We start from the raw sequence: 72089 nt of genomic DNA on the forward strand, positions 1-72089 counted from the left end.
TGTTTCAAATTCTGGAATATTCCATTCGTCTTCCCTGGTGAAGGAATTTCGGAAAACTGCGTTCAATAACTCCACTTTAGCAGCACAGTAGTCGGTAACAGTACCATCGGCACTGCGCAGCGAAGGTATTGACTGCGTCTTGATGCTTGTGTACTTTACATACGACCAGAATTTCTTCGAATTTTCTACCAAATTTCGAGACAATGTTTCATTGTGGAACCTATTAAAGGCATCTTGCATTGAAGTCCGTGCCAAATTTCGCGCTTCTGTAAATTTTAGCCAATCTTCGGGATTTCCCGTTCTTCTGAACTTCGCATGCTTTTTCCATTGCCTCTGCAACAAGGTTCAAACCACAGTAGTGGCATGAAAACTTATACCCTCCTGTGCATTCCTACTTCTCTATCAATGTGTTTTAATGTTATTTGTTGTTCTGAAGGTGATATTTGTATTATTGTTTCAAAACAGCTTCAGATTTTCAGACTTGCATCTATATATTTCATGTAGTAAATTTTACTTTCTCTGTCGATCTAGAGTTTGTGAATTGCTGTCTTTTTTTCATAATTTTGTCATATATAGAGTTGATTATTTTTGTATCATGTTCATTATTATGAACATGCCTGTAAGGCCAAGTTTCTCTGACTTCTCTTTAGGTACAACAGCTGTTTAAGTGTATTATATTTTCTAGTTAATTATCTCTGTTTTGTTTTTTTGTTTCTCATTTTCAAAGAAAAATGTTCAACTTAGTGACCGGTAACTGACTAGATTATTTCTCCTGCTTTCATGATGCCTTCAAACTGCAAGAAGGGAAACAGTTCATAGTACATGCAGGGAAATAGTAAGGAATCTTATAAAAGTGAATGAATGGGAAGCTAAGACAGGAAATTCGCATTTGCCTAGTGAGACGGAGAAATCCATGTGCTGCCAGTTGTTGCGTATTGCAAGAATTCTAAAAGAGGAATTTCCATTGATGAATCTTCTGTTTGTTATCCTGATGAAAAGCTTTTAAAGTTTCGAGAATCTATACCCACATTTATAGTCTGAAAATCACTGCCAGTTATATGACAGAGGGTACTTCCCATAGTACAAGGCTTAGGATTTCTTCCTGTTCCATTGGTGTATGGAGCATGGGAAGAATGAATACTTTAGTGGCACTGTGTGTATGTTGCAGTTACACTAGTCTTGTCTTTATAGACCCTAAAGGACTAGAGATCTGAAGTACATTCCTAGGTTCCTCAATACTGGTTCTTGAAAGCTTTTATATAGGCTTTAATGGGATAGTTTGTCTCTCTTCAAGTGTCTGCCAGTTTTGTTCTTACAATATTTCAGTGACAATCGCTTGTGGGTCAAACAAACCGTTGGCCATTCGTGCTGCCATTCTTTGTCTGTCTTCTTTCTTCTTGCCTTATAATGCATCTTCATGGGGTCAGCATGTCAATCTGGATTTGGTAATGTTAGTGGTAGAGTGGATGCCACTCCTGCTACCACACCAACTGCCGCTCCAGACAGAATTTGTATACCCTATGTGTCTGTATTTAGTGGTGGTATCTTAGACAAAAGTGTGAGAACTTTTATTGGAAAGTTTGTGATTCTTGTAACTGAAGTACGACATATAAACCAGCATGGCAATTACCTAGTGGGGTGTGCAAACCACCTAAAAACCATATCCTGGCCAGCTGGCACATTGGTGCTTGTCATTAATCCATCAGGTGGATTTGACCCAGGGATATGGTGTCTCCCTGAATCCCAAAGTGAAAAAGTGTCGCTATCTGACCAGTTGCTGTCATTCTTTGTAAGTTTTCAATGTCTCCTGCCAGTCCTATCTGATAAGGGTCCCATACGCGTAAGCAATATTCTAAGAAGACATGCCCAAGTGTTTTGTAACCAGTCTCCTTTGTAGAGTGACCGAGCATTTTCTCAGTATTCGCTCAATGAAATGGTCTGGTACCTGCTTCACATACAACTGAGCCTAGCATCTGTGACTCGCTGATACTGTAGTCATAGGATACAACATTTCTTTTCTTTTCTTTTTTTTTTTCATTTTCTGAAGTGCACAGTTTTGCAGTTACAAACAATTAAAACAAACTGGCAATTGTTGCACCAGTGTGAAACCCTATCAACAGGCTTACCTGGTTGAATATTTGAACAATTTGTTCAGACAGTAGTACATTACAGATAACTGCATCACGTGCGGAAAGTCTGAGGTTACTATTAATATTGTCTGCTGGGTCATGGATTCAGGGTGCAACAAAAAGGCATAGCCAAACTTACAGGAAACATTCACATGGCTCTGGAAATGCTTTATTTCCATGCTAGACCCCATTTTCTACTTCTCTTCATAATCAGATTAATCATGAAAAACACCGAGAAACAGTACATATCAGTATTACATGTTTTCTCACATGAAATGTTCAAAATACCCTCTTGGCTACATTTGATTAAAATGTATGGTAAGCTGTAATTCTTAGTTTCACTGCCAGTGTTTGCCGTTCAAATGGAAAAGTGGTAATGTTGACGTGTAACTCCCTTCATTGTTCGTGTCAATGTGCGACTAATCTCACTGCTCTACTAGCATCAAGCATGTAGCATCAACTGTTTAGTGTTCATCATGGACTTTAATTCCAGTACAATTTAGTGGAAGTGTACACAAATGTGAAATTGACCCATTTGCTATATGTATTAGCAGATGGTAATGGCCATGGCACTCAATGCTTGTATTAGGAGAGATTTCCAGAATAATGGTGGCCTGGCAGGAGAATATTTCAAACAATTGATTGACATCTTAGGGAGCATGAGATGTTTAAGCCTAATCTCACAAGAGGCTTTTAATCAAATTGTGTGACTGGATTCATGATTTCCTGTCAGACTAACTGATGGAAAGTCATTTAATAAAACTGAAGTGATTTCTGGCATTCCCAAAGGTAGTGCTACAGGCCCTCTGTTGTTTGTTATCTATATGAACAATTTAGGAGACAATCCAAGCAACTTTCATATGTTGTTTGCCGATGATGCTGTCATTTATCATCAAGCAAAGTCATCATAAGATCAAAACAAATTGCAAAACGATTTAGAAAAGATATCTGTAGGGTACAAAAATTGGCAATTGCCCTTAAATAATGAAAAGTGTTAGGTCATCCACAAGAGTGCTAAAAGGAATCTGTTAAACTTCAGTTATATGATAAATCAGTCAACTCGGAAGGCTGTAAATTCAACTAAACACATAGGAATTACAATTACAAACAACTTAAATTGGAAAGAGCACATAGAAAATGTTATGGGGAAGACGAACCAAAGACTGTATTTTATTGGCAGAACACTTAGAAGATGCAACAGATCTACTAAAGAGACTGCCTTCACTACGCTTGTCCATCCTCTTTTGGAGTACTGCTGCACATTGTGGGCTCCTTACCAGATAGGAGGAGGAGGAGGACATTAGTGTTTAACGTCCCGTCGACAACGAGGTCATTAGAGACAGAGTGCAAGCTCGGGTGAGGGAAGGATGGGGAAGGAAATTGGCCGTGCCCTTTCAAAGGAACCATCCCGGCATTTGCCTGAAGCGATTTAGGGAAATCACGGAAAACCTAAATCAGGATGGCCGGAGACGGGATTGAACCGTCGTCCTCCCGAATGCGACCAGATAGGAGTAACGGAATACACCGAGAAAGTTCACAGAAGGGAAACATGTTTCATATTATCGAGAAATAGGGGAGAGAGTGTCAAAGACATGATACAGGATTTGGGGTGGTCATAGTTGAAACAAAGGCATTTCTCATTGCAGTGGAATCTTCTCACACAATTTCAGTCACCAACTTTCACCTCTGAATGCAAAAATATTTTGTTGACGTCAGCCTACATAGGGAGAAACAACATGATGATAAAATTAGGAAAATCAGAGCTCACACAGAAAGGTATAGGTGTTCGTATTTTCCATGTACTGTTTGAGAGTGGAATAATAGAGAATTACAAGAATTAGAAATAATAGGTGGTTAGATGAAATGTCTGCCAGGCACTTAAATGTGATTTACAGAGTAGCCATATATATGCAGATGTAGATGTACTTGTGACTGGGAAAGGCCTAGAAGGATGAGACCACCTCAACTGGAGGAGGAACTTCTTGGTGCAGTTGACAACCACCCTAATGTCAGTGTAAGACAATTAGCTGCAAAAGTAATGTTGATCACATGACTGTCTGGAGAGTACTTCAAACATGAGAACCTGATGTATCCAATACCATGTATAGTGCATACAGGTACTACACAACTGGCCATTAAAATTGCTTCACCAAGAAGAAATGCAGATGATAAACTGATATTCATTGGACAAATATATGATACTATAACTGACATGTGATTACATTTTCATGCAATTTGGGTGCATAGATCCTGAGAAATCAGTACCCAGAACAACCACCTCTGGCCGTAATAACGGCCTTGATACGCCTGGGCTACAGCTGCCCATGCAGCTTCAACACGATACCACAGTTCATCAAGAGTAGTGACTGCCATATTGTCACGAGCCAGTTGCTCGGCCACTGTTGACCAGACGTTTTCAATTGGTGAGAAATCTGGAGAATGCGCTGGCCAGGGCAGCAGTCGAACATTTTCTGTATCCATAAAGGCCCATACAGGACCTGCAACATGTGGTTGTGCATTATCCTGCTGAAATGTAGGGTTTCGCAGGGATCGAATGAAGGGTAGAGCCACGGGTCATAACACATCTGAAATGTAATGTCCACTGTTCAAAGTGCCGTCAATGCAAACAAGAGGTGACTGAGACATGTAACCAATGGCATCCCATACCATCACGCCAGGCGATACGCCAGTATGGCGATGACAAATAAACGCTTCCAATGTGCGTTCACGGCGATGTCGCCAAACATGGATGTGACCATCATGATGCTGTAAACAGAAACTGGATTCATCCGAAAAAATGACATTTTGCCATTCGTGCACCCAGGTTCGTCGTCGAGTACACCATCACAGGTGCTCCTGTCTGTGATGCAGCGTCAAGGGTAACCGCAGCCACGGTCTCCGAGCTGATTGTCCATGCTGCTGCAAATGTCATCGAACTGTTCGTGCAGATGGTTGTTGTCTTGCAAACATCCCCATCTGTTGACTCAGGGATCGAGACGTGGCTGCACGATCCGTTACAGCCATACGGATAAGATGCCTGTCATCTCAACTGCTAGTGATATGAGGCTGTTGGGATCCAGCTCGGCGTTCCGTATTATCCTCCTGAACCCACCGATTCCATATTCTGCTAACAGTCATCGGATCTCGACCAATGCGAGCAGCAATGTCGCGATACGATAAACCGCAATCGCGATACGCTACAATCCAACCTTTATCAAAGTCGGAAACGTGATGGTAAGCATTTCTCCTCTTTACACGAGGCATCACGACAACGTTTCACCAGGCAACACCGGTCAACTGCTGTTTGTGTATGAGAAATCGGTTGGAAACTTTCCTCATGTCAGCACGTTGTAGGTGTCGCCACCGGCGCCAACCTTGTGCGAATGCTCTGTTAAGCTAATCATTTGCATATCACAGCATCTTCTTCCTGTCGGTTAAATTTCATGTCATCTTCATGGTGCAGCAACTTTAATGGCCAGTAGTGTATCAGCAGATGATAGTACCTGTGAATGGTTGATTCAACAAGATGCCAATCCTCACTTTAGTGCAAATTTGCTGTTCACGTATGAGGTTCATTTCAGTCAGATCAGATTCTAAATTTTTCACAATCAGCATGTACGGGCTGTCGAGAACCCTCAGAAATTTGTGTGTTGGAGTCATTGACACAAATTTTCTGTCAACGTCTGGGCCAGCATTGTTTGTGACTGTTAGAGCCTCATGTTCTTCCACCACGGTTCAACGGAGAAACTTACCTTGCTTTCTTAGAGAACACACTACATGTTCTGCTAGAATATGTGCCTTCACTAATGTGACAAAGGATGTACTTCAAGCAAGATGTAGCTCCTCGTCATTTCATTGGTAACATTCATAGGCTTCTAAATAACAGATTCCACGACTGATGGATAGATAGAGGTAGACCAATTCCCTGGCCTCCACGGTGTCTGGACCTAACATCACTAGGCTTTTATTTGTGGAGGCATTTGAAAGCTCTTGTGTATGAAACCCCAGTACAAGATGTACAGAGGCTTTGTGAATGTATTGTGGAAAGCTGTGAAACAAAACGTAATTCTGCACACCTACAGCAGCACATCAGGGACTCAATAAAGCAGAGGGTTGATGTATGTATCCTTACTAATGGAGGGCATTTTGAATGTTTCATTTAGATAAATGTTTCATACTGTTCTCATATGTTCTTTCCTGTGTCTTTCCCACGATTAATGTGTTGAGGAATTGTAAAAATAAATGTCCATGTAATGTATTTTCTTCCTTTACATGTGAGGAATGTTTCCTGTAAATTTTGCCACACCTTTTTGTTACACCCTGTATACAAAACTAACAGCAAAGGTCCCAACACACTATCCTGGGGCACACTTCAAGATTCTTCTACATTTGTGAATAACCCCATCCAAGATAACACACCACATCCTTTCAACCAGTAAATCCTCAATCCGATCAGAAAGTTTGCTCAATATCCCATATAATCACACTTTTGTTACTAAGTGTAGGTATGATATTCAGAAATCAAGAAATACAGCATCCATCTGACTGCCTCCAGTGTGGCTTGTAGGATGTTGTGTGTGAGAAGATATTGCAGTGACGTGCAATCGAAAGCTCTGTAGCAATTTAGGAAGATCTCACCACATTGTCAGGTTCCCATTAACTCTACAGGAAACACTGAAGGAAACACTTTTGTGTGGATATATTAAAATATTGCTAATGTAAACACACTGAAACATAAAAGTGTTGATTTTTACCTGTTATCTCTCTGGTGGGTAAGGTAACAGTGTCACCATCAATATTTGTAACCTCTTTCTTCTCTGTTGCAGAAACACCAGAGGACAAGACCCTGTGAGAAATGCTACCCCCAACTTACGTTCCGGGTTTTCACGACGAGGCGGCCGTGAAAGCAATGCGCTATAATGACCTCGGTACGACAGGTCTCAAAGTGTCCCACCTGGCGCTGGGTGTCGGCGCACTCGGGCTATATGAGTGAGCGACACCTGTGAAACACAATTTGTTGTGCAGGAGACGTGGCAATATTTACAGTGAAATCTTTTTATATGAATACTACAAAAAGTTTTACAATTCTTTTTAGACATTTTTACTGTGAAGCAGTTACATGATCGATTTCAGTCTACAAAAAATATCCAATTCTGTTCTTCAAATTGTGCAATTGTCATTCATTCATTCACTCACGCATTGTGTTCCATCAATCCTATCATTAAGGATAGCCTTCAATGGTAAGGAATGAGTCAAGTCATACACCAACAGGCAGGGGCAAACACTGCTGGCTACTTCTGTAAAGTATAGTGGCAATAATCTATGATTGGTACTAATCTGCTCAAAGTGATAATTACTTATAGATTACTTTGTATACACTACTGGCCATTAAAATTGCTACACCAAGAAGAAATGCAGATGATAAACGGGTATTCATTGGACAAATATATTATACTAGAACTGACATGTGATTACATTTTCACGCAATTTTGGTACATAGATCCTGAGAAATCAGTACCCAGAACAACCACCTCTGGCCATAATGATGGCCTTGATATTCCTGGGCAGCTTGGATGTCGTGTACAGCTACAGCTGCCCATGCAGCTTCAACACGATACCACAGTTCATCAAGAGTAGTGACTGGTGTATTGTGACGAGCCAATTGCTCGGCCACCATTGACCACACGTTTACAATTGGTGAGAGATCTGGAGAATGTGCTGGCCAGAGCAGCAGTCGAACATTTTCTGTATCCAGAAAGGCCCGTACAGGACCTGAAACATGCTGTCGTACATTATCCTGCTGAAATGTAGGGTTTCGCAGGGATCGAATGGAGGGTAGAGCCACGGGTCGTAACACATCTGAAATATAACGTCCAGTATTCAAAGTGCCATCAATGTGAACAAGAGGTGACCGAGACGTGTAACCAATGGTACCCCATACCATCACGCCAGGTGATACGCCAGTATGACGATGACGAATACACGCTTCCAATGTGTGTTCATGGCGATGTCGCCAAACACAGATGCGACCATCGTGATGCTGTAAACAGAACCTGGATTCATCCGAAAAAGTGACGTTTTGCCATTCGTGCACCCAGGTTCTTCATCGAGTACACCATCGCAGGTGCTCCTGTCTGTGATGCAGCATCAAGGGTAACCACAGCCACGGTGTCCGAGCTGACAGTCCATGCTGCTGCAAACATCGTCAAACTGTTTGTGCAGATGGTTGTTGTCTTGCAAATGTCCCCATCTGTTGACTCAGAGATCGAGATGTGGATGCACAATCCGTTACCACCATGCGGATAAGATGCCTGTCAGCTCGACTGCTAGTTTATATGAGGCCACTGGGACCCAGCACGGCGTTCCGTATTACCCTCCTGAATCCACTGATTCCATATTCTGCTAACAGTCATTGGATATCAACCAACACGAGCAGCAACGTCGTAATATGATAAACCGCAATCGCGATAGGCTACAATCTGACCTTTATCAACGTCAGAAATGTGATGGTACACATTTCTCCTCCTTACACGAGGTATCACAACAACATTTCACCAGGCAACGCCGGTCAACTGCTGTTTGTGTATGAGAAATCGGTTGGAAACTTTCCTCATGTCAGCACGTTGTAGGTGTCGCCACTGGCGCCAACCTTGTGTGAATGCTCTGAAAAGCTAATCATTTGCATATCACAGCATCTTCTACCTGTCGCTTAAGTTCCACGTCTGTAGCATGTCATCTTTGTGGTGTAGCAATTTATATGGCCAGTAGTGTATGTCTGTTAGGAGAAAAACACATATTAAAAAAAATCCTCTTCCTCCTCATGCTATGCTGCTCAGCTGCTATTACTATCTAATCCTTCAAATAAAACTTTTTAACTTTACACAGACCACTATGACCTGTACATATAGTGGAAAAATCAAGATCTATCTAATATAAATATTAGAGTTCAGCAGAATTTACATTCCTAAGTCCAGCTATTCTGATAAACTGTAGAAGTAGTGACTGATGAGGTATTCTCTTACACTAGCTCACTCCATGACTCCTTTGACACATGACGATCCTGCATTGCTCTCACTATCTGCCTTCAGTTCTTCCTGTCTTGTACCACTTCTTTCCATCCCTTTTCAGTCTGAGGTCACCTCATTGTGCTATCTACTTCTTGGCTGCCTTATGTCCTCCTGTCATATACAGGGTGTTACAAGAAGGTACGGCCAAACTTTCAGGAAACATTCCTCACACACAAAGAAAGAAAATATGTTATGTGGACATGTGTCCGGAAATGCTTACTTTCCATGTTAGAGCTCATTTTATTACTTCTCTTCAAATCACATTAATCGTGGAATGGAAACACACAGCAACAGAACGTACCAGCGTGACTTCAAACACTTTGTTACAGGAAATGTTCAAAACGTCCTCCGTTAGCGAGGATACACGCATCCACCCTCCGTCGCATGGAAACCCTGATGCAGCCCTGGAGAATGGCATATTGTATCACAACCATCCACAATACGAGCACGAAGATTTTCTACATTTGGTACCGGGGTTGCGTAGACGAGAGCTTTCAAATGCCCCCATAAATGAAAGTCAAGAGGGTTGAGGTCAGGAGAGCGTGGAGACCACGGAATTGGTCCGCCTCTACCAATCCGTTGGTCACCGAATCTGTTGTTGAGAAGCGTACGAACACTTCGACTGAAATGTGCAGGCACTCCATCGTGCATGAACCACATGTTGTGTCGTACTTGTAAAGGCACACGTTCTAGCACCACAGGTAGAGTATCCCGTATAAAATTGTGATAACGTGCTCCATTGAGCGTAGGTGGAAGAACATGGGGCCCAATCCAGACATCACCAACGATACCTGCCCAAACGTTCACAGAAAATCTGTGTTGATGACGTGATTGCACAATTGCGTGCGGATTCTCGTCAGCCCACACATTTTGAGTGTGAAAATTTACAATTTGATCACGTTGGAATGAAGCCTCATCCTTACATACTGACGAAACTAAAATGAGCTCTAACATGGAAATTAAGCGTTTCCCGACACATGTCCACATAACATCTTTTCTTTATTTGTGTGTGAGGAATGTTTCCTGAAAGTTTGGCCGTACCTTTTTGTAACACCCTGTATATGACTGACTATTCTGTCATGATCCATTCTGACACAGCCCACTCTTGTAAATGCCTCGCTTTAAGAGGTTTGTTGCGTAGCTTAAATAGTTCTTCATTGGATATGCAAACGTACCTTTTGTTGCTTGGTCAAAAGTTGGCCCAAAAAATATACTACAAACTATTTTCAAAGATTCAGGGTTGGTGCCCTTCTCTTTTGGTCACACTTCACATTTCTGCTCTATACACCAGTTCTGGCCTGATGATTGTGTTGTAGAGATTCAGAGTTTGGAGGACAGAAGGTTTTGGGGGGAAAAGTAAACATTGTGTGCTTTCCTTAGTTTAATATGGTATTGGACTCATCTTCTATTGCAGTCATTTGTATTAACACTGAGGTATCTGATGTTTGAAGTGATCTTGAAAGTGTAGTTTAGTACATGAAGGTCATCACATTGTTATGTAGTCATATTTTCTCTTTGCAAGTTCTTTTATTCTATATTTTCTTCATTAATTTTTAAACATATTTTCATGATAGTTGCATTTAGTTTCTTGAACAGTACTTCAGTTTCACCACTGTGCCATCTGCATAGGCCATTATATTTAGTTGATTGTCATTTTTCCATTAGTTGCTTATCGGGTTTCTCTTACTTCTTTTTGAATGACAAGATTGAAGATAACGAACCACAGGATGTAACTCAGCTTGCTGCCTTCTCCGTACACATTTTGACCACACTTATGATTTTTTTTAGGGATTCTGTATTCTGTCATGATTTCTCATACCATTTTTCTGTGTACAGAACTGTACACCCCCCAAAAGTCAATGGACAGGTAATGGACGTCCTTGTTTTATGTAGTACTGTTTCATTGATGAACTTGCTGCAAAATATTCTGTCTGTTGTAGATTCATTTTGATAGTCCTCTATTACTTCTCAGTATAAGGTGCGAGTCTTTGCAATATTATGCATGAAAATACTTTATGTGCTGTGACCAGTACGGAAATTCCTCTGTAATGCCTGCAATTTTGTTTAACTCCATTCTTGTGCATAGGGTCAATGATTAATTCCATCCATTCACCCTGTATTTTTTCATCCCACCAAATTTTAAGACTAAGACGTAAAAATTTCTCATGTAGTTTATGATGACCATATTTCAGCAATTCCACTGTTAATTTGTCAGTCCCAGCCATTTTGTGATTCTTCAGTTTTTTTGAACAGTATGGTGAGTCACTGACAAGAGAACCCTCCCTGCTGGAGGGCTAGTTTTCTTGAGTTTGTTTTCTGGCTCAGGGCAGTTAAAAAAATCAAAATATTATTTCCAAGTCTATAATATACCATCTGATCCAGTGATAATGTTAACACTGATATGAAGAGCTGCTGTCCCCATTTGATGTCCCTCCATGATGTTATTTGTGGTACCATGTACTTTGCGGATGATGTACATGTTCACATTTTAAATGATTGATGTTATAAAACATTCTCTGAAAATGTCTATTTCAGAATTCTATGTATCCTGCACAAAAATTTCATTACATAAATAAGTTTTTGTGTACCTGGATTTGAAACTATTGAATTGACTTAACAGGAGGATCTGTTCACAAATTTTCAGTTTTTACAGAATTGTAGCATTGCATAAGTAATGAGATGAATTTTATCTTCTGCATTTCTTTAAATTACTCCAAATGAGGTTAGGTATTTATTAATATGTGTAACAGAAAGAAAAACAGTAGTGAGTATACAGGGCTATTACAAATGATTGAAGCGATTTCATAAATTCACTGTAGCTCCATTCATTGACATATGGTCACGACACACTACAGATACGTAGAAAAACTCAGTTTTGTTCGGCTGAAGCCGCACTTCAGGTTTCTGCCGCCAGAGCACTCGAGAGCGCAGTGAGACAAAATGGCGACAGGAGCCGAGAAAGCGTATGTCGTGCTTGAAATGCACTCACATCAGTCAGTCACAACAGTGCAACGACACTTCAGGACGAAGTTCAGCAAAGATCCACCAACTGCTAACTCCATTCGGCGATGGTATGCGCAGTTTAAAGCTTCTGGATGCCTCTGTAAGGGGAAATCAACGGGTCGGCCTGCAGTGAGCGAAGAAACGGTTGAACGCGTGCGGGCAAGTTTCACGTGTAGCCTGCGGAAGTTGACGAATAAAGCCATCAGGGAGCTAAACGTACCACAGCCGACGGTTTGGAAAATCTTACGGAAAAGGCTAAAGCAGAAGCCTTACTGTTTACAATTGCTACAACCCCTGACACCCGATGACAAAGTCAAACGCTTTGAATTTTCGACGCGGTTGCAAAGCTCCTGGAAGAGCATGCGTTCAGTGCGAAACTTGTTTTCAGTGATGAAGCAACATTTTTTCTTAATGGTGAAGTGAACAGACACAATGTGCGAATCTGGGCGGTAGAGAATCCTCACGCATTCGTGCAGCAAATTCGCAATTCACCAAAAGTTAACGTGTTTTGTGCAATCTCACGGTTTAAAGTTTATGGCCCCTTTTTCTTCTGCAAAAAAAATGTTACAGGACTCGTGTATCTGGACATGCTGGAAAATTGGCTCATGCCACAACTGGAGACCGACAGCGCCAACTTCATCTTTCAACAGGATGGTGCTCCACTGCACTTCCATCATGATGTTCAGCATTTCTTAAACAGGAGATTGGAAAACCGATGGATCGGTCGTGGTGGAGATCATGATCAGCAATTCATGTCATGGCCTCCACGCTCTCCGGACTTAACCCCGTGTGATTTCTTTCTGTGGGGTTATGTGAAAGATTCAGTGTTTAAACCTCCTGTACCAACAAACATGCCAGAACTGCGAGCTCGCATCAACGATGCTTTCAAACTCATTGATGGACATGCTGTGCCGAGTGTGGGAGGAACTTGATTATCGGCTTGATGTCTGCCGAATCACTAAAGGGGCACATATCGAACATTTGTGAATGCCTAAAAAAACTTTTTGAGTTTTTGTATGTGTGTGCAAAGCATTGTGAAAATATCTCAAATAATAAAGTTATTGTAGAGCTGTGAAATTGCTTCAATCATTTGTAATAACCCTGTATATCAACATAATAAAAATTAGTGGGTTTTTCTATTCCTATAGGAATTAGTATCAGGTATTTCAGTAAGCAGTCGTCCCAACAAGCCAGTTACATCTGAACCAGCTGTATGTCTGTAAGCAATAAAAAACAGACATATGTTTTATGGAATGTTTTACTAGACTTGCTCTGTACTAACACCTACTAAAATATTTACTCATCTTCCTGAAACACCCTATATAATATTATAATAGGCCAATATATGACCGACTGTATTAATGCACAGAGGTGAGACACTCCCCTGCAATGACACCACATGTGCTGTTGTAGGGACTAACCTGGAGAGGATGCGATTGCTGCGGTGCATCAACTACATCGACACGGCACCCTTATACGGCCTCGGGAGGTCTGAAAAAGTTCTCGGCAAGGTGAGGTCGAGCTGCAGTAGGCCTAATCCTTTCATCAAGGATGGAAGCTGCTGTTGCCATTTTTTAGAGATTATGCAGTGTGCATGTGCTGTAGATTAGGTGGCTTTTGTAAGTCAATTTGAGGTTATTCTCCAGCTTGATAGATCCCAAGTCTCCTGTATTCAACTGTTCATCATAACTTCCCTTACACCACTGTGTTACTTTCTAAGCAATTATCATTTACACCCGGGCCTATGGCGTATCGTCTCAGTTGTGTGACTGGATTCGTGATTTCGTGTCAGGAAGGTCACAGTTTGTAGTAATAGATGGCAAATCATTGAGTAAAACTGAAGTGATATCAGGTGTTCCCCAGGGAAGCATCCTGGGACCTCTGCTGCTCCTGATCTATATAAATGAGCTGGGTGACAATCTGAGCAGTTCTCTTAGGTTGTTCGCAGATGATGCTGTAATTTACTGTCTAGTAAGGTCATCCAAAGACCAGTATCAGTTGCAAAGTGATTTAGAAAAGATTGCTGTATGGTGTGGCAGGTGGCAGTTGACGCTAAATAACGAAAAGTGTGAGGTGATCCACACGAGTTCCAAAAGAAATCCGTTGGAATTCGATTACTCGATAAATAGTACAATTCTCGAGGCTGTCAATTCAACTAAGTACCTGGGTGTTAAAATTACAAACAACTTCAGTTGGAAAGACCACATAGATAATATTGTGGGGAAGGCGAGCCAAAGGTTGCGTTTAATTGGCAGGACACTTAGAAGATGCAACAAGTCCACTAAAGAGACAGCTTACACTACATTCGTTCGTCCTCTGTTAGAATATTGCTGCGTGGTGTGGGATCCTTACCAGGTGGGATTGACGGAGGACATCGAAAGGGTGCAAAAACGGGCAGCTCGTTTTGTATTATCACGTAATAGGGGAGATAGTGTGGCAGATATGGTACGCGAGTCGGGATGGAAGTCATTAAAGCAAAGACGTTTTTGATCGCGGCAAGATCTATTTACGAAATTTCAGTCACCAACTTTCTCTTCCGAATGCGAAAATATTTTGTTGAGCCCAACCTACATAGCTAGGAATGATCGTCAAAATAAAATAAGAGAAATCAGAGCTCAAACAGAAAGGTTTAGGCGTTCGTTTTTCCTGCGCGATGTTCAGGAGTGGGATGGTAGGGAGATAGTATGATTGTGGTTCGATGAACCCTCTGCCAAGCACTTAAATGTGAATTGCAGAGTAATCATGTAGATGTAGATGTAGATTATGAAAAGATAAGTTACTACTCACCATGTAACGGTGATACTGAGTCGCAGATAGGCACAACAAAAAGACTGTCACAATTAAAGCTTTCGGCCAGTAGGCTCTTCGTTAAAAATAGATGACACACACACACACACACACACACACACACACACACACACACACATTCCTGCAAACGCAACACACATACGACTGCAGTCTCGATGGTGGAATGCCAGCTGTGTAGTGTTGGAATGGGAACAGAGAGGGTGCTGGATGGGCGAGGACAGTGACTAACGAAGGTTGACGCCAGGAAGGTTACGGGAATGTAGGATGTATTGCAGGGAAAGTTCCCACCTGCACAATTCGGAAAAGCTGGTGTTGGTGGGAAGGATCCATATGGCACAGGCTGTGAAGCAGTCATTGAGATGAAGGATGTCATGTTTGGCAGTGTGCTCAGCAACAGGCTATGTACGTGACATAAATATTTTTGAAAACAGAAAAATCAAGGCAACACAACTGTGCCATTGGATTTTGAGAAGAAGTACCTTTTAAGGTTTCAACATTTAGAATAGGAATAACTTTTGAAATAATACATCTTCGGAAAAAAATAAAACATTTGGTGAAAAGTGGAGATCAGGACTTTTGAATGAGTTATGTTCATCTGGAATAAACAATAAAAAGTGGAGATAAGGACCTTTAAATGAGTTATGTTCATCTGGAATAAACAATTTTAGTATCAGGGGAATTTGTTTGAAATGCAGTTATCGTAAATTAGGAATATTTAATTAAATAAAATGTTTTCATATGAACTGAATGTACTGCTGTCGTTGGCTGTCAGTAAATTATAAAGTGAGTAACAAAGTTTAATAAAATAATGCCTGAATAAGGATTTGGTAATTTCCTGTAGCTATCGTATGCATACTACTAATGAAAAGACGTCAGAAAACAAAAAAATTACATCGGCATTGGGAGTGTTACAAGAACAAATGGGGTAGCCACAGCCTGCTCAGTTACAAATGTCTGCAAGCAACAGTAAAAATGATAACATATTTCCTCCCCAGAGAAATAAAGGATGTAATACAGAAGTTGCTTGGTGAAGTTAGACAAACTTTGCAATAGAAGAGAGCGATTGTAATGTGCACTTTAGTATTTGTAAAATTTCCTCCCATAGCTTTTTCTCATTACATTTGCATGTCAAAAATGATAGGGATTTCACTTGTCATAATATTCGTAGTTATTGAAGACATCGCCTGGCTGCATACTGCAAAATGTTTGAAATTACAGGAAATGCTCGGCTTTGGGTAAAAGAGTAGGTTGACCAGTGTCTACAGTGATCCTAAAACTTGTCCACTGTTACCTGTTTTCCCGGCCCTGAAGGGCATCCCTCGGCAGACATACTATATCGCCACCAAGGTCGGTTGCTATACGATGGACCCACGCACCATGTTCGACTTCTCTGCACAGAAGACGAGAGAGAGTGTCGCGAAGAGCCTCGAGCTGCTGCAACTGGACTACGTGGACATCATACAGGTGACTTCTCCGATGCTACAGCTAGAAACAATGGGAGGAACGGTTACAGCCTGGAGTGTGAGAATTATTAAATATGTGTGTGAATCTCTAAGGGACCAAACTTCTTAGGTCATCAGTACCTAGACTTACACACTACTTAAACTAACTTATGCCAAGAACAACACACACAACCGTGCCCGAGGGAGGACTCGAACCTCTGGCAGAGAGGGGCCACACAGTCCGTGATATGACGCCTCAAACCACGTGGCTACTCCCTGCGGCGGATGTAAGAATACTTGCATGTAGGGACAGGAAAAATTGTTTTATTTTTTTTTTTGCCAATTTCAGTGTTATTTTTTGACAATTTCAGTGCTATTTTTGAACAGCTTACTTTTGAAGTACTCCCCACGTGTTCTTTATGTCATTGTTTTTTACTGTTATGCTAAAGCTAAAAATATAACTAAGTGTTACATGGTTAATTGACATAATATTTATTTACATTACTGAGAAAAGAAACGTTTATGTTGAATGTATTAAGTCTACTCAGGAAAGGAGAAATAGCTTTGCAACCACACACCGTTGAAAGTTTTTCAAAAGAAAGCACTGTCATAACTCTAAATTATCTGAGACATCATTCCACCAGTCAGTCAACTCTTTGCTATAGTGTGAAATCAGCCACTCAGAATTTATATTCAAAAGTGGAAGAAAAAGTGCCTTTAGCACAACAGCAGGGATTTGACAATGCCCACCTTTGCTGCTGATACAGAAAGTTCCTTATACACTATGTTCTGAAGGGATCTGTACCTTGGTTTCATCATCACCAAATAATTGATCCTTGCACATTAATGAAGCCATCTTTTAAATTGGAGTAGAGATAACAACTTTATCTGGTGACATCTCATTTCTCTAAACTTTAGCTCAGCAAATCATACTAAAAATGTCACTGTAACAATTGTGTTTGTTTCGTGTTCCTACTTGGATTCAATGCAAATGTGCAGTTTAACTGATGCTTCATATTCAAGATCTGTGATAAATGTGTAATTTATGGCAAGATTTGGAGCAGAAATGTAACAGAACAAAACTGCAAATTCTAATAAACTTTATGCAGCAGCTGGTGGTGTATATAAACATTTCCTTCATTAAATAAATCACAGATGTGAAGCACCATTTTGCAAAAATATTTCATAAACCTGCGGGGGCAGGTTGCGACTTGTGTTTGGATACCTCGGTTGACAAGTGCTCGGTAGCAAAAGACAGAGCCAACAGGTTCCATTCCTGGTCTGACACACAGTTTTAGTCTGCTAGGAAGTTCCAGTATTTATGTTGTGTTTCCATGACATGACATTTGACCACAGTGAGTAACTCAAAAAATTTTCTCCTCTCACATTCCAGGTGCATGATGTGGAGTTTGCTCTGAACCTGGACATAATTATCCAGGAGACTCTTCCAGTGCTGCAGGAACTTGTGGCAAAGGCAAGGCGAGGTTCATCGGCATCACGGGGTATCCTCTCGAGCCGCTCCGAGAGATCATCGAGAAGAGTGGCAGCGTGAAGGTGGACACAGTGCTGTCGTACACCAGAGACACTCTCGTAGATGACACACTACAGCGGCATCTGCCATTCTTCAAGGTGTGTCCCTGCATCAGTTTAGTTTACTGTGCTTGACTTAAACCTTCGAATGCTGTTGATGAGTTAACTTGTGCTCCACTGATCCCCATATATTGTTGACAAATTTAAGCGTGGCCTACATCTACATACATACTCCACAATCCACCATGCGGTGCGTGGCAGAGGCTACCTCGTACCACAACTAGCATCTTCTCTCCCTGCTCCACTCACAAACAGAATGAGGGAAAAATGACTGCCTATATGCCTCTGTAAGAGTTATAATCTCGCTTATCTTATCTTTGTGGTCTTTCCACGAAATGTAAGTTGGCAGCAGTAAAATTGTACTGCAGTCAGCCTCAAATGCTGCTTCTCTAAATTTACTCAGTAGCGATTCACGAAAAGAACACCTCCTTTCCTCTAGAGACTCCCACCCGAGTTCCTGAAGCATTTCCGTAACACTCGCGCGATGAGCAAACCTACCAGTAACAAATCTAGCAGCCCGATTCTGAATTGCTTCTATATCCTCCCTCAATCCGACCTGATAGGGATCCCAAACGCTCGAGCAGTACTCAAGAATAGGTCGTATTAGTGTACTGCTCGAACGGTCTCCTTTACGGATGAACCACATCTTCCCAAAATTCTACCAATAAACCAAAGACGACTATCTGCCTTCCCCACAACTGCCATTACATGCTTGTCCCACTTCATATCACTCTGAAATGGTACGCCCAAATATTTAATCGATGTGACTGTGTCAAGTGCTACACTACTAATGGAGTATTCAAACATTACAGGATTCTTTTTCCTATTCATCTGCATTAATTTACATTTATCTATATTTAGAGTTAGCTGCCATTCTTTACACCAATCACAAATCCTGTCCAAGTCATCTTGTATCCTCCTACAGTCACTCAATGACGACACCTTCCCGTACACCACAGCATCATCAGCAAACAGCCACACATTGCTATGCACCCTATCCAAAAGATCATTTATGTAGACAGAAAACAACAGCGGACCTACCACACTTCCCTGGGGCACTCCAGATGATACTGTCACCTCCGACGAACACTCACCATCGAGGGCAACGTACTGGGTTCTATTACTTAAGAAGTCTTCGAGCCACTCACGTACTTGGAAACCAATCCCATATGCTCGTACCTTAGTTAGGAGTCTGCAGTGGGGCAACGAGTCAAACGCTTTTCGGAAGTCAAGGAATATGGCATCCATCTGATACCCTTCATCCACGGTTCGCAAGATATCATGTGAAAAAAGGGCGAGTTGCATTTCGCAAGAGCGATGCTTTCTAAAGCCATGCTGATGCATAGACAGCAACTTCTCTGTCTCAAGGACAGTGTTATTGACAATTTAGGCGTCCTTGCTGACCTCTTAGCACCAATGGCAAGTGTAGAGCATCACCACTCAGGTATCTGAGTGCTACTGACAAGTGTAAGATTACAGCGGAACTTTTTACCCCTTCTCAGTAGCTTTTCAGTTTTGGCAGCTGTGGTCTGTACTGGCACATTGTGTGTAGTGATCTCCCCTTGCTGCATTCAGCTTCACTTTACACCTTACTGTTCATCTGGATTAGCATCACAGTGTTTTGTTCATCGTCTCTTCTGCAAAGGAAATAACGTGTTGCACTAAGCTTAGATTGTGGAGATACTCATGAAGAGCAACAGTGAGAATTAATCATTTGATGACAATGTGATAACGCCTGCAACAGTCAGGCTGTTTACTTCAACATGTTTAACGCTAAAACCTTATGTTTCAACAAGAGAAGTAATTGATAGTTTTTCAAACCAAGGAATCTAGAAATGATAAGAACTTTCAAACTGGGTTATTAAAATCTGATTGGAAACTACTTAAGGAAAAACCATCTTTACACCACTGCAGACTTGTAATAACTGTAAATTTGGAAAGAATCTTCAACGTCAAAAACTTATTTTTACACCTACAGTAATGTTTGTCCTGGCAGTGACAAATCTTAGGGCAACAGAAGGAGACATCACAGAAAACACTCCAGAAATATTATATAGGTACCAAGGGAGGCCACTCAGGTAACCCTGGGCCAGGGTGGTTGGTTGGTTGGTTTAAAGATTAAAGGGACCAAACTGCAAAGGTCATCGGTCCCTTGTTTCATAAAAACACAGAGCACAGTGAAACCATCCACCAGTCAGGCGAAGCACTAAAATAAAAATTCCGGGGGAAGAAAAGCCCCATGGTCAATGGTAAGACAACACGGAAAACGGAGCACAGCAACAAAAACAACATAGAGAACAAAATCAGAAGGAATTAAAACTGCACAGCAGAGGACTGTGGCTGGCTGATCACGAAAATAATAGGATGAGCCAGCCACTCTGCAACACGTTAAAACCTCCAGCCTAAAAGATTAGGGTGGAGTCGAATTACAACACAAAACAAAGTAAAAGATACAGCACAAAAGAGGGTGACGCAATAAAATTAGAGGGACCTATAAAAGCCACTTGCTCGAATAAAACTTCTGCCATAGAGACATCGTCACCTAAAAGAGATGATAAATCACCCACGAGATTAAAAGTTCGCCTGAGGGCGAAGCACAGATACGGGGTACTTGGCATGGGTAATAGTGATCCAGCACTCATCTTGCTCGCTTCCCATAAAAGACATTTTTCACTATAAAGTAATTAATTATTGTCTGTCAAGGAACAATTTTAGCAGATAATGGACGTGCTCCACGGTAAAGTGGAGATCTAATGTAAGTTAATAATTACAGACCAGGCAAATGCACAGCTAGAAAACTGGGGTCAGTTTTATGTGGAGATTCCCAGATTTGGGTGTTTTGTATTATTTTCTTTCTTTATTTAAATAACTATTTTATTTATTTTTGTGTTAAGTTATGAAACAGTGGGATCATTGTGCTTTTATTAGTGCTTCTTTGGGCATGAAACTTAAATTTACAGTTTTCTTTACAGCACTCTGTATGAGTAGTTTAGTGCCAGTCATAATTTGTTGTCAATGTATTTCATAAAAGTAGGCAGCAGTGGCCACACCTTGACTCCTTCCATATCCTCAAAGGCTCTTATTATTCGACCCAGTGTGTGAGCGAGTGAACAAAGTGTTCCGTTTTCATCCCTTCGGCAGGAGGGGCGTGATCTACGTGGCGGGTACGGCGATGGGCCTACTGAGTAGCGTGGGGCCACAGCCGTGGCACCCGGCATCCCAGGAGCTGCAGGACGTGTGCAGGGCGGCAGCCGACTACTGCAAGGTGGGTGCGAGGCCAGGTAAGGTAACGGCAGGATAAAGATGTGTCGGTGTGTAAGGAGCTAAGTGGAGGTAAAAGATGACACATACACTACTTGCCATTAAAATTGCTACACCACATAGACGACGTGCTACAGACGCAAAATTTAACCGACAGGGAGAAGATGCTGTGATATGCAAATGATTAGCTTTTCAGAGCATTCACACAAGGTTGGCGCCGGTGGCGACACCTACAACGTGCTGACATGAGGAAAGTTTCCAACTGACTTCTCATACACAAACAGCAGTTCACCGGCAGTTCACCTGCCTGGTGAAAAGTTGTTGGGATGCCTCGTGTAAGGAGGAGAAATGCCTACCATCACGTTTCCGACTTTGATAAAGGTTGGATTGTAGCCTATTGCGATTGCGGTTTATCGTATAGCAACATTGCTGCTCGCGTTGGTCGAGATCCAATGACTGTTAGCAGAATATGGAATCGGTGGGCTCAGGAGGGTAATACGGAACGCCGTGCTGGATCCCGACGGCCTCGTATCACTATCAGTTGAGATGACAGGCATCTTATCCGCATGGCTGTAACGGATCGTGCAGCCACGTCGCGATCCCTGAGTCAACATATGGGGACATTTGCAAGACAACAACCATCTGCACGAACAGTTCGATGACGTTTGCAGCAGCACGGACTATCAGCTCGGAGACCGTGGTTGCGGTTACCCTTGACGCTGCATCACAGACAGGAACACTTGCGATGGTGTACTCGACGTTGAACCTGGGTGCACGAATGGCAAAATGTCATTTTTTCGGATGAATCCAGGTTCTGTTTACAGCATCATGATGGTCACATCCGTGTTTTGCGATATCGCTGTGAACACACATTGGAAGCGTGTATTCATCATCGCCCTACTGGCTTATCACCCGGCGTGATGGTATGGGGTGCCATTTGTTACACGTCTCGGTCACCTCTTGTTCGCACTGACGGCACTTTGAACAGTGGACGTTACATTTCAGATGTGTTACGACCCGTGGCTCTACCCTTCATTCAGTCCCTGCGAAACCCTACATTTCAGCTGGATAGTGCACGACCACATGTTGCAGGTCCTGTATGGGCCTTTCTGGATACAGAAAATGTTTGACTGCTGCCCTGGCCAACACATTCTCCAGATCTCCCACCAACTGAAAACGAGCAACTGGCTCATCACAATAAGCCAGTCACTAGTCTTGATGAACTGTGGTATCGTGCTGAAGCTGCATGGGCAGCTGTACCTGTACACGTCACCCAAGCTCTGTTTGACTCAATGCCCAGGCATATCAAGGGCGTAATTACGGCCAGAGGTGGTTGTTCTGGGTACTGGTTTCTCAGGATCTATGCACCCAAATTGCGTGAAAATATAATCACATGTCAGCTGTAGTATAATATATTTGTCCAATGAATACCCGTTTATCATCTGTATTTGTTCTTGGTGTAGCAATTTTAATGGCCAGTAGTGTACAATATACTGAGGTGGCAAAAGTCACGGGATACCTCCTAATATCATAATGGGCCTCCTTTTGTCACACCCAGATACTTGTCGGATGTTACCACTTCCAGAGACTGGGCATTTATTTTGTACTCGTACATCAATGGGGATTTTCGCCTTGTTATACGCAGTACGTTACACTCACTAATATTGAGAGATAACTGCCAGTCATTACACCAAGCATTACTTTCTGCAAATCCTCATTGATTTGTTCACAAGTTTCATGTGATACTACTTTCCTGTAGACTACAGCAACATCGGCAAACAGTCTAATGCCACTGTCAATACCATCAACCAGATCATTTATGTAAATTGTAAAAAGCAGTGGACCTATTATGCTGCCCTGGGGCACACCTGAAGTTAAGCTTGTTTCTGTTGAAGTCACCTCATTCAGAATGACATACTGCTCTGTCTGTTAGAAAACTTTCTATCTAACCGCATGTCATCGGATAGACCATAAGCACGCACTTTTTTTGGAGCAAGCGACAGGCAAAAGTCGAGAAATATAGCATCACCCTGGGAGCTGTATCTAGAGCCTGTTGTATATCATGCACAAAGAGGGCCAGCTGTGTCTTGCAAGGCACGGGGCTGGTTTCTGCAGAAGAGCTTCTCAGAGTCAATGTACACTTGGACACCTTACATCTCATCCACATCAAATGCTCCCCCATCCCTACAGCCTGTGGAACATATCTGTTCTGCCACTAGATCCCTCGACACCTACACTAGTGACCTTTCTTAGGCCTCTCCTGCAAATACCCCATAGATGTTACTCAAAAACAAATCTTCTCCTCTTACTCTCTGACTAATGCAGCTTCCACCTCAAAAAAACTCAGTAGCATTCCTCTTGTCACCCATTTTGAGTGCCCCAAGTCTATACTTCCAGTGAGGCTATTATTTTTTCAAGTTGACCCCCTGAATGAGATCCTCTCCCCCTGATATCCTTCCCAGCTGACCTCACAGCCTCCAAAACATCCTAGTTAAATGTTATGATCCTCCCAAACAATGTCTGTCTCCACAGCCGAATCGTGAACGAGACAGATCCTCGTGTGCTAGTGCCAGAGATTTTTCCTTTGTGGGAAAACAGGACTTGGGTACTCTCAGCCTCATGATGTCAGCTGAAGAGCTACCTGATCGAGAGGTAGTGGCTTCAATCTCAAAATGTTGACAATGGCCGGGAGTGAGGTGTGCTGACCCTGTGCCTCTCCATACTGCATACGGCAATGAATGACAGAGGATAACACGGCAGTCTGTCGACTATTGTGTGGTCTTCAGGGCCTGATTGTGAGTTTTCTTTCCTTCCCTCGTAAACCCTGCCTCAGAATTCCTACTTATTCAATTGTGTTGAATATTAAACATAACATCATTCCTCTTGATGAGTAGATAATGACAGCATTTTGAACCCAATCGCTAATTACAAGAAATACTGAAAATCAAATTTTTCGAGCTCCTGGAAGCTGTTAGATAGTTGGAACTGAGTACCAAGATAGTTGATTGCTAATATAGACTACAAAGTGAAAAACTTCATCTTCACACAATATAACTTTACGCGTTACAACATGACTGTCCTCGTGATGAATAAAATGTTAACACAGCAATTGCAGCGAAGACAGCTACTGCCTTACAACTTTTTATTGTTTATTTATGGGATGAATGTGGGCGCAGCAGAAATCACTCTGCAGTACTATTATACCGTATATACTCGAATAATCCGCGCATGTTTTTTCCCGAATTTTAGGACGAAAAACTGGGGTGCGCGGATTACTCGAAACATTGTTGGTACTGCTCCGCCTCTAACAATACATCCCATTATACTATTGCATTGTTGCGCCCTCAGTCTGTGACACATCAGTAGCACGTTAGGGGTGAAGTATTAACGTCTTCAAACTTGTTAATTATGGCCACAAGTTCTCGTTATCACTCGTACACTGCTAAAGAAAAAGTGAAAATTACTGAAGAATCTGAGAATATTGGAAACCGTGCAGCAAAAAGAAAGTATGACGTGAGTGAGAGTTGTATTCGCGGCTGGCGAAAAAATAAAACGCAGCTTCAAGAAACTAATAGTAATCGCCGGGCATTTTGCGGCCAAAAAGCGAAGCATCCAGACCTCGAGAAAAGGCTCTGCGATTATGTAGATGAGAAGCAACAATACGGATGTGCGGTGACGAGTGAAATGTGCCAACTTAAAGCATTGTCTTTAGCCAAAGAACTAGGCATTACCAGTTTCAAAGCTAGCCGGGGCTGGCTATCAAGATTTTTCAACCGAAATGGATTCCGGAGGAAAACTACTATCACTCAGCAGCTTCTAGGCGATTACGAGGAATGTTGTTGTTGTTGTGGTCTTCAGTCCTGAGACTGGTTTGATGCAGCTCTCCATGCTACTCTATCCTGTGCGAGCTTCATCATCTCCCAGTACCTACTGCAACCTACATCCTTCTGAATCTGCTTGGTGTATTCATCTCTTGGTCTCCCTCTACAATTTTTACCCTCCACGCTGCCGTCCAGTACTAAATTGGTGATCCCTTGATGCCTCAGAACATGTCCTACCAACCGATCCCTTCTTCTAGTCAAGTTGTGCCACAAACTTCTCTTCTCCCCAATCCTATTCAGTACTTCCTCATTAGTTATGTGATCTACCCATCTAATCTTCAGCATCCTTCTGCAGCACCACATCTCAAAAGCTTCTATTCTCTTCTTGTCCAAACTATTTACAGTCCACGTTTCACTTCCATACATGGCTACACTCCATACAAATACTTTGAGAAACGGCTTCCTGACACACAAATCTTTACTCGATGTTAACAAATTTCTCTTCTTCAGGAACGCTTTCCTTGCCATTGCCAGTCTACATTTTATATCCTCTCTGCTTCAACTATCATCAGTTATTTTGCTCCCCAAATAGCAAAACTCCTTTACTACTTTAAGTGTCTCATTTCCTAATCTAATTCCCTGAGCATCACCTGACTTAATTAGACTACATTCCATTATCCTCGTTTTGCTTTGTTGATGTTCATCTTATATCCTCCTTTCAAGACACGATCCATTCCGTTCAACTGCTCTTCCAAGTCTGTTGCTGTCTCTGACAGAATTACAATGTCATCGGCGAATCTCAAAGTTTTTATTTCTTCTCCATGGATTTTAATACCTACTCCAAATTTTTCTTTTGTTTCCTTCACTGCTTGCTCAATATACAGTTTGAATAACATTGGGGAGAGGCTACAACCCTGTCGCACTCCCTTCCCAACCATTGCTTCCCTTTCGTGTCCCTCGACTCTTATAAGTGCCATCTGGTTTCTGTACAAATTGTAAATAGCCTTTCGCTCCCTGTATTTTACCCCCACCACCTTTAGAATTTGAAAGAGAGTATTCCAGTCAACATTGTCAAAAGATTTCTCTTAAGTCTACAAATGCTAGAAACGTAGGTTTGCCTTTCCTTAATGTAGTTTCTAAGATAAGTCATAGGGTCAGTATTGCCTCCCGTGTTCCAATATTTCTACGGAATCTAAACTGATCTTCCCTGAGGTCGGCTTCTACTAGTTTTTCCATTCGTCTGTAAAGAGTTCGCATTAGTATTTTGCAGTCGTGATTTATTAAACTGATAGTTCGATAATTTTCGCATTTGTCAACACCTGCTTTCTTTGGGATTGGAATTATTATATTCTTCTTGAAGTCTGAGGGAATTTCGCCTGTCTCATACATCTTGCTCACCAGATGGTAGAGTTTTTTCAGGACTGGCTCTCCCAAGGCTGTCAGTAGTTCTAATGGAATGTTGTCTACTCCCGGGGCCATGTTTCGACTCAGGTCTTTCAGTGCTCTGTCCAACTGTTCACGCAGTATCGTATCTCCCATTTCAACTTCATCTACATCCTCTTCTGTTTCCATAATATTGTCCTCAAGTATATCGCCCTTTTATAGACCCTCTATATACTCCTTCCACCTTTTTGCTTTCCCTTCTTTGCTTAGAACTGGGTTTCCATCTGAGCTCTTGATATTCATACAAGTTGTTCTCTTTTCACCTAAGGTCTCTTTAAAGTATGAGGAAAAAATAGTGAGTTTTTGTCGTTATGTGATAAATCTGGACCGAAACAGTCTTATATATTATCGCAAATTGGTAATGCGGATCAAACGCCAGTCTATTTTGAGATGCCGCTCGACAACACAGTGGACAGGAAAGGAGAATCCAGCATTGTGATACGAACTGGCGGCAGTGAGAAACAAAGATGTACAGTGATGTTGTGTGTAGTTGGCGATGGATGAAAGCTATCTCCTTAAGTGATATTTAAAATGAAAACTATTCCGAAAATATCAGAGCGAATACGAAAGGGTGGATGGACAATGAACTTATAATTGATTGGGTGACACACGTTTGGTAACATCGTCCTGGTGCGTTACTGAATTTACGCAACAGGTCAGTCCTGGACCAGCTTCTGCGGACATACAACTAAGGAAGTGCGAGACAAATTACAAAAAGGGAAAACTGACTTGGTCATTATCCCTCGAGGCCTAACATCCATCCTACGACCACTAGATGTGTGTATAAATCGGCCATTCAAAGCTGCACTTAAACAGCGATATACGCAAGGGATGGCTGATGAAAACCATAAGTTCACACCTAGTGGAAAAATCAAGCGGCCAGATTTGTGAATGAGTGAAAAGTGCACGGGACTCCATTCCACAACCACGAGTGGAAAAATCCTTCAAAAAATGTGGAATCACAAATTCAGTGGATGGAACAGAGGACGACGCTCTATGGGAAGATGGTGAAGACGACAATGATTCTCCCGCTAGTGATGATGATGAAAGTGATGAATAGAGTGGTAAGAGAGGAAACGTACCGGTATTGACTAAAATATTTTATTGCACATACCGTATTAACAAATTCTTAAACAAGATAATTCACATTTCTTTTTTTGCTATTGTAGGTACGCATAGAGTCCCGGCTGGTTGTGATAATGTTCCCCAGTCACCTGCCCGCCGGCTGGCCAGCTGCACGCCACTGAATCAGTTGCGTTTTAATGATGTATCAGCCTGTACAGCAGCGTTGCTTCAAACCAGTAGTTATTATACATACTTTTTAACACATCATAACGTTGGAACAATTATTTTTGTAAATAAATCAAATTAAACCAGAAAATAAGTTTTTTTCCCCCTCTTCCTCAAAACTGGGGTGCGCGGATTATTCGACGGTGCGGATTATTAGAGTATATACAGTATTAAGACTTTAATGCTACAAAACTGTAATAACTTTTTAACAGATGTCACGCTCTTATTTACTGACACTGCCAGTGTGAACTGATAGCCTGTCTCATCTTCGTAGGAGAGGAATGTCGAGCTGGCCCGGCCGGCGATGCACCACGCCCTGACGCGCGAGGGCCAGGCGACACACGTCATCGGAACCAACAGCACACAAATCCTGCGCTCCAACCTGCAAATCCTGCGTGATGGGGTGACTTCTACAGAGCAGGAGGTGCTGCACGACATCCAACAGAAGTAAGGCCGCATTGCTGCGTGCTTTATGTTTTCCTCTGACCTGTCTTGGTTGAGTGACTGTGCTGTCATATTCTAAGAAAATGGCTGGCCACACAAGCTGCAGCCACATTTGGCAACACTGCTGACCACTGTTGCACAGCAATGTTTGCATCCAGCTGTTTCGCAGCCACAAGGGTTTGCACAGGTGACAGTATGGCTGTGGAGTGGATGGGAGGGAGCTAGTATACATGAATGTGGCTCTGCTGCCTGCATTCCACAAGAAATAAAGTTAGCAAGGAAAAATACAATTCGGGCATTGAGGATGTGTTCTTTCTCAAGTATGTGGACTGCTTCCAAAACATTTAACTTGTGAACTGATTCTGGATACATGTCTGTTCCAGAATATCGAATCAAAACTTTAAATATATCAGCATTGTAAAGCTGTTCGTCTGAGAATTGGTAAGATCACTACCAAAATGAAAGAGTGTATACTGTCAGCGGGGTTTACCTAACACAACCCGACTTACATCACACTATTCCCACTAAGTTCTAGCGAGCACCATACATGGTCAGTTTTGGAAGTTCTGAGCACAATGGCTGCTTAGATACGACATAGTGAACTTTACTGGATGACAAATGCCATTAAATGGACATGAGTCTCGTTATGTATTTTACATTGCCTAGAAACTTTCATTGCTATGTCATAGTTATTGAACTATACGATAAAAAACGTAAATTACTTACAAACTACAGTGTGCACAAACTTTATTAAACATGTAAGTGTCACTACAGATATTCGGATTTAGGTAATGACATGTTCGATATGTCTGCTGTCATTGGCGATGATGAGGCGCAGACGAATAGTGAAATTCTGCACGACCCGCTAAAGTGTTGGAACATCGATGCTGTCGAAGACTTCTTGAACGGCTGTTTTCAGTTCAACAACAGTTTTGGGGTTATTGCTGTACACCATGCCTTTAATACAGCCCCACCAAAAGGAGTCAAATGTGGAGAATATGGTGGTCAATAGAGGCTCATACCAGTTGCCTCTGGGTGCCCCAAAAGCCATAATGCGGTCCCCAAAGTGCTCCTCCAGCACATGAAACACTCTACTACTTTGATGGGGTTGACCTCTGTCTTACATGAACCACATCTTGTCTAAATCAGGGTCACTTTGGATAATGGGGGTGAAATCATCTTCCGAAACCTTCACGTACCGTACAGAAGTACCGAGCGAGGTGGCACACTAGTTAGCACACTGGACTCGCATTCGGGAGGATGACGGTTCAATCCCATGTGCAGCCATCCTGATTTAGGTGATTTCCCTAAATTGCTCCAGGCAAATGTCGGGATGGTTCCTTTGAAAGGGCACGGCCGACTTCCTTCCCCGTCCTTCCCTAATCCGAAGAGAAAGATGACCTCGCTGTTTGGTCTCTTCTCCCAAACAACCCAACCCAATAACCCATACAGCAGTCACCGGGCCATCGAAGAATGTCACACAATTGTTCCGTGACTTGAAACTGCACACCACACAGTCACCCGTTGAAGGCAAAGAGACTTCTCTATCACGAAATGTGGATTCTCACAAGGGAACCTCCCCATCGCACCCCCCTCAGATTTAGTTATAAGTTGGCACAGTGGATAGGCCTTGAAAAACTGAACACAGATCAATTGCGAAAACAGGAAGTTGTGTGGAACTGTGAAAAAATAAGCAAAATATACAAACTGAGTAGTTCAAGGGAAGATAGGCAACATTAAGGACAAAGGGAACGCAGGAGCGCCGTGGTCTCGTGGTAACGTGAGTAGCTGCGAAACGGAAGGTCCTTTGTTCAAATCTTCCATCCAGTGAAAAGTTTAATTTTTTTATTTTCAGTTTATGTGACAAACTCTTATGTTTTCATCACTTTTTTGGGAGTGATTACCACATCCAAAAGAAAACCTAAATCGGGCAAGGTAGAAGAATCTTTTTACCCATTCGCCAAGTGTACAAGTTAGGTGGGTCGACAACATATTCCTGTCATGTGACGCACATGCCGTCACCAGTGTCGTATAGAATATATCAGATGTGTTTTCCTGTGGAGGAATCGGTTGACCTATGACCTTGCGATCAAATGTTTTCTGTTCCCATTGGAGAGGCACATCCTTTCGTCTACTAATCGCACGGTTTTGTGATGCGGTCGCAAAACACAGACACTAAACTTATTGCAGTGAACAGAGATGTCAATGAACGAACGGACAGATAATAACCATGCAAAAATAAAGAAAGTAAAATTTTCAGTCGAGGGAAGACTTGAACCAAGGACTTCTCGTTCTGCAGCTGCTCATGCTACCACGAGACCACGGCACTCCTAAGCTCACATTGTCCATTATGTTGCTTATGTGGCCCATGGACTACTCAGTTTGTATATTTTGCTTATTTTTTCACAGTTCCACACAACTTCTTCCTGTTTTCTCAATTGATCTGTGTTCAGTTTATCAAGGCCTATCCAATGTGCCAGCTTATAACTAAATCTGAGGGGGGTGCGATGGGGAGGTTCCCTTGTCAGCCCCCCAAATGCATCAATTTTGCATATTGATGAGCCCATCCAAATGAAAATGGGCTTCATTGTTAAACCAAACCATACAGCGCATACTAATTCCCATCATGCCGCAATGCCAACTACGCAGTTTGAACATCCTAACACAAACCATTCAAAAGTTATGACAATTTTATTTCATATAGTTCAGTAATTGTCAACCTGTATGTTCTAATTGTTATTCTTATTTGTATGAGTAATTCAATAAGGCATCATGAGGTGGAAACTGTAGACCAGAGTCATTTTCTTGTTAAGGTACGTTACCAGCGAGCAAAAAACAGCTGAAAGTGAATGATTTACGCTTGGGTGGAGCTAACTTTACACAGTCTGTTAGGTGGGTTGTGGTAAAATTCAGCTCAGAGAAGAAAATAAAGAATTGTATTAGACAAAGTCCTCCCATGAACCATGGACCTTGCCGTTGGTGCAGAGGCTTGCGTGCCTCAGCGATACAGATAGCCGTACCGTAGGTACAACCACAACGGAGGGGTATCTGTTGAGAGGCCAGACAAACGTGTGGTTCCTGAAGAGGGGCAGCAGCCTTTTCAGTAGTTGCAGGGGCAACAGTCTGGATGATTGACTGATCTGGCCTTGTAACAATAACCAAAACGGCCTTGCTGTGCTGGTACTGTGAACGGCTGAAAGCAAGGGGAAACTACAGCCGTAATTTTTCCCGAGGGCATGCAGCTTCACTGTATGGTTAAATGATGATGGCGTCCTCTTGGGTAAAATATTCCAGAGGTAAAATAGTCCCCCATTCGGATCTCCGTGCGAGGACTACTCAAGAGGATGTCGTTATCAGGAGAAAGAAAACTGGCATTCTACGGATCGGAGCGTGGAATGTCAGATCCCTTAATCGGGCAGGTAGGTTAGAAAATGCATAGGTTAAAGTTAGATATAGTGGGAATTAGTGAAGTTCAGTGGCAGAAGGAACAAGACTTCTGGTCAGGTGACTACAGGGTTATAAACACAAAATCAAATAGGGGTAATGCAGGAGTAGGTTTAATAATGAATAGGAAAATAGGAACGCGGGTAAGCTACTACAAACAGCACAGCGAACGCATTGTTGTGGCCAAGATAGATACGAAGCCCACGCCTACTACAGTAGTACAAGTTTATATGCCAACTAGCTATGCAGATGATGAAGAAATTGAAGAAATGTATGATGAAATAAAAGAAATTATTCAGATAGTGAAGGGAGACGAAAATTTAATAGTCATTGGTGACTGGAATTCGAGTGTAGGAAAAGGGAGAGAAGGAAACATAGTAGGTGAATATGGATTGGGGCTAAGAAATGAAAGAGGAAGCCGCCTGGTAGAATTTTGCACAGAGCACAACATGATCATAGCTAACACTTGGTTTAAGAATCATGAAAAAAGGTTGTATACAAGGAAGAACCCTGGAGATACTAAAAGGTATCAGATAGATTATATAATGGTAAGGCAGAGATTTAGGAACCAGATTTTAAATTGTGAGACATTTCCAGGGGCAGATGTGGACTCTGAGCACAATCTATTGGTTATGACCTGTAGATTAAAACTGAAGAAACTGCAAAAAGGTGGGAATTTAAGGAGATGGGACCTGGATAAACTGAAAGAACCAGAGGTTGTACAGAGTTTCAGGGAGAGCATAAGGGAACAATTGACAGGAATGGGGGAAAGAAATACAGTAGAAGAAGAATGGGTAGCTTTGAGGGATGAAGTAGTGAAGGCAGCAGAGGATCAAGTAGGTAAAAAGACGAGGGCTAGTAGAAATCCTTGGGTAATAGAAGAAATATTGAATTTAATTGATGAAAGGAGAAAATATAAAAATGTAGTAAATGAAGCAGGCAAAAAGGAATACAAACGTCTCAAAAATGAGATCCACAGGAAGTGCAAAATGGCTAAGCAGGGATGGCTAGAGGACAAATGTAAGGATGTAGAGGCTTATCTCACTAGGGGTAAGATAGATACTACCTACAGGAAAATTAAAGAGACCTTTGGAGATAATAGAACCACTTGTATGAACATCAAGAGCTTGGATGGAAACCCAGTTCTAAGCAAAGAAGGGAAAGCAGAAAGGTGGAAGGAGTATATAGAGGGTCTATACAAGGGCGATGTACTTGAGGACAATATTATGGAAATGGGAGAGGATGTAGATGAAGATGAAATAGGAGATATGATACTGCGTGAAGAGTTTGACAGACCACTGAAAGACCTGAGTCGGAACAAGGCCCCCGGAGTGGACAACATTCCATTGGTACTACTGACGGCCTTGGGAGAGCCAGTCCTGACAAAACTCTACCATCTAGTGAGCAAGATGTATAAAACAGGCGAAATACCCTCAGACTTCAAGAAGAATAGAATAATTCCAATCCCAAAGAAAGCACGTGTTCGCAGATGTGAAAATTACCGAACAATCAGTTTAATAAGCCACAGCTGCAAAATACTAACGCGAATTCTTTACAGACGAATGGAAAAACTAGTAGAAGCTGACCTCGGGGAAAATCAGTTTGGATTCCGTAGAAACACTGGAATACGTAAGGCAATACTGACCTTACGACTTATCTTAGAAGAAAGATTAAGGAAAGGCAAACCTACGTTTCTAGCATTTGTAGACTTAGAGAAAGCTTTTGACAATGTTGACTGGAATACTCTCTTTCAAATTCTAAAGGTGGCAGGGGTAAAATACAGGGAGCGAAAAGCTATTTACAATTTGTACAGAAACCAGATGGCAGTTATAAGAGTTGAGGGACATGAAAGGGAAGCAGTGGTTGGGAAGGTAGTAAGACAGGGTTGTAGCCTTTCCCCAATGTTATTCAATCTGTATATTGAGCAAGCAGTAAAGGAAACAAAAGAAAAATTCAGAGTAGGTATTAAAATCCACGGAGAAGAAATAAAAACTTTGAGGTTCGCCAATGACATTGTAATTCTGTCAGAGACAGTAAAATACTTGGAAGAGCAGTTGAATGGAATGGACAGTGTCTTGAAAGGAGGATATAAGATGAACATCAACAAAAGCAAAACGAGGATAATGGAATGTAGTCTAATTAAGTCGGGTGATGCTGAGGGAATTAGATTAGGAAATGAGACACTTAAAGTAGTAAAGGAGTTTTGCTATTTGTGGAGCAAAATAACTGATGACGGTCGAAGTAGAGAGGATATAAAATGTAGACTGGCAATGGCAAGGAAAGCGTTTCTGAAGAAGAGAAATTTGTTAACATCGAGTATAGACTTAAGTGTCAGGAAGTCATTTCTGAAAGTATTTTATGGAGTGTAGCCATGTATGGAAGTGAAACATGGACGATAACCAGTTTGGACAAGAAGAGAATAGAAGCTTTCGAAATGTGGTGCTACAGAAGAATGCTGAAGATTAGATGGGTAGATCACATAACTAATGAGGAAGTATTGAATAGGATTGGGGAGAAGAGAAGTTTGAGGCACAACTTGACCAGAAGAAGGGATCGGTTGGTAGGATATGTTCTGAGGCATCAAGGGATCACAAATTTAGTATTGGAGGGCAGCATGGCGGGTAAAAATCGTAGAGGGAGACCAAGAGATGAATACACTAAGCAGATTCAGAAGGATGTAGGTTGCAGTAGGTACTGGGAAATGAAGAAGCTTGCACAGGATAGAGTAGCATGGAGAGCTGCATCAAACCAGTCTCAGGACTGAAGACCACAACAACAACAACAACAACATTAGACAAAGTGATATCTTGTGATGAGAGACAAGTGAAGTTTGTGGAGATGACAGATGAATCAGTATACTTTATTTTGGATGCAAAAACAACTAAGATCATAAACATTCATGTCATAACCTTACATAATTACGAAGTAAAAGAGCTTAAAAGTGACTATACGTTAAGCCCAGTCGACGGAAGGAAAGCGAGCTAAGAAGAATCACTTCCTCATGGAGAAAGGCCCACAAAATAAGCTGTAGAGACAGCAGAGGTCCTGAGCCAAAGATGAAATATTCTTTGCCATATTGCTACACTGGATAAAAAGTAAAACGCTGTTGACAGCCTGTGCTTCGTTCGCTGAAACAGCCGATACCTCGGAAGAATGTAAGTGGTCCTGGGTACTTCATTGCACTGCGAAATACGAGTAAAATTTTTTTCCGTAAGTACCTCCTTTCCTAATGCATTCAAATGAAGACCGTGAACTGTATGGAGCCTTCGCTCCAAACTGTTTATGTCAATAAAATCTGTATTTACAAAGTGAGTATATATTTCACTGAAACTCTTGTTTGCGGCATGAATTTCACTGTTTACACACAACCACCTCGGTAAATCGTGACGATGCGGGATATTTACAACGAGTACATTCGTGTGAGATAAATTATTGAGGCATTTTCTCAATTCTGTGCTAGCCTTGAACGACTCATTTCTATATACGTCATTTGATCCTCCCAGCAATACAACAATTGGCATCGGTCAACTCATACAAATTTCTGCGCATAGCAACTAGTAGCGGTGTGAAATGAAATGGTGACATAGGCTCAGTAGTAGGCCATGGAGATACACAAAGTTATTACTATCCTAGAATATTACTCCAGCATGTGAGCCCACACCACATATATTTAATAGAGAATGTTGAATCCATACAAAGATTTAAAAACAAAAAATTAAAAACACCAGATGGGATCCTAACCCACGATCTTTAGCATGTCATGGATGTGTCCTAGCAATTACACTATTCCACTGTGCTGAGTAACACTTATTTTTAAGGCTCTAGAGCACGCCAAAGTACATTTCAAACTTTTGCGGTACCACAGCATGTGATTTTTCTCTAGATGCAAGAAAGCAAACACATAAAGTACATACAATACTTTGTTTTATTACAGAATGACTCAGAGGTACGAATTTTACAAATTTATTATATAAAATTCTGGAATAGGAACATTACTGATAAGCCAAAACATTATGACCACTGCACACCGTGACGCTGGAATGTGACATAGTAACAAAAGTGTGTAATCAGAGCAGACATAGATGAGGGATCACCCTAATGAATATAAGGGCTGCAAATGGGGAAATCCATTGAGATAAGCGACTTTGACAAAGGGCCGATTAATATTACACTGAGCACGTGAAGGAGTAACTCGAAACTGCAAAGCTGGTTGAATGTTCACATGCTACTGTCGTGAGCATCTACAGAAAAAGGTAGAAGGACATTAAAACTAACTCTAGGCACTAAATGGTTGGATGTCCACGACTCTTCACAGAAAGTGGGGTTCGGAGGGTTGTCTGTTCAGTTAAGTAGCACAGAAGGTGATCAGTGGCATCTCTGCTGAAAGAGCACAATTCTAGTGCACCCAAAACCATTTTGGAGCACACCGCTCATCATACATTGTCGAACATTGAGCTCCACAGCTGACCACCCCTGTGTGTACACATATCGACCCAACGACATCGTCAATTATGATGCAATGGGCATCAATGGAAATGTGTCAGCTCTTCGGGTGAATCACATTTTTGCTACACTAGGTCAATAAACGTCTGCACTAACACCATCATCAAGGGGAATGGTTCCTCAAAACATGCAGCACGCCATGGATGGAGGTTGGTGGAAGCAGTTATGCTATGGGAGATACACTCCTGCATTTGCAAGGCGCCTGTGGTAGTAATCCAAGACATGCTAACAGCTGCAAACCACCTGCATACCTTCATGCTGGATGTCTTCCATGATGACAATGTCATCTGTGACTCTTCAAGCTTTCCCAGTGTTTTTTTTTTTTTTTTTTTTTTTTTTTTTTTGTCACCGGTCTACTGACTGGTTTGATGCGGCCCACCACGAATTCCCTTCCTGTGCTAACCTCTTCATCTCAGAGTAGCACTTGCAACCTACGTCCTCAATTATTTGCTTGACGTATTCCAATCTCTGTCTTCCTCTGCAGCTTTTGCCCTCTACAGCTCCCTCTAGTACCATGGAAGTCATTCCCTTATGTCTTAGCAGATGTCCTATCATCCTGTCCCTTCTCCTTATCAGTGTTTTCCACATATTCCTTTCCTCTCCGATTCTGCATAGAACCTCCTCATTCCTTACCTTATCAGTCCACCTAATTTTCAACATTCGTCTATAGCACCACATCTCAAATGCTTCGATTCTCTTCTGTTCCGGTTTTCCCACAGTCCATGTTTCACTACCATACAATGCTGTACTCCAGACGTACATCCTCAGAAATTTCTTCCTCAAATTAAGGCCGGTATTTGATATTAGTAGACTTCTCTTGGCCAGAAATGCCTTTTTTGCAATAGCGAGTCTGCTTTTGATGTCCTCCTTGCTCCATCCATCATTGGTTATTTTACTGCCTAGGTAGCAGAATTTCTTAACTTCATTGACTTCGTGACATCAATCCTGATGTTAAGTTTCTCACTGTTCTCATTTCTACTACTTCTCATTACCTTCGTCTTTCTCCGATTTACTCTCAAACCATACTGTGTACTCATTAGACTGTTCATTCTGTTCAGCAGATCATTTAATTCTTCTTCACTTTCACTCAGGATAGCAATGTCATCAGCGCATCGTATCATTGATATCCTTTCACCTTGTATTTTAATTCCACTCCTGAACCTTTCTTTTATTTCCATCATTACTTCCTCGATGTACAGATTGAAGAGTAGGGGCGAAAGGCTACAGCCTTGTCTTACACCCTTCTTAATACGAGCACTTCGTTCTTGATCGTCCATTCTTATTATTCCCTCTCGGTTGTTGTACATATTGTATATGACCTGTCTCTCCCTATAGCTTACCCCCACTTTTTTCAGAATCTCGAACAGCTTGTACCATTTTATATTGTCGAACGCTTTTTCCAGGTCGACAAATCCTATGAAAGTGTCTTGATTTTTCTTCAGCCTTGCTTCCATTATTAGCCGTAACGTCAGAATTGTCTCTCTCGTCCCTTTACTTTTCCTAAAGCCAAACTGATCGTCACCTAGTGCATTCTCAATTTTCTTTTCCATTCTTCTGTATACTATTCTTGTAAGCAGCTTGGATGCGTGAGCTGTTAAGCCGATTGTGCGATAATTCTCGCACTTGTCAGCTCTTGCCATCTTCGGAATTGTGTGTATGTGCTGTAAATAGTCTTCACAGGTTTGCCACCAGATCACATTGCACAAATTCCACAATATTCCCTCAGAGAAACTGTCCGACATCTTCAGGTGGCTCAACCTTGCTTGTGGCTACGAATGACTGACAGTATCTGCACGTCGACGCCCCATTTCTACAAACAGCGCATCGATGTGTGGTACCGTCAGTCATTCGTAGCCACCAGCAAGGTTGAGCCACCTGAAGATGTCAGACAGTTGCTCCGAGGAAATATTGTGGAATTTGCAGAACATGATCGGGCAGCAAACCCGTGAAGACTATTTATGACAATTTCATCTTTCAGGAGTATAAATGTCTGTGTCTCGGAGCCAGAACCGTGCTACACATGTTTGAGGAGCATTATACTGAACTCAAATTGATGTCTCGGCGACCAATTTCGCCTGATGTAAATGCTATGGACCCTGATCTAGGTCACTTTTGGGCACCTTCACCATCTACGCAAATCAGTGAATTACATGACCTGTGTATAGAATCTAATGCCACATACCTCCACAAACCTACCAACAAACTGTCGTATCGCTGATGTGCAGAATCAGTGATGCATTTTGTTCCAAAGCCAAACAAATAAGCCATTAAGTAGGTGGTCATAATGTTTTGGCTCATCAGTGCATTAACATAAAAATAAGGCACACAATAAAAAAAACTTATTACTCTTAAGCGAGGACACACACCAATGTGTTGCGATACGATGGCCGAGAAATGCTGCTCTGGAGTATCATGTGAAATTCTTTTTTGTCAATTACTCTCAAACAAAAGCTGTTGGGGTGAATGGCTGCAGGTGCATGATACCTGGGACCCCAATCCACACCACCACATAGATGGTTCCATAAAAATGGTCCCTCCCCTTGTAAAATACCAAACTTGCTGCTTAATATACTCTAGCAAACTTCTCAATTCTTAAATATTTTCTCGTAATTTACATTTCTTGCCTCCTGCACAATGAGTGTGGCTCTTCCTATGATTGTATCTGTTTTTACTCTCCCTGCTGAAGTCTCTCTAATCACTTAAAATGCCAAAGTTTACAGTTTCTTTGTTATTCAATAATATTTTGTAGTTAAGTTTCTTTTGCTCCTCTCCATGTATCTTTTCTCTTTGGTTTCTTCTTGGCAAATTTGTTAAGGATATACATCTTGTTCTTCTTCATAAAAATGCTACTGAGGTATGACTTTAGTGATTTCTGTTACCATACTCGAAGCTTAATTCTTTAGTTTTTACCCTTCTTCCACATAAAAATCTCCCATTATATCTTATTGTAGTGGAATTTGCTGTCATTTATCAACACATCTTTCTTTTCCTACAGATCTTTTACCTTAACATGTTGGTGCAGAGCCTTGAATGATTCCCATGGAATTGTTTTTGTTTATTTTTAATACTAATCTGACTGTTCTGTCTATGATTCCATGATTGTCTGTCAGTGCTGCTTTTAATCTCCTCTTTTACAATAACTCTTGTATCAGTATTTGTCCTTAGCTCTGTTCGTTTGCAGTAAAGTAGTGCATATGTCTTGATTACAGATCTGTTTGATCTTCGTTTTTCTGGCACACTTCTAACAATCCTATTACATCCCATTTGATGTGATTTACTTCTTGTGCAACTCCACTAAATTGTCTACTAATCCCAAAGTGACGCAGTTAATTATCTCTGTATGAAAAACAGTAAAAGCAATTGTGTTTGTAATGCCCTGATTATTGTATGTGTGTCCAAACATGGAGTCGTAGTGTGACCTCTGAATTAGTCTACTGCTGCCAGTTCTCTCTCACCTGGTTTGGAACACCGACATCCCAAGGAATTGTAGCCTCTGAAAACCCTAAGCACAGCATGCTAGCAGGCCAAAATCTGAAGACTATTTTCCCCCTTCCATCTCCCTCTCATTTCTACTTTCTTTCTGTTCCATAATTTCTTTATCCTTTCAACTTTTCATTTTCTTCCTCTTTTAACCCAAGCTTACTACTCACTTGCTTCCTTCAATCATCATGTCTACTGAAGTGGACATAGTACTTATCAATGTGCCATTTTAATCTAAGGATAGCAGCTTTTTCAAAGTAGCAGCTTTCTTTGTAATTTACTGAACAGATGTAGACACCATTAGTATGAATAGCATTAAGCAGTCTAGTGATAGTTTCTTGTTAGTATATTGTACATATTAAGTTTCCGTGATGACTTTGTCTTATATTAATGTATACCTTGACTTGTTCCACATGTAACACTATCTAATGACTCTTGAAAATATAATGTAACTGAATAGGTAAAAAAGTCTACTCACCACGTGGCAGCAGGATAACACACACATATAAAGGTTAAGGAAATCTGCAAGCTTTTGTAACCAGTGGCACCTTACTCTGGCAGAAGGACTGGAGGCAAATGAAGAGGACTGAAGGAAAAGAACTGGCGAGGATTAGGAAATGGGGAGAGTTTGAAACAGTTGCTTAGAACTCTGGGCCAGGGGAGGCTTACCAGATGGGATGAGAAGGGAAGACTGATTATTGGGCACTGCACTGGATGAGATTTCATAAACTGAGAGCTCAGAGATGGAAGATACAGTAGTAAGTAAGACAGAGACTACTGACAAAAAATCATGCAAGAGTTAATAAAAGCAGAAAGCTAAGTGTATGTTATGTGGTAGGTGTGAGGGTGGGGTGGGGTGGGAGACAGGTCAGAAAATAAAATATATACAGAACCAAAAGGGAGTGAAGAAAGGAATAGTTACTGAGAAGAAATGCTGAGACTGAGGAAAGTAACAAATTAAGGTCAGGTGCATGGAGAAACCAGTCCCAGTTACCACCAAGGGAGTTCTGAGAAGCTAATGGATTGGATTGTTTGGGGAAGTAGACCAGACAGTGAGATCATCGGTCTCATCGGAGGACGGGGAAGGAAGTCGGCCGTGCCCTTTCAAAGGAACCATCCCGGCATTTGCCTGAAGTGATTTAGGGAAATCATGGAAAACCTAAATCAGGATGGCCGGACATGGGATTGAACTGTCGTCCTCCCGAATGCGAGTCCAGTGTGCTAGCCACTGCGCCACCTCGCTCTGTGCTGAGAAGCTAATGTCTGGTGGCAGAGTCCAGACGGTGAAACGTGCACCGAAGTCACAACAGTCATGTTGTACAGCATGCCCTGAACATGATATTCTGTGTTGTCAGTGTGTATACTCTGCCTATGTCCATTCATCCTAATTTATAACTTGGTGATAGTCATGCCAACGTAAAAGGCCAAACATTGCCTTCATAGCAACTGGTACATGACATATGTTGTTTCATAGGTGGCTCTCTAATTGACAGTATATGTTTTGACAGTTACAGGGCTGGTATAGGTGATGGTAGGAGGGTACATAGGGCAAGTCTTACAAGGAGGACAGTCCGACCAGGATATTGCTGAGACTGGGAAGGGGCAGGGGGGCATGAAATATTTTAGGTGTTGTGGGGAAAATGTCTGATGGAATGGACCTCATTTCAGGACATGATTTTAGGAAGTCATAGACTTGTCAAAGTAGCTGATTGATACATTCAAGACAAGGATAATACTGAGTTACAGAAAGTGATGTTTATTTGGAGGACTCGATAGTACCTGAATTGGATCTGATGGACTGAGAAACCTGATTTTGAACCAGGCTGGCAGAGTAAATTATGTCCAGTGAAGGCTGAGGTTAGAATAGTGGTGTTTTGCTCTAAAGAGTTTGCATCTGAACACACACTATGTGTTCAGAAGTCTCCAGGCACCCACAAAAACATATGTTTTCATATTAGGTGCATTGTGCTGTCACCTACTGCCAGGTACTCCATATCAGCAACTTCAGTAGTCATTACACATCGTGAGAGAGCCGAGTGGGGTGCTCCATAGAACTCACGGACTTCGAATGTGGTCAGGTGATTGGGTGTCACTTGTGTCATACATCTGTACGCGAGATTGCCACACTCCTACACATCCCTAGGTCGACTGTTTCCATTGTGATAGTGAAGTGCAAATGTGAAGGGACACGTACAGCACAAAAGCATACTGACAGTTGAAGAGGGTCATAATGTGTAATAGGCAGACATCTATCCAGACCATCACACAGGAATTCCAAACTGCATCTGGATCCATTGCAAGTCCTATGACAGTTACGCTGGAGGCAAGAAAACTTGGATATCATTGTCGAGTGGCTGCTCATAAGCCACACATCACATCGGTAAATGCCAAATGATGCCTCACTTGGTGTAAAGAGTGTAAACATTGGATGACTGAACAGTGGAAAAACATTGAGTGGAGTGACAAATCATGGTACACACTGTGGTGATCTGTATGGTAGCAACAGTAAAGCTCGGAGGCAGTGGTGTTATGGTCTGGTCGTATTTTTCTTAGAGGAGGCTTGCACCCCTTGTTGTTTTGCATGGCACTATCACAGCAGAGGCCTCAATGATGTTTTAAGCACCTTCTTGCTTCCCACTGTTGAAGAGCAATTCCGGAATGGTGACTGCATCTTTCAACACGATTGAGCACCTGTTCATAACGCATGGCCTGTGGCGGAGCAGTTACATGACAATAACATCCCCGTAATAGACTGGCCTGTACAGAGTCCTACCTGAATCCTACAGGACACCTTGGGGATGTTTTGCAACACCGATTTTGTGCCAGGCTCGACTGACCGATGTCGATACCTCTTCTGAGTGCAGCACTCCGTGAAGAATGGGCTGCCATTCCCAAAGAAACCTTCCAGCACCTGATTGAATGTATGCCTGCGAGAGTGGAAACTTTCATCAAGGCTAAGAGTGGGCCAACACCATACTGTATCCCAGCATTACCAATGGAGCGTACCACGAACCTGTAAGTAATTTTCGGCCAGGTGTCCGGATACTTTTGATCGCATAGTGTACATTCACTTCTAATGCCAAGGCTGTATGGGAAGAAATGTTTGACATGTAAAGGACTGCAACTGTTGTTCGTTAGTAGAGTTAATGTTAACAGAAGCGAGTCGCTGACATTTGGTGAGGATGAAGTCAACATAAAGGAAAGTGGCTTGGGATACAGAATAGGACCATGTGAAATTTAATTGGGAGAATATATTCAGAGATTCTAGGAATTTTAACATGTAAACCTCACTGGGGGTCCATATGGCAAAGATGTCATCAATGTATCTAGATCAAACCACAAGCTGAAGGGTTATGGATCCCAGAAAGCCTCTCCAAGGGACCCACGAAAAGACTGGCATAGGAAGGAGACCTCCTGGTTCTATGGCCATGCCCCTGATATATTTGTATGTCTGCCCCAGGGGATAAAGCAGTTTTGGTAGGTGTAAAGTCTAGTAAAGTGAATATCTAGTGGGAACTGGCATTACATGATGTCCTTGATTCTCGCCACTTACCTGGCCTTAATTTATGTTAATTTCTATGGTCTCAGCGGTCTCACGGTAACTATTCCTTTCTTCACTCCCTTTTAGTTGTTTTCTACATCATTTATGTTCTGACCCCACCCCCCTCCCCATACCCTCTTCCACATACAATGTACTTAGCTTTCCACTCTTATTAACTCTTGCATAGTGTTTCATCAGTAATCTCTGTCTCCATTATTACTTCTAAGCTCTCAGTTCGGTAAGTCCCCTAACCCAAGGTTCTGGACAACTTTTCCAAACACTTCCCATTTCCTAAACATTGCCAGTTCTTTTTCTTCATCCCTCTTCCTACCCCTTGAACCCTTCTGCCAGAGGAAAGAGTCAATGGGTCCAAAAGCTTGCAAATTTCCTTAAACATTTATGTGTATGTTCTCCTGCTGCCACTTGGTGAGTAGTTTTATCATCAACCCAGTTACATAATATCTAACAACTCTGTAATTCATGTGCTATTATTTTTCTAAATTTTGATCCTGTCATGTTATTAATGGTTCGTTTAGACAATCAGACTCAGTGATTTGTGTCTGATACACACCTTAATCAGGATAGAAATAAAAGAAAGCAAATTGTGAAATGTATCTGCTAGGTAGCACAAAGTTGTTGACAGTTGTAGCGGGGTAATATTATGGTCGCCAGCCCAAGTTGGATAACATTTTAGTAAACAAGGTAATTATAATCTTTAAAGCCACAATATCAAAGAGCAAATAAATTTCTTCACTGTTTCATGAGAAAACTATTTCATGGAAGCTGCTTTCCACTATAGCAGATTTCGCATTTTAGTATGGGATACAAATTTACATGAAAACCATACCTCCACATTAACCATTATGAAAATAATGTGGATGGATGTGAATAAAGCAACATCTAACGTTATCATGGAGCAGAATATCAAGCCTGAATGTAGACTAAGTTGGAGACTATTTAACATGATAGTTTTAGTGCCCCCTCTTTTTTATAACTTTCCATTTCATTTTTATTCATTTTTAAAGTCTTGCCTTTTTAAACTGAAGATGATGGCCTACTCTTAAAACACAGAATGACTTATCATGAATTTTTTGAGCTTCATCTAAATTTCAATATTTTTTCAAATTTAGGTTTTTCGTGATAACCCTGAATCACTTAAAATTAATGCTGAGATGGTCTGACTGAAAAGGATACAACAGATTTCCTTCCGTACCGTTCCCCTTCAGGAGTGTGCACACCCGCTCAAACAATATTGCCATCAAAGAAATGTGAAGCACACTGATTCTCCCGGCCAACAATGCCATACGATCATTCATTTGTCCTCTTCTTTTGCAGGTTCTTCGCTAAGCTGCCAATGCATCACTGGGAAGGCGTGGAGCTGGCAAAGATGAGAGAAGAGTGGTGGAAGCTGGGGATGCTCTGAGCTGCTGAGGCTCCGCATTGTGAAATGCGGGGTCTTGAAAGCTGCTCGTGTTGACTTCTGCTGTCCGTCCTCCTAAAATTCACTGTCTGTCCCGATGTCAATGGCTGGTGCCACTGCAGCTCCTGCACATTGCAGTTGGCATTCTAAACGGGCCGTGCTCTATCATCCGCAGGAGTTTTGTTCAAACTCAAGTTGAATTTTTTAAAAGCTGTCGTTTGGAATGTATATCCTGCATTTGTATAAAGGTGTATTCACAACTAATGTCAACAGCCTTGATAGCCTTCACAACATGTTAATTTTCTTAAGTGATAACATTGCCAACAGTGTTTCCTCATTTCTTGTCAACAATGCAGATTGTCTGAACTATGTACGGCAAGAAAATTTCTAATTTTAGCAGAAAGTGTGTACTGCTATACTTTGATTGCATTTGTTGTAATTCATATGATTTTATATTTTATTTCCTTTCTTCTTTCATTCCTCTCAACTTTAATATCTATGCTTTCTGTAATTTGTTTTTATTTCAGTCCATACATGAAATCAAACATCAGCACAAAAAGAGTAAACTACACTGACTAAAACTACACACCTGCATAAAAAAGAAAAAAATTGTTCTGTTACACTATATTTATAATTCCTCACTCTTAATCCAAACATTTTTCCTGCTCAGTCATTTCAGTGCGTCACCAATATGTTACAATCCCTCACGTGGAATAACTGAAGCCTTCTATATAGCTTTGCCATTTCAGAACCAAACTATCACATTTCAATGTATCCTAGACCTTGGCTACACTACCGGTCAATCTGTCACCACAGCCTACATTCCAAAATATTATACAGATGGAAAAAAAGAGTAATAGTCAGAGTTTTGTTCTCTCCCTTTTTGCGCACGTATGCTGTCACACAACACAACATCATTACAGCAAAGCTACATTACATTTATCGTTTTCCATGGATCCCTTGGAGAGGGATGCGGAAAGAGTCAAAGTTTTTTTAATTTTTTTTAAATTCAGGTACATGGATTTTGTACAATTCTAATGCAGATGGACGATGGAATAGAAGGAGTTGGCCAACAGGAAGTCCTTTAATTCACTCTGAAACTGATTTTTATCACTTACAAGACCTTTGATGTGCTCTGATAAGTTATTGAATATATGAGTACCCATGTATTTGACTCCTTTTTGTATTAATGTTAAGCTTTTATAGTCCATATACAGAATGTTTTTGGTTCTGGTATTATAATCATGTTTTGCACTATTTTGTGTGAAAAGAGACATGTCGGAAATGACAAAGGACATCAATGAGTATATGTAGTGATTAGTTAGAATGCCAAGTTTCTTAAAGAGGTCTCTGCATGGTGATCTATGACTGACACCAGATATGATTCTAATGACTCGTTTCTGAATCTTGAAAATGTTCTCTCTGTGAGAGGAGTTTCCCCAAAAGATGATTCCATAAGTCATTAGTGAATGGAAGTAGGCCGAATAAACGAACTTCTTCATTTTTAAATCACCTATTTCTGCTATCATGCATGCTGCAAATTTAGCTTGATTAAGGCGTTTCGTTAAGTCTAGAGTGTGAGTTTTCCAATTTAGGTTGTGGTCTATTTGTACCCCTAAAAATTTGACACTGTCTACAGCTTTAACTTCATTGTTTGAATACATTACACTTATAGGGTCAGGTATTCTTTGTGAGGTACTAAACTGTATGTACTGGGTCTTGTCAAAATTCAGTGACAATTCATTAGGTGTGAACTGATACTTACAAATATTGCGTTAGCCGATTGCTCAGTGAGATCACAGGTATAGTTTTTTATACCAACACTTGTATCATCTGCAAATTAGACAAAATTTGCATTTTGTGACACTGCATATGGAAGGTCATTAATATATGATAGGAACAACAAGGGCCTGGAGAACCCCTTGTCTGGTGGTTTCATATTTTGAATGACTATTGTTATGTGGTAAGCCTGATACAGACACACACTGTTTTCTATTAAAAAGATGAGAACAATGAGCCTGCTACTCCTGTTATCCCATAATATTTTAACTTTTGTATAAGGATATCATGCTTAACACAATCAAAAGCTTTAGCCAGATCACAGAATATGAGGTGCATTCGAGTTCTAAGGCCTCCGATTGTTTTTCTCCGGACTGGAAAGAGATAGAAACATGCGCATTGTTTTAAAATGAGGCCGCGTTCATTGTCAATACATCCCAGAGATGTCAGCACTGTACGGCAGATGGAATTTTACCGCCAGCGGCGAGAATGAGAACTGTTTTAAATATTTAAAATGGCAACGTTTTCCTTACTTGAACAGCGTGCAATCATTCGTTTTCTGAATTTGCGTGGTGTGAAACCAATTGAAATTCATTGACAGTTGAAGGAGACATGTGGTGATGGAGTTATGGATGTGTCGAAAGTGTGTTCGTGGGTGCGACAGTTTAATGAAGGCAGAACATCGTGTGACAACAAACCGAAACAACCTCGGGCTCGCACAAGCCGGTCTGACGACTTGATCGAGAAAGTGGAGAGAATTGTTTTGGGGGATAGCCAAACGACTGTTGAACAGATCGCCTCTAGAGTTGGCATTTCTGTGGGTTCTGTGCACACAATCCCGCACGGCGACCTGAAAATGCAAAAAGTGTCATCCAGGTGGGTGCCACGAATGCTGACGGACGACCACACGGCTGTTCGTGTGGCATGTTGCCGAGCAATGTTGACGCGCAACAACAGCACGAATGGGACTTTCTTTTCGTCGGTTGTGACAACGGATGAGACGTGGATGCCATTTTTCAATCCAGAAACAAAGCACCAGTCAGCTCAATGGAAGCACACAGATTCACCGCCACCAAAAAAATTTCGGGCAACTGCCAGTGCTGAAAAAATGATGGTGTCCATGTTCTGGGACAGTGAGGGCGTAATCCTTACCCATTGTGTTCCAAAGGGCACTACGGTAACAGGTGCATCCTACAAAAATGTTTTGAAGAACAAATTCCTTCCTGCACTGCAACAAAAACGTCCGGGAAGGGCTGCGCGTGTGCTGTTTCACTGAGACAACGCACCCGCACATCGAGCTAACGTTACGCAACAGTTTCTTCGTGATAACAACTTTGAAGTGATTCCTCATGCTCCCTACTCACCTGACCTGGCTCCCAGTGACTTGTGACTTTTGGCTTTTTCCAACAATGAAAGACACTCTCCGTGGCCGCACATTCACCAGCCGTGCTGCTATTGCCTCAGCGATTTTCCAGTGGTCAAAACAGACTCCCAAAGAAGCCTTCGCTGCTGCCATGGAATCATGGCGTCAGTGTTGTGAAAAATGTGTACGTCTGAAGGGCGATTATGTCGAGAAGTAACGCCGGTTTCATCGATTTCGGGTGAGTAGTTAATTAGAAAAAAAATCGGAGGCCTTAGAACTTGAATGCACCTCGTATTACAAGTGGTAATAACTTTTGATTCATCAATTCTAATATATCACCTGTAAAAGTGAATATAGCTTGATCAGTAGACAATCTTTCCAAAATCCGAACTGATTGTGAATGAGAATATTTTTCTGTACTAAGTGTTTATAAAATCTATTTACATAACCCTTTAAACACTTTTGAAAATATTGCCAATAATGAAATGGGACAGAAGTTTTCCACTGATGATTTGTCTCCTTTTTTGTGTAATGGTTTGACAATAGCATATTTAAGCCTAACATCCAGTATCCGTAGTTTCACTTTAACCATTTATGCAGCCTTATTTAAAGATAATGTAACACTTTCATCACAATGGCAGCTTTTCTGAAACAGCAAGCTCACTGCATCTGCATTATTAAAGACATATTGTATAAACAAAAAGTTTATTTATAATGTGGGACTCACCTCTTTTATTGACTTAGTATCTGTATTCACCAAATATACATAAATGTTAATTCTCAATACAGTCTGCAAATCTCAGAACTCAGACTGGAGTGTGCTTCAGTATTGCGCCTCTGCAGTTCTGCTCAAACAATGAATGTGTTGTTTTTCCTTAACAAACAAAAGAGTGACAAAATTAACCTTCATGTATGCCCTACATCCAGTGATTAAACTGCTCATTTCATGCTAACAACTTCTTCAAATCTGACAGACTACTGACGTTATGAGATACCGTCAATGATATAAGAAAGTCAGAATACAGAATCAGAACTAAGGAACTAGCAGTAACAAAGTCTACTAATGACCAAAGCTAAAATCATAAAGCATGTTCTTGACTGAAGTTGTGTTGTGAAACCTCTACACAGTTAAGGGATGGTATAATAGAGGAAGTGTCATCCAAACATTTCAAAATGTCATCGTTTATTTGATTTAGGAATATATATGTACAATCAAAACAAAAATATTTACAAGGTAAAATATAGCATATTTATACTTTTCCTCTCTCTCTCTCTCTCTCTCTCTCTCTCTCTCTCTCTCTCTCTCTCTCTCTCTTTCTTCCCCCCTCCCCTTTTTTCCTAGCTGCCAAAAAAGTCATGAAAACTTGTATTTTTCTCTTGACTTACTGTTTCACTATTTTAAAAAAAAGATAGCTAACAAAATTTATTTGCTCTTTCTAGGTTCCTGTTGATGCACAGTGAAGGCTCTTTATTTATCTGGGTACTGTACAAATTAAATTGTGTTCTGTTTCAACTTGCAGGTAAAAAGTCCAAATCCTCCTGCAACCTTTCAAAGGTGTCACAAAAGGGAAGCAAATATTAAAAGTAAAATTTAAGAAGGCAAAGAATCCACTACTGGATCACAAACGAGTGGTGAGGTTAAATTAATTTTCAGTTTTAGAAGGTAACGCTTCCATCCCACTACCAATGTCAGCCTCAAACTCTTCACAAAAATACTTGACTTGACATTCTGTTGTGACCCATTCTGATACATTCCATTCCACTCTGCCAGGGGTTCAATGTTATCAAACTTATGTAGGCAGAGTAATAGTTACTTAAGATTGTAAAAATCAAAAGAGTGACATTTTCAGTCATGGAACTTGTGAGAAAATTTTCAATCCTTGGTCAAACTTATCAGTATACAATCATAAGGCCACATTGAATCAATAATAGCTATCATAATGTATTCTAGTTTCCCCAGCTTGTTTAAGGCAATTGCTGGATCAGTTGTAAGTTGCCCACTCATTTGATGATTAAGCTGCTCATCAGCTCTGTAAGACATCTTCACCATTTGCTGCCGTATTGATTGTGTTGAACTATCTGTAAAGAGCATTTTCAGTCAACTTACAGCTGAGGTATATGTATCACAATATCTTCCATAACCGTGTGCCCACGTGACATATGTCCCTCAATGTGCTACTGCCACTCTTCCTATTACTAACTCAATAAACATGCTATGATGAAAAGGGAGCTTGAAATTGGATAGTTTACAATTAACACTGAGTGTCTTATGTCTGGAGTTCATGAAAAGGTCTCTACATTGATCGAAATTCCACTCATAGTACATGCACACACTCTGCCCTCCATCCACCTCCACCATACACAGGCATGAGGGCGTGTGCGCGCATGCGTGTGCGCGTGCGCGCGTGTGCGCACACACACACACACACACACACACATTCTATCTGGCTGCGGTATAGAAAAATATACTGTTCCACATTGCACAGTAACAAACTTAGACTATATACTGGTAGGAGAAACTCTAAAGGCATTTACCATTTACAGATGCTTCCGACAGCCACTGTGCCGAGTGTCAGGTTGGATTATTTCACACTCCTACTTGTACCAATGCTTTCTGGGCCCATATTTGTTCTTGTTCACTCTAAGAACTGACCTCTCACATGAACTACCTATACATCTTTTCTGTGGGCTTCAAAATATCACAGGACATCCCCACACCACATGTGATCTCGGATCCAGCAGAGATGGGTAAAGGTAAGATTCGATACACTGTTGTGGTATAAATATTTGTGCCCTTAAAGTTTCCTTTGAAAAGGATACTTGACATTTCCTTCCCCACTCAAGAGCTTGCAATATGTCAAATGACTTCATTGTCGACAGGATGTTAAATGCCAATATTCCTTCCGCATTTCAGTGTGTATGTTTAGCGATACTGTGCTGAGGTTTAGTTTTATGTATGTGCTTGCAGTTTTGGAAGTACAGAGAGGGAGGCGAATTCCAAAATCAGAGTCTTCATTTCTAGATTATATGATGAACTCTTGCTCCACAGAAGGTTGTAGTAGATCCTCAAGGACAAACACTACGAAAATTGACCAGATTTGAGAGAACAAACAACACACAATGCCATCAGTTTCTGAACATGTGCTTGGCATATCCTCTTGTCATCTTTGTTCTCTTACTGCTTCAAACTACAGTATAACATGTAAGGCTGGTTTGGACACAGCACATCTATGCAAAATAAGTCAATATTCAGCCAGCCAGATTTAGGTTTTGTGTGTTCTCTAAAATGTTTCTTCTTCTGTAAATCTACATCTGTACCCTGCAAGCAACATTATGGTGTGTCGTTGAGGTTACTTTGTGTACTCTTTCCTGTTTCAGTCACAGACAGTGTGCAGGAAGAACAGTCATTTGCAAGCGTCCATGCCTGCTCAAATCCCGGTAATTTTACTTTCACGGTGTTCTTGTGGGATATACGAATGAGGAACCAATACATTTGTTGAGTCTTCTACGAACATAAGTTTTTGGAATTTCAATACTAAATCACACCATGATGCACAATGCCTCTCTTCTAGTGTCTACCACTCCATTATTGAGCCAGCAACTGGTGAACTCTTCTTTGGATGTTCCCTACTTGCTACATTAATCACAACTGGCAATGGTCACAGTGATGGATGAGTAGTATTTGTGAATCGCTGAGTTTGAAATGGCTTCTCCACTGAGGAGTGAACCTACTCCTCCCCCACCTATTATCAGTCTGGCCCTTGCCCCACCTGTAACAATGCCTCGATTGAGAGAACATTAAAGTCACAGCTTTCCTTCTTTCCTTCCCTCCCTCCCTCTTTCTCTTCTTCTTGTTCTCCTCCTCCTCTCCTTCTTCATCATTTTCCTCCTGCTGAGTGGAGTGGTGGAATGGGTAATGGCCAAGACTGGTACTCAGTACGCCATGGGATTTAGGTTTTCACCAAGGGGTGTGTGAAGCAGTTAAGGTGAATACCAAGATGGTTCCTTTTAAAGGGACAGAGCCACTTTCCTTCCCTGACTGTACTGGGCCCGTATATGTGAGGGCAGCAGTTGTAATCGTCATCCGGCCATCCAGAATGAAGTTTTCCATGCTCCCCCTAAAATGTAAGGCAAATGCTGGGATGTTTAGCAATCCTATCTGCAGGTCACCACAGTGTGAGGATTTTTGAGTGCAAAGCTGTTGGACATGAGCTTTCTGCTTATCAACATCCTGGTTCCACCTATGTTTATTATCCACCGTGATACCCATGAACCCTCATCCTGAGTAAGACCATTGATCTCTACTTCTAGCTCCCATGCATGGGGTCCCGGGTTCGATTCCCAGCAGGGTCAGGGATTTTCACCTGCCTCGAGATGACTGGGTGTTTATGTTGTCCTCGTCATTTCATCATCATTCATGCAAGTGACGATATTGGACTGAGCAAAGGTTGGGAATTTGTACGGGCGCTGATAACCATGCAGTTGAGTGCCCCACATTCCAACCATCATCATCATCATCATCTGTTTCTGGCACCTTTAAGACTTTTTTGTTACGAACTGCATTATAAGAGTGTTTGTAAGATTAAGGGTTAGGCTCCAGAATGAATTCACATTGCAGAAGTGTGTGCACTAATTATTTAAACTGTGTGCTGGACTAGGACTCAAACCTGGGACCTTTGCTTTTTGGAGTAAAGTCCTCTAGCAGTGCGACTCATTCATGGCTTTTTCTTTTGCCAGTACCTCTTTTCCGACCTTCCAAACTAGATAGTTCTGGATACAATGTGGGACTAGCACTCCCAGAAGGAAAGATAAGCAGAGAAGTGGTGTAACCGCAGCCTAGGCAACTGTTTCACTCCACTGCAGAATTGGGAATGTTTCAGAAATCACTAAACAAAAGCCCTACAATTTAATGTGCAGTCAAACATCCAAACTGCAGTGCATCTTGGCAACACTGTGAATGTATTTCACAAATGTGTGGTAGTGAAGTTCTCATGGATGACTCGAGTACAGCCGTTAAATCTGCAGTTCTGCTGAGTGCAGTAGTGAGACACTAAGAAGCTGTGTTACATCGACTACATTTTAAATGGCAATGTCCAAAATAACTTGTCCATAATAAGGTAAAACATTTTATCGAACAGTTAAAAATATGTGAACAAATTTTTGTCCAAATATAAATCCTTATTTGCAATTATCTGTATATCAGTGGTCCTTTGTACGTGTTTGGGGTTCTTTTGGCATTTGTTCTGGCATGGAGGAGACACTGTTCTCAAAGTTGTTGACTGTGGCCCCTTGCTGTTCACATATTTATGCCATCCTCACCTCTCTTGTTTTTACCAGTCATGTGGCACAAAACAGATGCCTGTTTAAATGAAGGATTCCAACTTGCAGTAGTCGCAGGAACTTTAGTTCACATTCTTGTCAGTCTCCAAATAATTTAAGGAGTAAGGATAACCACTTATCGAATACTAGAAGTGCTGAGTTGTCATAAGGCACATAAATGAAGGAGAGAACTTCACTAGCCTTCATATGAATTCTCCTCCAGAGCTACACAGGGCATGCACATACACACATGCACACACTCACTATTTCATCCTCCACTTGCCTACTCCACCCAATACAGCCCTTCACCCCAGTCGAACTGTTATGTATGCATGGGCGTGGGGAGGGGGGGGGGGGGGGGGGGGGTTGGAGGCTATATAGTTGTGAAGAATATGGCTGATATGGCTGGAAGCTAGGGAAGTCCTCTCTTTCCTTTATGTGCCTTTTAACAATTCAGTGATCTTTTACCCTTTTTGCTTGAATTATTTACATTCCCCCAGGACCTTCCTTAACCCGTTTTGTCAGTTTGGACTGGTAAGATGGGGCGGGGAGGGGAAGAAAGTATCTTGTACAAATGTGGCTAGCATAAAATTGTCATTGCTTTTATCCACTGCCCATTTGCAACTGAGTATATACTGAAGTAATTTTCAGAAATTAGTGGTAGGTCAGCTATCGATATTCTAATATGTGCTCTGTTTGAACTAAACAGATCTCTTTCCTGTAATGTTTGCAGTAAAATGAAAGTTCAAAAAAAGAACTTGAAGTAATTGGACACCGAGTGTGAGCAAAGACTGGCCTCTACTTGCCCAGAAATTAAAAATAAAATAAAATAAAATGTAAGTTTTATACATATTGCTGAACGTCTGGCCTGTTTCATCACCAGTAACTGGTTTTTCCTTCGTTTTGCCTCTGCAATCACTTTTCCAAACATTTGATAATTCATGTTGATTGCAGTGAAGAGGCGATTCTGCTGTGTTGTTGAAACTGTATTCCATCAGTCGGCTCTTACTCTTTGCCAGAGGCAGTACGCACAATGTGAGCGCTGTCAAGAGCACAAGAATCGCTACGAGGCAGCTGGTATTGACTCCTTTCCACCCAGTGCTGAACTTACCAGATGGTATTGTCTGTGGAATCAGTGTATATTAGAGTCTTGTAATTTTTGCTCCAGAGGTTGCAGTTTCATCTTTACAAAACTGTGTAAGCAGCCATTACCTCTGTGTCTCAACTTTGCTCCTGCAGCACAGATATTTGGTTGCTTTGAATGCTGCCTGTAGTGTTTGTGGGCAGTGGGTGCTCCCAGCCCTCCGCCCCCAACATTCTTGCAGACTGCCATTCATAGAGGGCAGTTCATCGTTTCCACAACCACAAAAGACTGACTTAATTCTTTCTCTTTCTATTCCCAATGCCAGTCACCCTATTTCAAACTTTTTAGGTATATTTTAATTGTCTGACTGCTTGATAACTTTTTTAAATAAAGTACATAATATTGAAACTTCGTGGCAGATTAAAACTGTGTGCCGGACCGAGACCCGAACTCGGGACCTTTGCCTTTCGCGGGCAAGTGCTCTAGCAACTGAGCCAGCCAAGCACGACTCACGCCCCGTCATCACAGCTTTACTTCTGCCAGTACCTCGTCTCCTACCTTCCAAACTTCACAGAAGCTCTCCTGCGAACCTTGCAGAACTAACACTCCTGGAAGAAAGGATATTGCGGAGACACGGCTTAGCCACAGCCTGGGGGTTATTTCTAGAATGAAATTTTCACTCTACAGCAGAGGTGCAGTGATATGAAACTTCCTGGCAGATTAAAACTGTGTGCCGGACCAAGACTCGAACTCGGGACCTTTGCCTTTCGCGGGCAAAGCTCCGAGTTCGAGTCTCGGTCCGGCACACAGTTTTAATCTGCCAGGAAGTTTCATATCAGTGTACACCCCGCTGTAGAGTGAAAATTTCATTCTACATAATATTGTTTGACAACATTTTCAGTGCTTTTGATCTACTATTGCAGCATGCTAAACTCCTCTTCCTCCAATCCCTCTGCGACGTTTCCATCAGAAATTCCACATTCTTTTCCAAGCATCACCATTTAAAGTTAGTGCATTAAGCAAGTCAGCTTCAGCAGGAGCAAGTGAGTCAATTCAAAGTCATGCACAGGCCTAGCTACTTCTGCCTGTGCAATGGTAGGCAGCAGTGGGTGGGACGGGAATGCGTGTTAAGAGAAGCGAGCACTGACCATAAAGCAAGCAGCAGCCTCGGCATCTGAACAGCTAATAACATTAATGTAACTGTATTTAAAAAAATTCACAATTTAGAAATACAATGAAGTGACAAAAGTCATAGGATACCTCCTAATATCATTTCAAGTCTCCTTTTGCTCAGTGTAGTGCAGCAACTCGAAGTGGCACGGACTCGACAAGTTGTTGGAAATATTCTGCAGAAATAACAAACAGACCCGAACTTTTCGACTCTGTAAGCGCAGAACAGGGAATCAGTAATCATAAGGCCGTTGCAGCATCCCTGAATATGGAAGTAAATAGCAATATAAAAAAGGGAGGAAGGTTTATCTGTTTAGCAAGAGTAATAGAAGGCAGATTTCAGACTACCGAACAGATGAAAACGAAAATTTCTGTTCTGACACTGACAATGTTGAGTGTTTATGGAAAAAGTTCAAGGCAATCGTAAAATGCATTTTAGACAAGTACGTGCCGGGTAAAACTGTGACGGACGGAAAAACCCACCGTGGTTCAACAACAAAGTTAGGAAACTACTGCGAAAGCAAAGAGAGCTTCACTCCAAGTTTAAACGCAGCCAAAACCTGTCATACAAACAGAAGCTAAACGATGTCAAAGTTAGCGTAAGGAGGGCTAGCGTGAAGCGTTCAGTGAATTTGAAAGTAAAATTCTATGTACTGACTTGACAGAAAATCCTAGGAGGTTCTACTCTTACGTTTAATCAGTAAGTGGCTCGAAACAGCATATCCAGACACTACGGGATGACAATGGCCTTGAAACAGCAGATGACACGTGTAAAGCTGAAATACTAAACACCTTTTTCCAAAGCTGTTTCACAGAGGAAGACCGCACTGCAGTTCCTTCTCTAAATCCTAGCACAGACGAAAAAATGGTTGACATCGAAATAAGTGTCCAAGGAATATAAAAGCAACTGAAATCACTCAACAGGGGAAAGTCCACTGCACCTGATGGGATACCAATTCGATTCTACACAGAGTACACAAAAGAACTTGCCCCCTTCTAACAGCCGTGTACCGCAAGTCTCTAGAGGAACGGAAGGTTCCAAATTATTGGAAAAAAGCACAGGTAGTCCCAGTCTTCAAGAAGGGTCGTCGAGCAGATGCGCAAAACTATAGACCTATATCTCTGACATCGATCTGTTGTAGAATTTTAGAACATGTTTTTTTGCTCGCGTATCATGTCGTTTCTGGAAACCCAGAATCTACTCTGTAGTGAGACCCAACTTGCTTTATTTGTTCATGAGACCCAGAAAATATTAGATGCAGGCTCCCAGGTAGATGCCATTTTCCTTGACTTCTGGAAGGTGTTTGATACAGTTCCACACTGTCGCCTGATAAACAAAGTAAGAGCCTAAGAAATATCAGACCAGCTGTGTGGCTGGATTGAAGAGTTTTTAGCAAACAGAACACAGCATGTTGTTCTCAATGGAGAGACGTCTACTGACGTTAAAGTAACCTCTGGCGTGCCACAGGGAAGTGTTATGGGATCATTGCTTTTCACAATATATATAAATGACCTAGTAGATAGTGTCGGGAGTTCCATGCAGCTTTTTGCGGATGATGCTGTAGTACACAGAGAAGTTTCAGTGTTAGAAAATTGCAGCGAAATGCAGGAAGATCTGCAGCGGATAGGCACTTGGTGCAGGGAGTGGCAATTGACCCTTAACATAGACAAATGTAATGTATCGCAAATACATAGAAAGAAGGATCCTTTATTGTATGATTATATGACAGCGGAACAAACACTGGTAGCAGTTACTTCTGTAAAATATCTGGGAGTATGCGTGTGGAACGATTTGAAGCGGAATTATCATATAAAATTAACTGTTGGTAAGGCGGGTGTCAGGTTGAGATTCATTGGGAGAGTCCTTAGAAAATGTAGTCCATCAACAAAGGAGGTAGCTTACAAAACACTCGTTCGACCTATACTTGAGTATTGCTCATCAGTGTGGGATCCGTACCAGGTCGGGTTGACGGAGGACATAGAGAAGATCCAAAGAAGAGCGGCGCGTTTCGTCACATGGTTATTTGGTAAGCGTGATAGCGTTACGGAGATGTTTAGCAAACTCGAGTGGCAGACTCTGCAAGAGAGGCGCTCTGCATCGCGGTGTAGCTTGCTGTCCAGGTTTCGAGAGGGTGCATTTCTGGACGAGGTATTGAATATATTGCTTCCCCCTACTTATACCTCCCGAGGAGATCACAAATGTAAAATTAGAGAGATTAGAGCACGCACGGAGGCTTTCCGGCAGTCGTTCTCCCCGCGAACCATACGCGACTGGAACGGGAAAGGGAGGTAATGACAGTGGCACATAAAGTGCCCTTCACCACACACCATTGGATGGCTTGCGGAGTATAAATGTAGATGTAGATGTAGAATATTGAGCTATGCTGCCTCTATACCCATCTATAATTGTGAAACAGTTGCCGGTGCAGGATTCTGTCCACAAACTAACTTCTCAATTATGTCCTATAAATGTTCAATGGGATTCACGTCAGGTGATCTGGGTGGCCAAATCATTCATTGAAATTGTCCAGAACATTCTTCAAACCAATCGCAAACAACTGTGGCCCGGTGATGTGGCGCATTGCCTTCCGTAAAAATTCTGTCGTCGACTGGAAACTTGAAGTCCACGAATGGCTGCAAATGGTCTCCAAATGGCTAAACAATACCATTTCCACTCAATGACCAGCTCAATTGGAGAAGAGGACCCAGTCCATTCCACGTAATCACATCCCATACAATTATGGAGGCACCCCCAGCTCACACAATGCCTCGTTGACAACTCGGATCCACGGCTTCATGGCATCTGCACCACACACAAACCCTCATAGCTACTGGAATTCGGACTTATCTAACCAGTCTGTGGTTTTCCAGTCATCTAAGGTCCACCCGATATGACCACTAGTCCAGGAGAGGTGCTGCAGGAAATGTCGTGCTGTTAGCAATGACACCCACATCAGTCGCCTGCTCCCATAGCCCATTAACAAATTTAGCTGCACTATCATAAAGGATACATTTGTCATACCATCGAAATTGATTTCTGTGGTTACTTCACACAGTGTTGCTTGTCTCTTAGCACTGACAACTGTACGCAAACACCGCTTTCCTCAGTTGTTAAGTGAAGGCCATCAGCTACTGAGTTGTCCGTGGTGGCAGGTAATGTCTGAAATATAGTATCCTCAGCACACTCCTGACAATACGAATCTCAAAATGCTGAATTCCCTAATGATTTCTGAAATGAAATGTCCCTTGCCTCTAGCTCCAATGACCATCCTGCCTTCAAAGCCACAATCATATCAGAAACCTTTTCAAATGAATCACCCGTATAGAAATGACAACTCCGTCAATGCGCTGCCCTTGTCTACCTTGTGTATGCAATACTACACCTGTATATGTGTGTAACACTATACTGTTACTGTTGTCATCTCACGGTATATTAATAAGTTCAGTTATTGCTAATCTGTGTTGCTATCATTTGCTGCTGTGTTGCCTAACCCTATTTGGCCATGTGATGAGGCTGTGTAACCACTGTAAGCATTTGATATGAAGGGAGCACACAGATGTGCTGTGTAAAAAGTTGATCACAAGATATCTCTCGTAAGCAAAATGGAAAAAGGTGATGATGCTGAAGTTCTCAGAATAAAGTACTATGGACTTTCACTGCCACATTTCACAAAATGTATTATGTACATATTAAAATAAATAGAGTATCAATTAAAGAAGGAAGCAGCACCAAATTTTAGGAATTATTACAGAGAAGCTTTTCAGAGGAGGAGAGCAGAGAGATGTCCTGTGTGAAATGATGAACAGACAGTTGTACCTCAGATGCAAAATGGTGAACTTTGTGGATGATAAAGTTCTCAGAATAATGTATGACACACTTATTCCCACATATGTCTAAATAAGTCTGAATCAATGCCATGTAGCATTTCAAACCAAATAGAGTGAGAGATGTAATGTACATCTACATACACTGCCTGACAAACTGAAGTAAGAACCCAGACGACATAGTCAGATGTCGTTCTAAAGGTGCGTTTACACTGCGATTTGTATCGGCACATGTATGAGATACATGTATATGGGACTTTGCGACATGTATCGCGACTTGTATGAGTTGACAAGTATCAATCTCATACATGTATGAGCGTGCGTTTACACTGGCTGATATGTATCACTGTGCGATAGCTTCCGACGACGATTTGGAAGATTTCACATTTTTATGTGCTGATACACTTGCTCTTTTGGAAGATGATAGGAAGAAAAGGCGGAGGAAGCGTAGATGGTGGCACAGAGAGTTTCTCGCGAATTAACGATAGAAGATGGCGCATATTTTAGAAATAATGTTAGGATGAGTATGGAGGATTTCCGCGGTTTGTTATCGCTTGTGGCTCCTCTTGTGTCCAAAACCAACACCGGGAAGCGATTCCACCAGAGGATCAGTTGGCAGTAACACTCCGTTTTTTAGCCACTGGGGATTCCTCGTAAAACGAAGATTTCATGACAAAACATTTGCATTGTCGCGCGATTGCTAATGCCAACGTCTCACACACGATTGTCGGCATCCGTTGTCAACATTATCACGCGAGGCCGCCGGAAAAATAGCAAAACATTGATATACGTGTCAGATGCATGAAAAAATTATATAATGTATTACATACTCTGATGTATATATAAAACTTTTACCTTCACTTCTTGGGATAAAACTTGCACAATGGCCTCGCAAACACGAAGAATAATGTTGCATATGGCACTTTCTGATATTCTATGCAGATACATTAACGTCGAAACGACAGTCGGCACCTTCAAAACTCAAACAGCCGCCAAAGAGCCTGGTACTACGCATGCGCTAATCGTCGAAATAAGCGGCAGTCGACAAGACGACAGGAAATGATAGTACTGCTCATGCACGAGTTCTTCAAATGTCGCTCATACATGTCGCGTATATGGCCAAAAAGCGATGTACAAAATGTATACGCGACATGTATGAGCTCGAGGATCCGCATACAACTTCCGTGAATTTTTGTATGAGGTGATGTATCGTGACATGTCAGATTGACATGTCGCTCATACATGTCGCGATACATGTATCCCAGTGTAAACGTACCTTAAAGGTGCGTTTACACTGCGATTTGTATCGGCACATGTATGAGATACATGTATATGCGACTTTGCGACATGTATCGCGACTTGTATGAGTTGACAAGTATCAACCTCATACATGTATGAGCGTGCGTTTACGCTGGTTGATATGTATCACTGTGCGATAGCTTCCAACGACGATTTGGAAGTTTTCACATTTTTATGTGCTAATACACTTGCTCTTTTGGAAGATTAGGAAGAAAAGGCGGAGGAAGCGTTTATGGTGGCACAGAGAGTTTCTCGCGAATTAACGCTAGAGGATGGCGCATATTTTAGAAACTATGTTAGGATGAGTATGGAGGATTTCTGCGGTTTGTTATCACTTGTGGCTCCTCTTGTGTCCAAAACCAACACAAACTTTCGGGAAGCGGTTCCACCAGAGGATCAGTTGGCAGTAACACTCCGTTTTTTAGCCACTGGGGATTCCTCGTAAAACGAAGATTTCATGACAAAACATTTGCATTGTCGCGCGATTGCTAATGCCAACGTCTCACACACGATTGTCGGCATCCGTTGTCAACATTATCACGCGAGGCCGCCGGAATAACAGCAAAACATTGATATACGTGCCAGATGCATGAAAAAATTATATAATGTATTACATACTCTGATGTATATATAAAACTTTTACCTTCACTTCTTGGGATAAAACTTGCACAATGGCCTCGCAAACACGAAGAATAATGATGCATATGGCACTTTTTGATATTCTATGCAGATACATTAACGTCGAAACAACAGTCGGCACCTTCAAAACTCAAACAGCCGCCAAAGAGCCCGGTACTACGCATGCGCTAATCGCCGAAATAAGCGGCAGTCGACAAGATGACAGGAAATGATAGTACTGCGCATGCGCGAGTTCTTCAAATGTCGTTCATACATGTCGCGTATATGGCCAAAAAGCGATATACAAAATGTATACGCGACATGTATGAGCTCGAGGATCCGCATACAAGTTCCGTGAATTTTTGTATGAGGTGATGTATCGCGACATGTCAAACTGACATGTCGCTCATACATGTCGCAATACATGTATCCCAGTGTAAACGTACCTTTACGATGTAGAACACACTACGAGCAGGCATGTAACTGATTAGAGTTGCCATTCTCCTTGACAGGTAGACAGCACCCAGAGTGCATTAATGCTGTTTGTGTTTAGTGATGTTACTGTGCCTGCTAGGCATATAAGTGGGGTGAACATTGTAAGGTGTTGAGTGATCACTGTGGAGTACACGGAGAGGCCATGTACTCATCTGGGACAGTGTAATCAGCACCTGACACAGTCTGAAAGGGGACTCATTGTGAGTCTTTATTTGGCTGGTTCGTTAACCAGACCTCTTGGGCATTCGTATGTGACAGTGGCCCCATGTTGGACTGTACGCGAATGTGAGAGCAGGCATACTCGTCGACAAAATTCAGGTCGGCCGAGTCTGACCACCACAAGAATGGATATCTGTTTTGTGCACCACACACATTGTAACCCCTTCACATCCGCACCTGACATCCGAGAATAAGTAATGGTTCTCTACAACATCCTGTGTCATCTTACACAGACTAGTGGCAGCCAAACTAGGAAATTACTATGCCATATGTAAGCTGCTGTTAACACAAACAGCTGCGTTTGGAGTGATGTTGTGACTGGGAAGCATGGCTCACTGATGGATGCTGTCTGCATCTACACACATACTCTGAAAGCCACCATGTGGTGTGTGGCGGAGGGTACCCTGTACCGCCACTAGTCCTTTCCTTTCTTTGCAGACAGAACAAAGAAAAACGAATGTCTATATGCTTCTGTACGAGCCTTAATTTCTCGTATCTTATCTTTGTGGTCCTTATGTGAAATGTGCATAGGCAGTAGTAGAACTGTTCTGCAATCAGCTTCAAATGCCAGTTCTCTAAGCGTTCGCAACAGTGTTCCTCAAAAAGAACGTCGCTTCCCCTCCAGGGTTCCCATTTGAGTTCTCGAAGCATCTCAGTAACACTTGAGTGCTGTTCGAACCTACTGGTACAAATATAGCATCCTGCCTCTGTGAATTGCTTTGATTTCTCCCTTCAGTCCAACGTGGTGGAGAGCAGTACTCAAGACTGGGTCGCACTGGTGCCCTAGATGAGCCACACTTCCGTAATATTCTCCCAATAAATCTAAGTCAACCATTTTCCTTCCCCTCCACAATCCTCACATGCTCGTTCCACTTTATATCACTTTGCAACATTACACCAAGATATTTAAGTGATGCAACTGTATCAAGCAGGACATTACTAATGCTGTATTACAAAATTACGGGTTTGTTTTTCCTACTTATCTGCATTAACTTACATTTTTCTACATTTTAAGCCAGCTGCCACTCATCACAACAACTAGGAATTTTGTCTAAGTCATCTTGTATCCTCCCACAGTCACTCAAAGACGACAACATCGTATATACCACAACACTATGAGCAAAAGAGTGCAAATTGCTCCCCATCATGTCTGACAGATCATTTATCAATATAGAAAATAACAGCAGTCCTATCACACTTCCCTGGGACACTCGTAACAGTACCCTTGTTTCTGTTGAACACTCCCCATTAAGGACAGCATACTGGGTTCTATTACTTATATTGTCTTCAAGTCATTACACATCTGGGAACCAATTCCACATATTCAAACCTTCGTTAACAGTCTGCAGTGGGACACTGTGTCAAATGCTTTTCAGAAATCTAGAAATATCTAATCTGTCTGCACCCTTCATTTGTAGTTTGCAAGCTGAGCTTCACATGAGTAACACTTTCTAAAATCGTGCTGATTTGTGACACGAGCTTTTCAGCTTCTAGGAAATTTATTATATTCAAACTCTGAATACGTTATAGAATTCTGCAGCAAACCGATCCTAAGGATACTTGTCTTTAATTTTGCAGTTTGGTTCTTTTACCTTTTTTATACACTATGTGATCAAAAGTATCCGAACACCCTCAAAAACATACATTTTTCAAATTAGGTGCATTGTGCAGCCACCTACTGCCAGGTACTCCACATCAGTGACCTCAGTAGTCATTAGACATTGTAAGAGAGCAGAATGGGGCACTCTGTGGAACTCACAAACTTCAAAAGTGGTCAGGTGATTGGGTGTCACTTGTGTCATACGTCTGTACATGAGATTCCACACTACCAAACATCCCTAGGTCCACTGTTTCTGATCTGATAGTGAAGTGGAAATGTGAAAGGACACGTACAGCACAAAAGCTTACAGGCCAACCTCGTCTGTTGACTGACAAGACTGCCGACAGTTGAAGAGGGCCATAATGTGTAATAGGCAGACCACCACACGGAATTCCAAACTGCATCAGGATCCACTGCAAGTACTATGATAGTTAGGCAGGAGGTGATAAAACTTGGATTTCATGGTCGAGCGGCTGCTCGTAAGCCACACATCATGCCGGTAAATGCCAAATGATACCTCGCTTGGTGTAAGGAGCATAAACATTGGACAACTGAACAGTGGAAAAACATTGTGTGGAGTGACGAATCATGGTACACAATGTGGCGATCCGATGGCAGGGTGCGGGTACGGCGAATGTCCAGTGAACGTCATCTGCCAGTGTGTGTAGGGCCAACAGTAAAGTTCGGAGGCGGTGGTGTTATGGTGTGGTCGTGTTTTTCATGGAGGAGGCTTGCACTCCTTGCTGTTTTGCGTGGCACTGTCACAGTACAGGCCTACATTGATGTTTCAAGAGCAATTTTGGGATGGCAACTGCATCTTTCAGCACAACTGAACACCTGTTCATAATATACATTATGTGGCAGAATGGTTACACGACAATAACATCCATGTAATAGACTGTCCTGCACAGAGTCCTGACCTGAATCCTATAGAACACCTTTGGGATGTTTCGGAATGCCGACTTTGTGGCATGCCTCACCGACCGTCATCGATTCCTCTCCTCAGTGCAGCACTCCGTAAAAAATTGGCTGCCATTCCCCAAGAAACCTTCCAGCACCTGATGGAACATATGCCTGCAAGAATGGGAGCTATCATCAAGGCTAAGGGTGGGCCAACACCATATTCAATTCCAGCGTTATCAATGGAGGGTGCCACGAACTTTTAAGTCATTTTCAGTCAGGTATCCAGATACTTTTGATCACATAGTGTAGACAGGAGTCACCTGGACTTCCTTCTAGTTTGTTAGGTCTCTGCTGAGGGCAAGACATCCACGATGAATGCGAGGTAAGGGGACAATGCCATATGGTACTTTTTGTAAAACTGCCCTATGTTCAGCAATGAATTGTGGTTCTAAAGTACCCTGGATAACCATTGTGTGAATATGTCAACAACCTGGGGAGTGGTCCTGTTCTTCCAATGTTTTGGGGAGAGACAGCAGTGTTAGTCCTGGCCACATGATGTGGTGAGCCACTGGATATGACTTCAGGTTACGGCTGGTAGTGGCTGAGGGAATTCTGATGCAACAACGTTACGTCACAGGCACCTTGCTTTCTCGTGTGTTACCTCCCATGCAACACTGCTGTCGGGTCATTTTTCAACAGGGCAATGCTCATCCCCATGTGGCACGTGTGTATGAACTATCTGTGTGATGCTGAGGTACTATCATCTATGTAGGGCCAGCTCGGATATCATCTCTGACCCACTGCCCGTAGCCAGGATATCGAGGACCAGTTACAGCATTTGTGGGCTAGCTTGGCTCTGGAGAGGATACAATGGCTTTACAACAACCTTTCCACCGAATCAGTGCATGCATTCAGGTCAGAGGAGGTGCAATATTCTACTGATAGGTGGCTCATACTGCCAAATTCTTTGTAAATTATTCGACTTGATAAGCACTGAAATAACACCACATACCCTCTCGACTGTGAAGTTTCATTTCAGTTCCTCCTATTCTTTCAGCTGCTATGCTATAACGTCAGGTGGTGGACCACTGAATCGATTGCAATCAAACTTGGAACACATATCATGTCTGTTCATAAAACACAGCCTGTGCCAGAATGGTTACATGACAATAACAAGCAAGCACTGTGTGAGTAAGAACCAGCAACATTCCATAGTAATGAGGGTGGGTGTTAAAACAGGATGATGAAGCGAAACTCAAGAACGACTTGAAAAATTTCAACCACTCTTTGTACGAGTGGCTTTTGAAAAGTCCGTGCAAAAATAAAAACTACTTACGTGTATGGGGTAAACCTTTTTATTTTTCAACATAGTTTCCTATTAGACTTATACACTTCATCCAACACTTTTCTAATTTGTTGATCCCTTCTGAATAGTAGGGATTGTATAAGTCTGCAAAATAGCTATTAGTTGCTGCTATCACCTCCTCATTTGAATCTTTGTCCTGCCAGCCATTTCTTCAAATTGGGGAACAAACAGTAGTCTGAGGGAGCCAAGTCTGGAGAATAGGGGGGATGTGAAACGATTTGGAATCCTGTTTCCATTAATTTTGCGAGCACAACGCTGAGGTGTGTGCTGGTGCACTGTCGTCATGGAAAAGCACTTTTTTGCGGTCCAATTGCCGGCGTTTTTCTTGCAGCTCAGTTTTCAAATGGTCCAATAACAATAAATAATATGCACCTGCAATAGTTTTACCATTTTCCACATAGTTAATGAGGATTATCCACTGTGAATCCCAAAAGGCAGTCGCCATAACCTTTCCGGCTGAAGGAATGGTCTTTGCCTTTTTTGGTGCAGATTCTGCATTGGTAAACCATTTTTTAGATTGTTGTTTGGCCTCAGGAGTATAGTAATGTATCCATGTTTCATCCACAGTGATGAAACGATGCTTAAAGTCCTGCAGATTCTCCCTGAACACCTGCAAACCATCCCTGCAACACTTCACACAATTCCGTTTTTGGTCACTTGCGGAACCCATCTTGTGGATAGCTTTCTCATGTCCAAATGTTTATGCAAAATATTATGTACCCATTCATTTGAGATTGCCACAGCACTAGCAATCTCACGCACCTTAACTCTTCCGTCATCCATGACCATATCATATCATGGATTTTATCAATGATTTCTGGAGTCATAAGCTCCACAGGTGTCCAGAACGTTCAGCATCACTTGTGCCCATATGGCCACTCCAAAAATTTTGAAACCACTTATAAACTGTTCCAATCGAAGGTGCAGAGTCACTGTAATGTTTAACAAGCTTCTCTTTAGTCTCCTGAGGCGTTTTGCCTTTCATAAAGTAACGTTTAATCACCACACGAAATTCTTTTTCGTCCATTTTTTGACAAACACTAGACTTCCTTGATTCACACGAGTGCCAAACACAAAGAAGTAGACCAATATGGCTGAAACTTGGTGTGCCTTCTTTCCAAAGATGCTACTAACTAAACATGACCTCGATATGTGCCGGTGGTGCCATCTCTCGGACTCTGCACAGACTTTTCAAATGTCCCTCGTATACAGGGCGAATCACTTAAAACTTGCACCAAAAATACTGTTGAAATGGAAAGTGCTATTGATGTGCGGTTTTCACAGAATGGATTTATAGTCAAGGGCTTGTATTGTCAGCCAATAAACAGATTGTAATAGTACTTAGAAAGTGTATGATTTGTGCAAACATACACTTTATCAAATGGAACAGTGCCTACTAACACTAACAGACTAAAAGTAGGGTAAATTAGAATATCAGTGATGGCTGTTGTAGGATTCTAGTGCAAGTCGTGTACCGAGATATCGCATTTTGAAAAGTTTCCACACCCCACTTGTTTGTGTCATTCAACCTGTGAAGTTGCTAGGTACAATGTTGTTATGTTTGCTTACAGTGTGCTTGTGTGTTCCTTGAGTGCATTCTGACTTGCCAATCTGTTAATGTGTGACTGTCAAACCTGTGGGTTGTGGGCGGATGATGGGATTTACCAACACAGGAAAAGTTGACGGTGTACGGAGAGTGCAGGAAGGATGCACTTCATTCTTGTACGGTGTGTCTAGCAACATTTCCCTATAGACATGAACATCTCGGCAATTATTTGTCAACCACTTCAACTGGTTACATGATGGTGCAACACCTAGGCGACGTAACAGAAGGAAACAGGTGACGACGGAAGATGGGAAATTCATGTTCTTGGTGCTGTTGCAGTAGATCCACACGTTAGCTCCTGTGTAACTGCACAAGGAAGTGGCATAAATCAGGCAAGTGCCCTAGACATTCTCCATCGACACAGATTCCATCACTATCGCATCTCTGTCCATCAAGAGCTGCACGGAAACTTTGATGAGAATTATGTTATCTTCTGTACATTGGTATTAAGACAGAGTACTGCATGTGTATCATGTATCTTGTTTAGTGATGAAGCCACATTTACCAATCACGGTCTGGTAAACTGCCAAAACATGCACTACTGGTCTGTTAAGGGTCCCTGTTGGTCAGGTGGAATGACAGCATCCACAGAGTGTAAATGTGTGATGTAGAATAGTGAACCATCAGCTCACAGACCCATTTTTTACAGACAAAACAATGGACATGCACAAGTATCACCGCCTCCTAACAGACCATCTTCCTGAGATGCAAGACGACGTTTCCCTGCAGACTGGGACGAACCTGTGGTTCCAACATGTTGGCTGTCCAGCTCATAGTGCACGAAGTGCTATACGGCGTGTCTTCACGAACTGTTTCCAAAACATTGGATTGGATGCAGAGGACCAGTACCTTGGCCATCCCATTCCCCGGATTTGACGTCTGTAGACTTCTTTCTGTGGTAAAAGCTGAAAGTCACTCTCTAAAAGAACATACCAACTACATCCGATGATATGCAATGACGTGCTACTGCATCCTGTTCGGACATCTCCACTGCAGTGCTAGCACGTGTGGAGAAGACTTAAGTGTGTATTGCCATTACTGACGGTCACTTTAAACACTGCCATGTGACAGTCAGTTGTCTCACTACTGGTCAGAATCCACATAACTAATGTATGCACCTGTGTTGTTCTTTAGTATGTCCTACACAGGTGTTGTACATGTGTTGGTGTCAGAAATTTTGAAAATATGAATATAATGTAAATGACTTGCACTAGAACACCAAGGACACTCTAATTTACCCTACTATTAGTTTCTTGGTGTCAAAAGGCATTGTTCCATTTAAAAAGTGAATGTTTGCAAAAAATACACTTTCTCAGTATAATACAATCTATTTATTTGCTAACCATACAAGCCCCTGACTAGTGAGCCATTCTGTGAAACCGCATGTCAACAGCACTTTCCCTTTCCGCAATATTTGCAGCGCAAGTTTTAGGTGATTCACCCTGTATACACAACTCATTATTTGTACATTACCAGCTCTAGTGGTGGGTGTGGGGATGAGAAGCTGTGACATGTAAAAATAACTGAGAACAACCAATATCAGTATTGAATCCACAGTTTTTACTATGGGAGTAAGGTACCCTACTATGCTTATGCAGGGTGTTACAAAAAGGTATGGCCAAACTTTCAGGAAACATTCCTCACACACAAAGAAAGAAAATATGTTATGTGGACATGTATCCGGAAATGCTTACTTTCCATGTTAGAGCTCATTTTATTACTTCTCTTCAAATCACATTAATCATGGAATGGAAACACACAGCAACAGAACGTACCAGCGTGACTTCAAACACTTTGTTACAGGAAATGTTCAAAATGTCCTCCTTTAGCGAGGATACGTGCATCCACCCTCCGTCGCATGGAATCCCTGATGCGCTGATGCAACCCTGGAGAATGGCATATTGTATCACAGCCGTCCACAATACGAGCACGAAGAGTCTCTACATTTGGTATCGGGATTGCGTAGACAAGAGCTTTCAAATGCCCCCATAAATGAAAGTCAAGAGGGTTGAGGTAAGGAGAGCGTGGAGGCCATGGAATTCGTCCGCCTCTACCAATCCATCGGTCACCGAATCTGTTGTTGAGAAGCTTACGAACACTTCGACTGAAATGTGCAGGAGCTCCATCATGCATGAACCACATGTTGTGACGTACTTCTAAAGGCACATGTTGTAGCAGCACAGGTAGAGTATCCCGTATGAAATCGTGATAATGTGCTTCATTGAGCGTAGGTGGAAGAACATGGGGCCCAATCGAGACATCGCCAACAATGCCTGCCCAAACGTTCACAGAAAATCTGTATCGATGACGTGATTGCACAATTGCATGCGGATTCCCATCAGCCCACACATATTGATTGTGAAAATTTACAATTTGATCACTTTGTAATGAAGCCTCATCCGTAAAGAGAACATTTGCACTGAAATGAGAATTGACACATTGTCGGATGAACCATTCGCAGAAGTGTACCTGTGTAGGCCAATCAGCTGCTGATAGTGCCTGCACACGCTGTACACGGTACGGAAACAACTCGTTCTCCCACAGCACTCTCCATACAGTGACGTGGTCAACGTTACCTTGTACAGCAGCAACTTCTCTGACGCTGACATTAGGGTTATCGTCAACTGCACGAAGAATTGCCTCGTCCATTGCAGGTGTCCTCGTTGTTCTAGGTCTTCCCCAGTCACGAGTCATAGGCTGGAATGTTCCGTGCTCCCTAAGCCGCCGATGAATTGCTTCGAACGTCTTCCTGTCGGGACACCTTTGTTCTGGAAATCTGTCTTGATACAAACGTACTGCGCCACGGCTATTGTCCCGTGCTAATCCGTACATCAAATGGGCATCTGCCAACTCCGCATTTGTAAACATTGCACTGACTGCAAAACCATGTTCGTGATGAACACTAACCTGTTGATGTTATGTACTGATGTGCTTGATGCTAGTACTGTAGAGCAATGAGTCGCATGTCAACACATGCACCGAAGTTAACATTACCTTCCTTCAATTGGGCCAACTGGCGGTGAATCGAGGAAGTACAGTACATACTGACGAAACTAAAATGCGCTCTAACATGGAAATTAAGCGTTTCCAGACACATGTCCACATAAAATCTTTTCTTTATTTGTGTGTGGGGAATGTTTCCTGAAAGTTTGGCCCTACCTTTTTGTAACACCCTGTAGATGCAAATAGGGATGGGAAGAGTGTGATGTGTAAAAGTATTCTACAGTGACCTGTTGGTATTGCTTTTGTGCATTTAGCTGACTTGGAATACTTTAGAAATATGGAGCGCAATTTACCTCTCACATGTGATGTTCAGTGAGTCCACTAGGTCATGAAATGAGTGCTGCAGCAAGCCAGTAATTTAGTCACCATGTTTTGGGATCTAAGATTGTGTCATGTGGCTGAATATCGCAGATTAATTGAACATCCACTATTGAGCCATGTAGTGTAAAACTGCAGGGAATTAGGCATTTATGTGTGCAACATATGTGACATACCATATGCGGGTGAAGCTGTAGGTAAAAAGTGAGTACTAAAATAAAAAGAGAGGCAACTAAGGAAGGAAGCAGCACAAATTTTTTAGGAACTGTTAGAGACAAGCATATGACATGGGGGGGGGGGGGGGGGGGAGGGGGGAGGAGCACACTGAAGCACCATGTAAAAAGATGTACATACATATTTTCTTCATGTGCAAAATGGTAAATTTGTGGATGATACAGATAGATACCACCTACAGGAACATTAAAGAGACCTTTGGGGCAAAGAGGAGCAGCTGTATGAATATCAAGAGTTCAGATGGAAAACCAGTCCTAAGCAAAGGAGAGAAACCTGAAAGGTAGGAGCAGTATGTAAAGGGTCTATACAAGGGAGATCAACTTGACGGTGATAGTATAAAACGGGAGTGGGCGTAGATGAAGGCGAAATGGGAGATATGATACTGTGAGAAGAATTTGACAGAGCACTGGAAGACCTAAGTCAAAACAAGGCCCTGGTAGTAGACAACAGGACTACTGACAGACTTGGTAGGGCCAGTCATGGCAAAACTCTTCCATCTGGTGTGCAAGACATCAGGAAAAATGTCGTAATTCCAGCTCCAAAGAAATCAGTTGCTGACAATTGTGGAAATTACTGAACTATCGGTTAATTACATAATGGCTCCAAAATCCTAACACAAATTATTTACAGAAGAATGGAAAAACTGGTAGAAGGCAGCCTCAGAGGAGACGACTTAGCTTCTAAAGAAATATAGGAACATGCAAGACAATAGTGACCCTATAACTTATAGAAGATATGTTAAGGAAAGGCAAACTTACATTTTCAGTATATGTAGATTCGAGAAAGCTTTTGACAATTTTGACTGGGATACTCTCCTTGAAATTCTGAAAGTAGCAGGGGTAAAATACAGGGAGGAAAAGGCTATTTACAACTTGTATAGAAACCAGATGGCAGTGATAAAAGTTGAGGGGCGTGAAGGGGAAGCAGTGGTTGAGAAACGAGTGAGGCAGGGTTGTGGTTGTAGCGTATCCCTGATGTTATTCAATCTATACAGTGAGGAAACAGTAAAGGGATACAAAGAAAAATTTTGTGTACGAATTAAATTTCAGGAAGAAGAAATAATAACTCTGAGGATTGCTGATGATACTGTAATTCTGTCACACACAGCAAAGGACTTGGAACAGCAGTTAAACAGTTAGACATCGTCTTGAAAGGAGAATATAAGATGAACATCAACAAAAGAAAAATGATGATAATGGAAT

General features: G+C 41.9%; 1 pseudogene; it reads left to right on the forward strand.

Moving 5' to 3' along the window:
* The first annotated feature begins 13629 nt into the window (after positions 1–13629).
* Positions 13630–44689, forward strand: LOC124553394 (annotated as a pseudogene).
* The last annotated feature ends 27400 nt before the right edge of the window (positions 44690–72089 follow it).

Source organism: Schistocerca americana, chromosome 11 (genome assembly GCF_021461395.2).
Source record: "Schistocerca americana isolate TAMUIC-IGC-003095 chromosome 11, iqSchAmer2.1, whole genome shotgun sequence".
Taxonomy (NCBI): domain Eukaryota; kingdom Metazoa; phylum Arthropoda; class Insecta; order Orthoptera; family Acrididae; genus Schistocerca; species Schistocerca americana.